This window comes from Euphorbia lathyris, chromosome 4 (genome assembly GCF_963576675.1).
Source record: "Euphorbia lathyris chromosome 4, ddEupLath1.1, whole genome shotgun sequence".
NCBI classification, from domain to species: domain Eukaryota; kingdom Viridiplantae; phylum Streptophyta; class Magnoliopsida; order Malpighiales; family Euphorbiaceae; genus Euphorbia; species Euphorbia lathyris.
Genome location: NC_088913.1, coordinates 81,832,337 through 81,901,308, shown reverse-complemented (window position 1 = coordinate 81,901,308; position 68,972 = coordinate 81,832,337). Strand labels below are relative to the sequence as shown.

General features: G+C 35.1%; 4 protein-coding genes across 5 annotated transcripts in view; 1 reads left to right on the top strand and 3 right to left on the bottom strand.

Moving 5' to 3' along the window:
* The first annotated feature begins 24,792 nt into the window (after window positions 1-24,792).
* On the top strand, window positions 24,793-33,491 carry LOC136227267 (serpin-Z7-like). Its single transcript, XM_066015925.1, has 4 exons — window positions 24,793-25,040; window positions 30,797-30,980; window positions 31,721-32,128; window positions 32,505-33,491. Exons 1-4 carry the CDS (start codon window positions 24,793-24,795, stop codon window positions 33,300-33,302), a joined length of 1,638 nt encoding a protein of 545 aa, XP_065871997.1. The 3' UTR covers window positions 33,303-33,491.
* Window positions 33,492-33,755: 264 nt separating this feature from the next.
* On the bottom strand, window positions 33,756-39,146 carry LOC136226618 (protein trichome birefringence-like 28). The gene is made up of 5 exons (XM_066015200.1): window positions 38,697-39,146; window positions 38,449-38,623; window positions 34,581-34,783; window positions 34,301-34,465; window positions 33,756-34,104 (listed from the first exon to the last, which is right to left on the bottom strand). Exons 1-5 carry the CDS (start codon window positions 39,104-39,106, stop codon window positions 33,756-33,758), a joined length of 1,302 nt encoding a protein of 433 aa, XP_065871272.1. The 5' UTR covers window positions 39,107-39,146.
* A 17,000-nt stretch (window positions 39,147-56,146) lies between these two features.
* LOC136227457 (xylan O-acetyltransferase 1-like) lies at window positions 56,147-62,979 on the bottom strand. 2 transcript variants are annotated; one of them, XM_066016135.1, is made up of 5 exons: window positions 62,499-62,976; window positions 61,150-61,321; window positions 59,580-59,779; window positions 58,465-58,626; window positions 56,147-57,253 (listed from the first exon to the last, which is right to left on the bottom strand). In XM_066016135.1, exons 1-5 carry the CDS (start codon window positions 62,837-62,839, stop codon window positions 56,899-56,901), a joined length of 1,230 nt encoding a protein of 409 aa, XP_065872207.1. In that variant the 5' UTR covers window positions 62,840-62,976; the 3' UTR covers window positions 56,147-56,898. The 2 variants fall into 2 exon arrangements, with proteins under 2 accessions (XP_065872207.1, XP_065872209.1); XM_066016137.1 differs by having other exon boundaries at window positions 57,087-57,324; window positions 62,499-62,979.
* A 4,729-nt stretch (window positions 62,980-67,708) lies between these two features.
* The window catches only part of LOC136227987 (xylan O-acetyltransferase 1-like), a 4,328-nt gene continuing 3,064 nt past the window's right edge, over window positions 67,709-68,972 (bottom strand). Inside the window, exon 5 of the mRNA XM_066016794.1 lies at window positions 67,709-68,273. Coding sequence (XP_065872866.1) covers window positions 67,931-68,273 — 343 coding nt within the window. The 3' untranslated portion in view covers window positions 67,709-67,930. The remainder of the gene's footprint in view (window positions 68,274-68,972) is intronic.

The window sequence follows — 68,972 nt, the reverse complement described above, 5'->3', positions numbered from 1 at the left end:
TAATCCTGGAGATAAGCTGAATGTTGAATTTGTTTTGTGTTTATGGGATCAACTCCACGGAAAGGACCATCAAATTGATGGTGAATATAATTGAAGTTTGAGTTATTTTTCATTTGATATCAGCCTTTTTTTAATTAGTCTGATATTTTGCAGCTAATAATAGCTGTTTGTCTGCTCCGGTCAAGTTTTGGGGCTTCCCGGAGTTCATACCTCTCAGCAAACTTAATGATAATCTAAGGGATATATAATTGATGGTGCTATAATTATTGAAGTAGAAATTTATTTGTTAACAATGGTCAAGGACTTCTTTTGACACTCTAAGTTAGAAAGATTTCTGTGACAAGGAGCGGCCTTGTCAGGGATGCCGATGAGGACGGAAATAAATAGAATCCAGAAAATGGAAAGAGATAAAGAGAGTTACTGGGGTATATTAGTAATGTATGTTTCTAATATTATTATTCCGTAGCATCATAATAAATGTTGGTAGTAAATAAGTGAGAGAGACAGACAGAACTTAAAGCTTTGCTTACTTTGCTCATTTTAGTACTTTTCTTAAATATTTCACTTGTTGAAAACCAAACATATTATAAAACAATATTGGAAAGCACCAAATAAAGGTTTACTAAAGTTTAATGGTGACACGTCTTTTAGACTATGTTGCACAGAAACTCTTAGTTACTAGTGTTTGCGCATTTCGTATCCCTTTCCGTTTCTTTTTCGTTTTCATTACCATTTCCTAACTATTTTTTTTCTTCTAAAAATAACGTTTCCAAGTGGCCGTTTTCGTATCGGTTTCTATTTCCGTACAACATAGCTTTTTGGAAACACAATAGACATCTTGCGGTCTCGCTAGAGATCATAGGGCTGATTGGGTGGGCGGTTATAATATAATCGTTACAGCCGTGCAGATACAAAAACATGGTCTACCTAAGGCAGTTTTTGTCAATTCTTTTTAGGCTTAATACATTATTTGCCTCATGAACTTGTCCAAAAAGCTTGATTGGTCCCATGAACTTTCAAAGTGTCCCGATAGCTCCTGAGCTTGCATAAAATGTTCAGCTAGCTCCCTGAACTTACCTAAAATGTAACCAATTGATCACTCGATTGCGGATAAAAAAAAATTTATTTTCTGATATAAAAGTCTTGAATTTTATCCAAACTAGAGTATAATATCCAATATTGCCGTGATATTTAAGATCCTTGAATTATAGAACTACTAATACTATAATTTCTAAACTTTATTTTATCATATAAAATTTCTTAAATTTGACACTAAAGTCAAAATCAAGTAAAATTTATTAAAAAATTAACAAAATGAGAATATGAAAATAGATATAAAATTATAATTTATTGTTTTTTTGGAAAAAAATCAGCATAAATCCCGATTTGCTTATTTTCAAATGGATTTTATTTGATAAGATCAAAACTTGAAACTACTTGAATTTGACTTGGTGCAAGATATACATTAATGAAATCTTTATTTATTACTAATTAACACATTAATGAAGATTATCCAATATAATGTTTTGATTCCACGAGAAGAAAAAGAAAGAAAGAAAGAAAAAACAATAAGATACAAAGATGAACTGATTCCTGTCACTAATTACTAATTGTTTTCCTCCTGTTCAAGATCATAAAGATGAACAAAATGGTACGAATTTCTTGCTTTCAATCTCTCTAAGTTTTAATTGTTACTAATTAATTACTTAATTATTATAATCCACAGAAGAAGAAGAAGTAATAAGATAACTAAGAGATCTGCACAGATTTAAAGGGTATGTTTTGTTGTTTCTGTGGTTTCCCTAGCAAAAGTCTAGTCTCATGGCACACTCAGAAACAACCCACCATAACCCCGATCCTCGTGGGTATAAAGCAGTAGCAAATGATACGGCCGAACTCCTCTAGCTACGCTCTTTACTTATTGGTCTTGGGTTTCCTATTCCTATCCCAGTTCAATTATGGTGTGATAATGTTGGTGCTATCTATCTCACCAGCAATCTTGTTTTTAATGCCCGAACTAAACATATCGAACTCCACTATCACTTTGTTTGGAAACAAGTCAGTTATGGATTCATTAAGGTTCCGTTCGTTCCCGTCATTAGCTTGAAGGGGGTGTTAGAGTTAAAAATAATACCTTATTATCTCTTAAATATATTTGTTAATACCTTTATATATCTTGTTATTATTTATTGGATTAATCTCTGTAATTATCACTTAGAGTTTCAGTCATTGTTCACAACGTATTTATACCTAATCATACCTGAATACAATTACAAGTGAAATCGATTATATTTTCTATTGACTAAAGAAGATGGTTTTTCTTTAACTATAATTTATTGTTAATGCATAAAAAAAAAGTTAATAATATAATTAAACCTGTCTAAATCACGATTTGCTTAATTTTTAAAGGGACAATTACAAAACTAGCACCTTTTTGGGGGTTAGTTTTCATTTCTAACACACTTTCAAAATCTCACCAAAACTAACACATTTCATTAACTAATTTCCAACCTTACCCTCATCTCTAACCTTTTAATAACGTTGTCTTCCATCCATTTTTCTCTTTTCGTCCTGCGCGCTCTCTCTCTCTCTGTCTCTCTCTCTCTCTAAAGAACGGGATCAATTTACAGCTAACGATCAACAATCAATCCAACCCACAGTGTGTGCTTCAAGATTTTATACACAATCATGTAAGTTTTTCATGAATTTACAATATTTAAAGCTTCGTCCTATTCATTGTTGATGTATCGGTTTGTTTCTTTGAAACCCAATGTATATCGTTGTTGTCGTCTATTCATGCTATTCCTGTTCGTGCGAAACCCTAAAATGAGTGACATCAATTGTAAGAAGATGCATTTGATTTGGAACTTCAATCTGCGATTTTCTCGACAGTTTCGATTATTGTCGATACTGTCGATATGAATGTCGATATGAATGTCGATACAAGATTCATATCGACATTCAGAGATGTGCGATTTTCCATTCTAAATCATAAAATTCAAACACAAAGCACATAAAACATAAGCATAATTTTTATATTATATATTAAAAAGGAAAGAAATACATAAAACATTAAAAAACGAAAAAAACAGAGTAACAAAAAAAAAAAAGAAACAAACACAGAACAACTAATATAAGTACGTAAACATTAAAAAAAACACAATTATTGGTACTCAGGACCCATTAACACCTCAGCGTAGTCCTTCTTGGACTTCTCCAAGTCCCGCTTGAGGCGCCTTACTGTCCTTCTGAGCCGCCTGTTTTGGGCCATGACTGACTCCAGAAGGTCAGAGGTCTCTTCTGCAGCCCAAGACATGGTTTGTGTCATGCCCCTCACGAACCTGACGATTTTGTCCGTGTCTCCATCACGGAACGAGATGATGAAAGAAGCCATGAGTTCTTCGAACTCAGGCATAGGATGAGGTGGTGGTGGTGGTGGTGGTGGCGACTGTGGTGATCCCGGTGGTGACGCTGCCATTGTTTTTGGATAAACTTGAGAACTGAAGAGTTTACTAGAATGAATAATAAAGTATGAATAGGTAATGAGTCTATTTATAGATGAAGGAATTGTAATATGCATGGGGAATCTCAACAGACTATAGGGTGATATTCGAATAAGAGTGACATTCGAAGAAGAGTGAAAGTCAAATTAATCATTACCTGCATTTAATGCTCACTAATAGAGTATTCCAGAAAAACGTCTATTCATATTCCGTCGATATACGTCGATATATAATCCGTATCGACATTCAAACCGACAATACTTTGCAGATACGTGCCGATAGGTGTCGAAATCTATGTTGTATCGGCATATATCGACGTATTTAATGCTTAGTCTGATAGTCAAAGTCATCATCACACGCATTTAAGGCACCGCTTAACAGATCATTCTAGAAAAACGACTATTCAGATTCCATCGATATACGTCGATATATGAGCCGTATCGACGTATATGCGCCGATATGTGTCTATATGCAAGTTGCATCGACATATATCGGCATATCTCATAGTTTGAAGTGTGAATACCAATAATATATAATTTTCGTTAACTTTCTTCGTTTAGTTACAATAATATAACATTTAATTTACTTATGTGTTTATGGTAATGCAGAAATATGTCCACCCCGAATATTTGTCTGTGTATGGTTTCGTGGGATGGAGAATGGAAAAAAGAGGGGCCAATGGACACTATGATATACGTTGGTGGTCAATCTAAGGTGCTCCATTTTTCAACCCCAACTGATTACCAAACTTTGAGAGATAGAATTCACGCTTCCCTGAATGTTGATGCAACCTGTTTTGACATACAAATGGCAATGCACACAACATACGGTCCAAATAAACTTTTTGGACGATTAGCACAAATTGTGGATGACAGTGATATAGCTGGTTTCGTTGAGTTTTGTAGATGGAATAAACCCGATGTGATGCCATTATATGTGACTATGACTTCTCGAACAAGTGTTGCGGAAGTAAGGCGACCAATGGTTGCTGAAGTGAGGCGTCAAAAAGTTGCGGAAGTAAAACGTCCAATTGGTGCAGAAGTAAGACGACCAACTATTGGTGAATTCAGTCCACAAAATGTTGCTGAAGCAGAGGCAACCAGAATAAGTTATTGTGTGCCTAACATAGAAATTGAGACTCGTGGTCCGGCAAAACATGTCATGAATCCATATACCCAATCTCCTCTTGGGCTAGACGATATTACATTGGATCACAATTGTGGGTATGATAATGTAGTGCACGGGGATGATCAAGGATATGGTAATGGATGTGATAACGATGACCATGGATACGATAACGACTACAATGGATTTGACAATGATGATCACGTATATGATAACGATCATCGCCAAAAATCCGTTTCAGAACCATCGATTGATAATGTTCAACCAAGTTTGCATGAGATTGATGATGATACAAGAATGAGGAGGAGAACGGATCCATTTCGTTTTGTTCCACAAGTACCAGAGGATGTAGGCATTCCGATCAAAAGTACAGGATCTTCTGGGGGTGATGGGTTGAAGGCGCATGATATGTTCAAAAGCAAACAAGAACTGCAAGATGCACTTGGGAGATATTCAATTGATAATATGTTCGAATGGAAGGTGCACAGATCAACTAAGTCCTTGTTTGAGGTCCGATGCAAGCATGTTGACACATGCAAGTGGCGGGCTAGAGGTGGAGTCATACTCGGTTCAGATATGTTCATACTTCGGAGAATTGACAGTATGGACAGTCACACTTGTGATAGGGGTGGACAACTATTGCCACATCACAGGCAAGCGGGGAAACGAGTAGCAGGTATCATACTTAGTGAGAAGTTAGATATGGAGAATCGGGTGTACCGTCCAAGTCACATCATTTGGGAGATTGAAAAATTATTTTCAATCAATCTATCTTACATGCAAGCTTGGAGAGCAAGATGTTGGGCGGTAGATAGCGCGAGTGGTACACCTGAAGAATCGTACATGTTGTTACCTGATTATTGTGAGACACTGAAATTTGTTAATCCAGGTACGGTGACACATATTGAAACTGACGATGAAGATAATTTCAAATTCTTCTTCATGGCCATTGGTACTTCAATCCGGGGTTTTAAGGCACATATTCGCCCCGTTATATGTGTAGATGGAACACACTTAAAGGTTAAGTATGGCGGGGTACTTTATGTTGCGGTTGGAAAGGATGGTAATAATCAAATTTACCCTCTTGCATTCGGAATTGGGCCGAATGAATGTAATGAATCATGGGCTTATTTCTTCACCAGGTTGAAAGAATGTATTGGTGAAGTTGAAGACCTCGTCATAATATCAGATAGGAACAAGAGCATTGATTATGCAGTCAATATGGTGTATCCAAATGCGGTACATGGAAGTTGTGCTCAGCATTTGAAACAGAATGTGAAGGCTAAGTTTGGGGGCGGGAAAAAGTTAGACATAGCGTATTGGCAAGTTGTAAAAGCATGGAGGACCTCTGATTTCCAGGAAAGATTCGCCAGACTTCGTAGTATAAGTCCGGGGGCAGCGAACTATCTAGAGGAAGCTCGTCGAGAGAAATGGACACGTGCGTACTTCTGTGCATGTCGGTATAACATTATGACGACAAACATATCGGAATCATTCAACGCAAGAATGGGAGATGGTAGACGTCTACCGATCACATTGTTGGTTGAGTATATAAGGACAATCCTCCAAGCATGGTTTCATGAGAGGCGCACAAAAGCAGGTATGATATTAGGACCTCGTCCATGGTATAATAGTAATAGTTCTTATGTACTCACATATTGAAAATGTTTTTGCAGGGGAACGGGAGACATATTTGTCCACATTTTATAACGAGAAGATGCATAAACATGTCAATAAGTCCGTTCAGTGTTCATATAAGCCCATTGATTGATGCACACAATTTTGAAATCGGCGATCGAGGTAAGGGTGGGATAGTGAATCTGCGCGCGGGAACATGCACGTGTAGGAAATGGCAATTGTCACAATTTCCATGCAGACATGTATGTAAGATTGCATCCATGCATCGATTAGAGAATGCATATGCGTGGGTGCATCGATACTACAAAAATGAGACTGTACGATTATCGTACCATGAACCCATACATCCACTAGGCCACCAGTCTGAATGGAAAGTTTGTGATCCTCCTAGGCGGGTGCTTCCTCCTAAAAAGGCTGCGCCTAGAGTGGGACGTCCGAGAAATCAAAGCCGAATACCGTCAAGGGGCGAGGAGGTAACTCCGACAAGGTGCACCAGATGCGAGCAAACTGGTCATAATCGAGCGACTTGTACTAGTATGTTACGAGTTCCATCTCGGCTTCCACCAACAATATCGAGTGAAGCAAGCTGTTCTAAAAACTCTACTGGCAAATAGTGTACTCTATCTTATGTATTGTTACTTTGTATTCATAATTTGTGTATTGATAATGAGTATTGATAATGAGTATTGATAATGAGTATTGATAAATAGTGTACTCTATCTATCTTATGTATTGTTACTTTTTTCCATGACCCCATATGTCCCTACGTAATCGCCGATATGTTTCCATATCGACATTGTACACGCCGATATGTTTCCATATCGGATATGTCCATGCCTTCCATGACCCCATATGTCCCTACGTAATCGCCGATATGTTTCCATATCGACATTGTACACGCCGATATGTTTCCATATCGTATATGTCCACGCCTTTCATGACCCCATATGTCCCTACGTAATCGCCGATATGTTTCCATATCGGCCTTGTACAACAAGAAGATGTCACCAATAATATACATTTATAAGTTACCAACAAACGTTTACATGTTAAAATAGATTACAAGCCAAGCAAATTAGGCATTGGAATAAGATCATTCTGGTTCAACAATCTTTGGTTGAAGAGTTCCAAGCACACCCGCAGCCTATAGAAACGTCCATCAAACCTAGAGAATCCATAATCCGTACATAATGGCCCTTTTTCAACATAATGCTGAGCAAACAAGCATAGGAAGACACCACAATCATTGGATTTGCGCAGCTGTTGTGGGCACCCGCGAGCCCTCTCCCACTTTATCAATCTATTGCCGTTATCAGGCCACCCACTTTTCTTCCAAAACTCGGCCTCTTCCATTGCTCTTGTCATGATACGAAAACGGGGTTCAAGCCATTTGTCCATTGATTCTTTGGATGCATTTGACTCCAGACTATCATAGAACTCTATCCTCATTTCTTCCACGTAGAACACACTGAGTAACCAGTGTTCTCCTTTATAATTGATGGGTATTAGCACATGTTTAACCTCATACCAGGGCCGACTGTGAAACTCTTTCATCCCATTGATTCGTTGCACAAACACATTGGAATGTCCCCATTTACCGGGTTTGTCATAATTCGTGGTCATATTTGCAAACTCCATAAAGCCAAAGAAATTTGAGTCGATGGCAGTCCAATCCTGACTTTGATGGACGTATTTACCGTTTAATAACCACAAAAATGCATTTACAAGCTGCAACACACATGCACAAATAAGTTCAAACACAACACATACATAGTGAAGAATATAAACCAACAACTTGGAAAGTGACCAATAGCTTACTTGACTGTCTATATACTTTCCAGTTATCTCTGCGTCTTCAAACCACGATACAGTCTGACCCCAATCGGTTCCACCTAACGTCCTCAGCTGATCGCGGGGGGTACTCTTCTTCCAGTCGTCATATGATTCTAGAAGGTGTCCTTTTATACGATCGCGACCATCGTGTTGTTCCATGGGGTACTTTGCATCATCATCATCATCAAAGTGATATTCCATCCGAGGATCAGTGAATGGTGACTTAACGTCTTTCCCACGTTTCTTTTCTCGCTGGTGTCTACCTTTCACGTCTTCCTCCTTGATGTTTACATCCCTTCCTCTACCTCTCCCTCTTCTTCCTCCTCTTGTCCCTCTTCCTCCCACTCCATCCCTTCCTCCTGCATCCCTTACCCCCCTCCTCTCCCTCTCCCTCCTCCTCTTCTACCTCCTCTTCCTCCTACTCCTCTTCCTCCTCTATTACCCTGCCCTTCCTCCTCATGTTTAACCTCGATAGTCAAATCTTCTATTTCTCCTTTGTCTTCACGTATAGGTAAAGACGATTGGACAACTTGGTTAACCAGAAGAGTAAGCTGTCCATGATCGATCTCAGCATCATGGCCGTAATGGCTCTCATCCTGTTAAAACACCAAATAGAGACACAGATTATGTCATTGTGAATTCAGTTAAAAGCACCACCTTAAACGTTAAAAACAAACTTACATCAATCATTATAACAATTTCCCTCTCCTGCTGCTTCTTCTCTCTTTCCTCCTGTTCTTTCTTAGCCCTCTCCTCCTGCTGCTTCTTCTCCCTTTCCTCATGTTCTTTCTTAGCCCTCTCCTCTTGATCTTTCTTCTCTCTTTCCTCTTGTTCTTTCTTAGCCCTCTCCTCATGATCTTTCTTCTCCTTCTCCTCCTGCTCTTTCTTCTCCCTCTCCTCCTGCTCTTTCTTCTCCATCTCCTTCTGTTGCTTCTCCCTTTCATCCTGTTCTTTTTTAGCCCTCTCCTCCTGCTCTTTCTTCTCCCTCTCCTCCTGCTCTTTCTTCTCCATCTCCTTCTGCTGCTTCTCCCTTTCATCCTGTTCTTTCTTAGCCCTCTCCTCCTGCTCTTTCTTCTCCTTCTCCTCCTGATCTTTATTCTCCTTCTCCTCCTGGTCTATCTTCTCCTCAGTTTCTCTATTCTCCCTCTCCTCCTGAACAGTTTGGTCATCCAGACCTTGTCCTCCAATCCCCATATCATACATATCAACGTCGCGTTGTGACTTCAGTTCCTACACATCACGTTCTACAACGGACAATCTATTTACAAGGGTATTCAGTTTCCTATCTTGCTGACCAAAGTGTTCAGTTATCATCTTCTCCTGCTCATCAAACTTGGCATTCATCTTCTTCTCGTGCTCATCAAACATCCTCCTCAGTACTCGTTCAATACCAGAGTGTTTCTTCTTCTGGACAAGTACTCTAGGTGAGACAATGAAGGCATTTTCATCATTATTAGTATCAGATTCACTGCCATCCTCTACATCAACATATCCGCCTTCATATGTACCTAATCCCTCATGTTCCTCCTTTTCCATACCTTCATCCTCTTGCTCCTCTTTCCCCTCTTTTTCCACCTCCTTCCCCTTTGCAGCCTCTTGCCCTTTTTCCTCCTCTTGCACCTTTTCCAAATCGGCAAAGACATGGTCATAATTACAATGCAGACCATCCACATGGTTTACTAGATGATCATACCATGAGCTTTCTTTCTCGGTGTCTTCAGCTGTAAGTTTTGTGGCATTTGGTTTTACACCCGACTAAAAATACAATACAAATGTACAAATAAACAAATCAGTCAGATGTATAGCACAATAGTGACACATATAGGCACAATGCTTGGTCAACTTACTTCAAAAATGGTTAGGACTTTGGGCAATTTAGCGATAGCGGTCTTTTTCCATCGTAGCCATCGTGGGATGTGAGTGCCTTTCTTCTCATACCATGTCCGGGTGGCATCCCATACTTCCAACAACCAAGCCTGCAACAAAGGTCCAATTCATTATTTATGCCTATGACCAACATTTCTAGTATACAGAATATACACACATCATACCTGAAATACGTATGCAAAACCATATAGGTTGTATGAGACACGGTTAATCCTTAAATTCTCCCTATAAGCGATCAATTGATCAATTCGGTCTTTTCCACCATCTATTCCATTAACAAGAGACCTGTAGGTCACATCCCAGCCACAAACACCCCACGGGAACTCGTTAAACAATCTTGGAAATTCAGCAAGTTCCAACACCCAACGAAGAACTTTTTTTTCCCGAGTGTTATCCAACACACAGCCAATGGCAAAATACAACATGGCAAATGAAACTGCATCCTGGTCAGACTGATCCTTCCAAACAGTTTGCAGCATAATTATTTCCACGTCTTTATAGGATGGTGTAGGGATGCCTGGAAAAAACTTATTCCTAAATCTATATGGCTTCTTTATCCCACTGAACCTTTCTAGAAATGCTTCCATGTCCCCAAACCGTAACCCACTTAGGAGTCCAAACTCCCAATCCCCAAATCTTAACTCAACACCTCTAACTCTGAAGCAAAGCTCCCTGGGTTTGAGGTCTTCACGTATGATCTCCCTTGTTAAAACGGTGTGGCATAGGACTCCTGCAAATACTGTATTGGTCATTTCCAAGTACTGGCCGAAGCAACTCTTCCTAAATAGATTTAGTTGGTCTGATGTTAACAACCCCTTTATCTGTTCTGCTGCTTGTAGGTTACACCTAACCATGATGACGCTTTCCGTTCCAAATGCTTTTTTGTATTTATATGCAGGTTTCTTCTTGGCTTTCTTCTTCGACGGAGAGGCATGCTCATCTCTCTTCCTCTTGTAGACATATCATCAGGGAACATAAAATCAAGCTAATTATAACGTTGCCCTAGAATGAGCTAGCGTATGCTAGAATAAGAGAGTTATCGGCAATATAACGTCGATATGAATGTTCTATCGGCAATATAACGTCGATATTAATGTTCTATCGGCAATATAACGTCGATATGAATGTTCTATCGGCATTATAACGACGATATGAAAGTTCTATCGGCAAGCTGATCGACGATATGAATATTATAGCGGCAGTATATCGTCGTTATGGATGTTCTATCGGCCATTAGGCTGTCTATGAATATGTGCTATCTACAATTAGGTTGCCGATGAACATACACATCGACGAATTTCAACCAAACCGAATGACTTCCTAACACCAGACGAACCCAGAAAAAACCCTAACACCAGAAGCAGTAAACGAAACGAAACGAAATGTTCCTTCTCAAACACAACAAATGTACATGCAATAGAAGAGAGAAACGCAAATGTAAAGTCAAGTTATTTACCCTCTTTTTCGTTCTTCCTTCTGAGTTCGATTCGTTGTCTGAGCTTTGTGTTCTCGCCATGTCAACTCCAAGTAACAGAGATTCGCCGGATGAAATGTACAGAATCGGCCAATGAATCGCCGGAAAGTTAGAGAGATGAATAGAGGGGTGTTAGGTTAGAGTGATGGAAGTTCGAATATTGAAGAGCGGGAGCGGAGTGTTAGAGATGAGGGTAAGGTTGGAAATTAGTTAATGAAATGTGTTAGTTTTGGTGAGATTTTGAAAGTGTGTTAGAAATGAAAACTAACCCCCAAAAAGGTGCTAGTTTTGTAATTGTCCCATTTTTAAATGGATTTTATTTGATATAAACTTGAAAATACTTGAATTTGAATTTAAGTTGGTGCAAGATTATCCAATAATAATATCCAATTAACACATTAATGAATTTGCTTAATTATGATATTATCCCATATAATGTTTTGTTCCTTCGTTCCATCAGAAAAAAGAAAAGATGAACCGATTCCTGTCACTAATTACTAATTGCTTCCTTCCTGCTCAAGATCCTGAAAATGAACAAAATGGTACGAATTTCTTGCTTTCAGTCTCTCTAAGTTTTAATTGTTACTTAATTATCTTGTGTTTAACTAATTCACAGAAGTAGAAGAAGAAAAAGTAATAAGAGAACTAAGAGATCTTCCACCTCTTCATTACTTATTTGAAATCCAAAACTTCTCCCAACTTTCTAATGCAAAGACAGCTTATTTTGAATCAACTGATTTTGAAGTCGGTGGATATAAATGGTACTTTTTCCTCTTTTTTTTTTTAAATTTGAATTGGCAATTAATACATCTAATAAATTGTTAATTATGGTGCAGGAGATTGAGATTGCATCTTTTTGGTAATGGAAAGTGGCAATTATTAGAAAATGAGAAAGGCCATATCTCTCTCTATTTACTTCTCTCTGAATCAAATGGATGTACTATGCATCAACAAGTTAATGTCTACTTCAAGCTCTTTATTTATAATCAAATTCTGGATAAATATTTGACTGTTCAAGGTACTTTCCTTAACATCAATTTCTAACATTTCTCTGAGAATTAGAATTGAAATAATGTTGTTTTGTTGTTTCATAATTAGGGTTTGGTATATTGTCATGAACTATTGCTCTCTATTAGGATTTTGGAAAAGCCCTTGATTAGTTTTTGTTTGTCTACTGAAAGGGTATATATGTTTTGTTGTTTCTGTTAGTTAATTGATAATTAGTGACCATATTTTCTTTCCAAACTCGAAGGGTCGGAATTCGTCCATGAATTCGTCCATGTTACGATGATTAAGTCAGTAGAGATAATTAGATATTGAAGCTTTAGAGGGGGAAATTGCGTGTACTTTAGGAGGTTGAGCTTAGCTTTTAAAATAGCTGGGATAAGGGTATCCTATCTTTTAGTAGGTCTCCACTGCATACGGCCTCAATTGTATATGTATTTAGGGTACCCTTTAGACCTCCCTACCCTTTCCGTAAGTCCCGGCCCCAAACAGGGAAAGGAGGTGTGTGTTCAGGTTTTGTGATGTAATTTGGACGAGTATTCGGCAGTTATGCCTTTTGAGGAAGTGTCCCCTATAGGTCCACTAGTCTTCTCACTATTACTTTTATGGCCTGGTATCAATTAGTGTTTGGTATATTGCGATAAAGTATTGTTGTTAGTACGTAAATTGTCTATTAGTAGCTCAGAAAAAGCCCTTAATTAGTTATGGTAAATACTAAAGTATGTATATGTTTGTTTACTTAAAGTTTCTGTTCATTTGCACAAATGCAAAGGGTATGTTTTATTGTTTCCGGTTAGCTGATTGATAATTAATATTTGGTATATTGCGATAAACTATTGCGCTTAGTATTTAAATTGTCTATTAGGAGCTCGGAAAAGCCCTTAATTAGTTATAGTAAATACTAAAGTATGTATATGTTTGTCTACTGAGAGTTTTTGTTCATTTACACAGATGCAAAGGGGAGTGTAAGGCGTTTCCGTGGGACGAAAATAGAATGGGGTTTCGATGAAATGCTTCTGGTCAATGTTTTCAATGATGCATCAAATGGATACCTGATTAACGATAGTTGTATATTTGGAGCTGAGGTTTTTGTTCTTGATTCTGAGACTAGAAAAGGAGTTTGTGCATCTCTTGTGAAAGAACTTGGTAACAACACCTACACTTGGATAATTGAGAATTTTCAAAACCTGAAAGGAGAATGCTATACATCTGAGGTTTTTGTTATTGGTGGACATAATTGGTATGTGAGATATATGTTTTAGCTTCAAAAATTACTTGGATTACTATAATTTTCAACTCTTTTAATGTAATTTAGGAGGTTGCGGTTTTATCCGAATGGCCGTGCATTACACAAAGGCAAAAGCTTATCTGCATATTTATACTTGGAGGATTCGGAAAGTAGTCTTAATCCTGGAGATAAGCTGAATGTTGAATTTGTTCTGCATGTCCGGGATCAACTCCATGGAAAGCACCATCAAATTTCCGGTGAATAGAATAGAATAGAAGTTTGAGTTATTTTTCATTTGATATCTGCCTTTTTTTTATTAGCTCAACTTTAGTCTGATTTTTTGCAGCTAGTAATGACTATTTCTCTGCTTCGACCAAGTTTTGGGGCTTCCTGGAGTTCATACCTCTCAGCAAACTGAATGATACATCAAAGGGATATATAATTAATGGTGCTGTAGTTATTGAAGTACAAATTTATTTGTTAACAGTGGTCAAGGACTTCTCTTGACACTCTAAGTTAAGATCATTTTGAGCTTTTGGAGCTGAAACTTAGAGGAATATTTGCTCATAGATGTGCATTTTTTTAGGACTTTCAATGCAAAATGCTGTTCTTTATCCTTCTGTGAATTCTCGTTGCTATATTTTCATTTCTGGTTATATTTTCATTATAGTGCAAGTCATTGCAGAAGAAAAAAAAAGAGAACAAACACTAAATCATTTTGCTGTGTAATTTCTTACTTGGAGGTTCCAACTTTTACTTGAGGTTCCAGCTTTATGCTTTTCAATGCACTTGGATAGAGAATACCGTCATTCAAAAGCGTTAATGATAGGAGCTCTCCAATCCGAAGCCAGGCCAGGAAACAACAGACTCAGAGCATGGGTATGTTGCTCGAAAGGGAGGAAGAGAGCCATTCGTAGAGAACCAAGCTCAGGAGGCCATCCACGCGGAGCGCCAGTTAAATCACGCGGAGCGTGGCGGTTTTAGGAAGACTTCTTCGCAAGTTCTGATAGGGGAGACAAGGCTGAATTTCATTTATTTACTGTCTTGCCACTGTGCCTTATTTACCCTACTGCCATTACTTGTTTCTTATCCCTAACTTACCCCTAGGGCTGCCTTTTTGGTTGTAATCCTAGTGTGTCCTTTTTAGTCTTTATCATCAATTGGAGGTAGGTATAAATGCCTCCTATTTTGTAATGAAGAACAACTTTGATATTATTAAACTTTTAGCATTCTACTAATGTTAAGTCATAGACTGGTTTCTTCAGCCCTTTTTGGTAGTTGAGACACAAATAATTATTTCTTCTTTGACTATTCGTCGAATCTTTCCCCTCTAAGTTAAGCCTACCATGCTTCGCACCTCTCCTTTAAGCCGAGAATAGGCATTTTCGGGGATTAGCCTTCTTTAGTTGATTCGATGTTAAAATTGTTGTCTCTGCTTTCTATTCGAAGAAACTGAGCTAAGTGTAAAGGTAAGCAAGTTGATTCCTTGGGAATTTCCTTCTCGTCCCTTTAGTGCAAATTCAAATAAAATACTTATAGTATTGCCCGGGACATTTTGATTAGTCGGGTGCTGGTGGAATAAGCTCTCGTACAGGGATAGACCTTGGAACCGTCTTTCATATGTTACTGCTGTGAGGTTAAGGCTTGAACCATCTCTGAATTTCTAAAATATCCATTGCTTGCTGAAATTCATACTAATCAAGGCTAAATTTATCCATTATCACCATTCTTCTCAAAGACACATCATGTATAGTTTTTAATAGCTTTTTATTACCTTTATTCTGCATTTTTTTAAATATGTTCCTAAGTTTTGAATCAGAGAAAAACTTATATGGTATAAAATCAATCCTTTTATCTTCTCACGAACTCCATTACTAGAGATTCTGAAGGAATGTCACGACACCATGTGGGCTGGTCACCCAGGTATAGCTCGAACCCTTGCTCTTGTTGATAAATCGTACTATTGGCCAAAAATGCAGGATGATGTCGAGACGTATGTGAGGACGTGCCTTATATGCCAACAAGACAAGGTCGAGCAGCAACATCCAGGAGGCCTGCTTGAGCCGCTGCTAGTAGCCTTTCAACTCCTCACTCATTTCTCTTTTATCCAACAAACCACAACTTTAAAATTTTATATTATTGATATTGGTTCAATCCACTAGAATCTCATTACAAAAGATTGTAAAAAAGTTAGGAGTTCATTGGACTGATAGGATTTGTATTTACAACTTAAAACTGTAAAAAAGTTAGGAGTTCAAGTTAGGATTTGTATTTACAGACTTAAAACTTTGATTATACTTAAACGGCACAAGGGCTGTTTTCTTGAACATTGATATTACTCTGTGTTAGCGATAATGGTCTATACCAGTAACAGTTAACAGTGTTACTGGTATAAACCAGTAATGTTTGTTAATGGTTTCTATACAAACCAATAATAGTGATAATGGTTTATACCAGTAAAGGTGATACTGGTATAAACCAGTAAACCAGTAAGATCTATACTAGTTGAGTGATAAATGTTTTCATTGTGTTCAGGCATGTCTTTAGATAATTTTCTCAATGCCCTAGGAGAAGTAAATAAATGCAGTGGAATTCATGAATCTAGTAAGGGAATTTAAGTAAAGTACTAAACTGAAGTTGCAAAGCAAAGCTTTAAGTTCTGTCTGTCTCTCTCACTTAGTTACTACCAACATTCCATTATGATGCTACCCAACAATAATATTGGAAACACGCATTAATAATATATCCTAGTAACTCTCTCTATCTCTCTCCATTTCTGATGTAGGATTCTATTTATTTCTGTCCCCATCGGCATCCCTTGTAAGGTCGTTCCTTGTTACAGAAATCTTTCTAACTTAGAGTGTCAAGAGAAGTCCTTGACCACTGTTAACAAATAAATTTGTACTTCAATAATTACATCACCATTAATTATATATCCCTTTGATGTATCATTCAGTTTGCTGAGAGGTATGAACTCCGGGAAGCCCCAAAACTTGGCCGAAGCAGACAAATAGTCATTATTAGCTGCAAAAAATCAGACTAAAGTTGAGCTAATAAAAAAAAGGCAGATATCAAATGAAAAATAACTCAAACTTCTATTCTATTCACCCAAAATTTGATAGTGCTTTCCGTGGAGTTGATCCCGGACACGCAGAACAAATTCAACATTCAGCTTATCTCCAGGATTAAGACTACTTTAGGAATCCTCCAAGTATAAATATGCAGATAAGCTTTTGCCTTTGTGTAATGCACGGCCATTCGGGTAAAGCCGCAACCTCCTAAATGACATTAAAAGAGTTGAAAATTATAGTAATCCAAGTAATTTTTGAAGCTAAAACATATATCTCAGATACCATTTATGTCCACCAATAACAAAAACCTCAGATGTATAACATTCTCCTTTCAGCTTTTGAAAATTCTTAATTATCCAATTGTAGGTGTTGTTACTAAGTTCTTTCACAAGAGATGCACATTCTCCTTTTCTAGTCTCAGAATCGAGAACAAAAACCTCAGCTCCAAATATACAACTATCGTTACTCAGGTATCCATTTGATGCATCATTGAAAACATTGACCGGAAGCATTTCATCGAAACCCCATTCTATTTTCGTCCCACGAAAACGCCTTACACTCCCCTTTGCATCTGTGTAAATGAACAAAAACTCTCATTAGACAAACATATACATACTTTAGTATTTACTGTAACTAATTAAGGGCTTTTCCGAGCTCCTAATAGACAATTTAAATACTAAGAGCAATAGTTTATCGTAATATACCAAACATTAATTATCAATCAGCTAACGGGAAACAATAAAACATACCCTTTGCATCTGTGCAAATGAACAGAAACTTTAAGTAGACAAACATATACATACTTTAGTATTTACCATAACTAATTAAGGGCTTTTCCTGAGCTACTAATAGACAGTTAATTTACGCACTAACAACAATAGTTTATCGGAATATACCAAACATTAATTGATATCATGCCATAAATAGTGAGAAGACTAGCGGACCTATAGGGGATACTTCCTCAAAAGGCATAACCGCTGAATACTCGTGTCCCAATTACATCACAAAACCCGAACACACACCCTCCTTTCCCAGTTTGGGGCTGGGACTTACGGAGAGGATAGGGAGGTCTAAAGGGTACCCTAAATACATATTCAATTAAGGTCGACCTACTAAAAGATAGGATACCCTTCCCAGCTATTTTAAAAGCTAAGCTCAGCCTCCTAAGGTACACACAATTTGAAACATATGGAACATATATATGAGATAACACGATTTTGACACGAAACACGAAATTGCCACCTCTAACAATTTACTCCTCTCTAACCATTACTCGAAAGCTTCAATATCTCATTATCTCTACTCACTCAATCATCATAACATGGACGAATTCCGACCCTTCTCTAATTGTTTCTAGGTCGGTGGATGGTGGCTCCATTGATGGTTCTGTGATTCCTAGTTTTCTAGGACATGTTGCCTCACGGATGCTGAGAGGGGAGCTTCGATCGTATCTGACATACAACAGAGCATTAGCATATGTCAGAATTGGGTGACGTGGTTACGTGGTGTGACACCTGAGGTAAGAATAATTTAGTCAAAAAAATTATTTTAATTATTATTTTTAACCCTAAACCTCAAAAACATTCAGTAATTGTATACGTATCATTTTACAGCTGCGGGATATGGTTGAGAGAACTGGGTTGTCTCACCTCCCATCCACATCATGTTCAAGAACTTGGACGCCCCACTGATATCTGCGTTCGCGGAGCGGTGCCAGCCCGATACGAACTCCTTCCACATGCCGTTCGGGGAGATGACTATTCTACTGCATGATGTATGGCAGATTTTGCGTATCCCGGTCGATGGTGCGATGGTCTCCGATTCATGCAGTACTGAGCGGCTGCATCCCATGTGCATGATGATGTTCGGGGTCAATCAAGAGGAGTTGTTGTCGCTAGTCCGAAAATACTGGAGTGGTGGAGGTGTTTTTGTTGATGTTGTACAGAGACATACCCACGAGGGTAGGGATGACACGACTCGAGCCACAGCGTGGATGTGGCTTATGCTTGGATCCACCTTGTTTGTCGACAAGAGTGTCAAGAGGATCAGACCATCCCATCTAGTTGAGGTTCACGGTGGTGTCAGAGGGGCAGCTGGACTTTCATGGGGGGTCTGCTACACTTGCCACGTTATATCGGCAGTTGGGGATAGCAATCAGAGGAGACTGCTCTGGTATTTACGGATGTTTGACCCTCCTACAGGTGTGGATATATGAGTATTTTTCGACGGCCCCATCGACTACCACTCCAGATCCCAGCTGACCATCCCCGGACATGCAGATGGGAGGTCGGGGTTCCAGGCAGGACGGCTGCCCGATTCGAGACCATACATGCACAGTTGGACCGCATGACGACAGCCGAGGTATTTTATAAAATTTAAATATTACTTATAGTTTATTTATAATTTTAGTATTACTTATAGTTTTATTTATAATTTTAGTATTACTTATATTTTTAATTTTAATTTAAGTATTATTTATAGTATATTATTATTTATTATTGAGTTTTTTTTTTGCAGGTGACGTGGTTGCCTTATGGTCCTGTCGCCGATAATGATCAGCTTCGAGTGTTCTACCCTGGTTGGATACGGTGTAGAGACATTGTTGAGCCGTATATGCCTGATCGAGTCTTACGTCAGGTTGGATATGCTCAGCCTATCCTGCCTGAGTGTATTCGACCTGATACTGCATTACGGCCATGGAAGTCCTTATCATACAGGCTCACGCATTCATCTATCATAGTTGATGATACCTGACGGAGATTTCCATCGGCTCGGGGCATCGATCGGAGGAGATGCCGACCAGTTGGATACGATCCCAGTGCTTGTGATGCGGCATACATGGACTGGTATATACAATATTCACATCCTCATCTCCTTCATGCTCACAGGATGGGTCGGTCCAGCTTGCTCGCTCCAAATCCAAAAACAATTCGTATAAAATAATCAAATTTAGTTTCCAATCCAAATCGAGAGTATTCAAATATTTTAAATAACAATTAGAACCAAAAGTATTCACAACCACTGAAATACTTTTAAAACTATTTTGAAACCAAATACTTTTCAGAGACTTATTTTTATCTGTCACCGGAATAGTTACGTGTAACACTAAACCGGTATATTTATTTTAGACTGCATATTACGTTAGACTTGTTATATTGTCATTAGTAACGTTAGACTCGTTATATTGTCTTAAGTCTGTTTGAACTAACTTTATATTCCAATTCTGGTACTAATTTTATCTTTAACTTTATACCGACTAAATATTATAACTTATTTTAATTCGACAGATTAAAATCACTTAATTATTATATAAAACTAAATTTTAAACCGAACGTTTCTGTTAGATATTTATGTTCGTCACCAATATAATGATTTAGACCATGACAATTCCATAATTAACTATCGTCAATTCTTTTCGTAACCGAAACCTCCAAATGGTCGTCTATTTTCTATCTAATGAATCGTCTATATAACTATTTAACTAGAACCATAAAAAAGAAAATAATATTAACTATTACCTCGCAGATTCTAGACTGTCCACACGAGACACTTTGCTTAAACCCGGATTCCATCGTTTGTAAAATCGTTCTATATCAAAACCTTTCACCTTTTATATATCTATATATGATCCAAATTATTATTGGAGATATTATTTATCCTATCTGTATATTCAAAATAGTTAGCTCCTAAATTATAGAATTAGACTTTCGCAACAATGTGAATTGCTTCATGTATATATTGGTTTCACATATCAATAACAATTAGGCAATTATACCAAATCTTACATGGTATCAGAGACCAAACCCTAACCCTAATGTCTTTCTCTCCTCACCGATCTCCCTCTCACCTCATCTACATAATTTTTTTTGCGCCGCCGGCAACCCTCTCCTTCCATAGCCGCCGCCATGACTTCCGCCACCTCTAACACCGGCCACGCCAATACCAACAATTCGGCCACCATAACAGCCAACACCGAAACATCAGTCACCACTCATCCATCCCTCACTGTCTCCAATATATCCACCTTCATTAAAATAACCCTAGACATGGAAAAAGGTCACTATCCGACCTGGGCTGCACTATTCAAACTTCATGCCACAGCATTTCTCGTGCTCGATCATATCATTCCCGATCCCACCGCTGACGACTCCGCCTCCTCTCTGGAACAAACAAACCCTGCTTTATGGTCTCGTATTGATGCTGTTGTCCTTCAATGGATTTACAGTACTATATCTTTGGATTTACTTCACACCATTATCCAAATTGACTCTACCGCAGCTATAGCCTGGAGCCGACTGCAAGATATATTTTCTGATAACAAACATTCTCGAGCACTGTTCCTTCAACAAGAGTTCTCAAAGATCAAGTTGGCTGACTTTTCTGATATATCCTCATACTGTCAACATCTCAAATCCCTCTCTGATCAGCTCGCCAATGTCGACTATCCCGTCACCAACGATCAAATGGTTTTGCAGCTTATATCTGGTCTCACGGATGCTTATGACAATGTAGGCACCCAAATTCGACATGGAGATCCTCTCCCTACCTTTCAAAAGGCCCGGTCCATGTTGATTATTGAAGAGACAACCCGCATCCGTAAGCACAACCCTCCTCAGGAATCACTCTCCCTCACCATGGAACCTACCGACCCAGCCTCGTCCTCCTTTCCAACGCCCCGTCCTGTAAATTAGAACTATTGCCCCGCTCAATATCACCGCGGAGGCAGAAACAGCAGCCGCCATGGCCGCGGACGTGGGGGTCGCTACAACAATCGCTCGCCGACAGGGCAGAATTATCAGCAACCTACACTCCCGCCTTGAGCATTTGCATACCCTTGGGCGACACAGCAACCGTGGGCCACCCCACCGTGCCCGATTCTGACGAATAAATGGCCGACTCAGAACTATTCAGGTCGCCACTCTCCCAATTCCGGAATCCTCGGCCCCCGTCCGCCTATGCAGCAAGCACACCTGACTATTACAAATCCATCCTATGCACCCACGGATATTGCCGAAGCAATGCATACCATGCAAATCACTCCACCTCCCGAGCAGTGGCATATGGACACCGGAGCAACGTCCCACATGACAGCTCACAAAGGTACGCTCACTTCTTATTTTAATTCGAGCCTCAATGGTAATATTATTGTTGGTAATGGTCAATGTGTACCTATTTGTGGTTCCGGTAATGCATCTCTAGTCACTAAACATCGTCCGTTGCAATTGAACAATGTTTTGCATGCTCCTAGGCTTATTTAAAAATCTGATTTCTGTTCGTCAATTTACTGTTGATAATAAAGTTTCTGTGGAATTTGATCCATTGGGTTTCTCTGTGAAGGATTTACAAACGGGGACACCTATCATGAGATGTAATAGCTCCGGGGATCTCTATCCAGTCATGTCTCGTCCGTCCATCCCCTTTTCATCTCCTTCTGCTCTTACTGCTTTGTCGTCTGAAATCTGGCACAACCGTCTGGGTCATCCAGGGTCTCCAATTTTGAATAATCTCCTCAATAAAAATTTGTTTTCTTGTAATAGGAATAAGATTGTTTCTGTTTGCTCTTCATGTGTTAATGGCAGTCCTCGTACAATTTTACGTGTATGCCCTTTGATTTAATACACAGTGACATTTGGACCTCACCAACTATGAGTTCTAGTGGTCACCGTTACTATGTGCTTTTTCTTGATAATTACACTAATTTTCCATGGACTTTTCCGTTAGCTCAAAAATCACAGGTCTATTCTGTTTTTCTTACATTTCGATCCTATATTCGCACCCAAAATTCAATAATACATCTTTTCGTCAGTTTTGTGATAATAATGGAATGCAGTTCCGATTTTCATGTCCATACACATCGTCCCAAAACGGTAAATCCGAACGCACTATCCGCACCATAAATAACATTATGCGCACAGTCATGAATCACGCATCCATCCCATTCTGATTTTGGCACCATGCCTTGGAACTTGCCACCTATTTGCTCAATATTTATCCACACAAAATCTTAGGCTAACATTCACCCACCAAAATTCTATATCAACGTGAACCGAGTTACAATCATCTCCGTGTTTTCGGTTGTCTTTGCTTTCCTCTCATTCCCTCTCCGTCTAGACATAAACTAGAGCCTCGGTCATACCCCTGTGTCTTTTTGGGTTACCCGTCAAATCATCGCGGATACAAGTGTTATGACATGTCTACACAAAGAATAATCGTTTGTCGTCACGTTGTCTTTGATGAATCAAAATTCCCCTTCTCCTTGGCACAACCTAGCCAACATCCCATCTCCACCATTTCTAATCAGGCCGACGGCCTTCTCATAACACCGCCCACTGTCGCGTTATTTCCCTCCGTATCCTTGGGTTCGCCCGTCCCTTCAACCAGTCCGTCATCCTCTGTCCGCGTCAGTCCTGTCCGTGTCGTCTCCCCTTGTCCGTCTCCGCCATCCGGTACATCGTCTATTTCTGCGATTAACTCTCCATCATCGCAATCAAACACCTCCTCACCCATTGTCTCTCCTTCAGTCCGTCTGTCATCACCATGCTCCTCCTCTAATGTTCATGCGTCCCCATCTGCAACGTCTGGCTCAGCCCCTGCTGTTGTGTCTCCTTCAAACACGATAGATCCCGTATCCCCAGCTAACGCTCACCAAATGGTCACCCGTGCACATCACGACATATACAAACCTAGACGAATGTTAAATTTATCTACATCAGCACAATCTCCTCCTTCCCCTATTCCCCAAACACCGATTCTTGCATTACGTGATCCAAATTGGACATATGCCATGACTGATGAATTTGAGGCTCTTATTCAAAATAAGACGTGGGTCCTTGTACCCCATCCTAAAAATGCTAATGTTATTCGTAGTTGGTGGATTTTCAGGCACAAAACAAAGTGGATGGGTCATTTGAACGGCACAAAGCTCGGCTGGTTGGAAATGGTTCAGGACAATTAGCAGGCATTGACTGTGGAGAAACCTTCAGTCCGGTAGTTAAACCTGCAATAATCCGAGCTGTTCTGAGCATTGCATTAACTAAAAATTGGAGCATTCGACAGCTGGATGTGAAAAATGCCTTTCTCCATGGTGATTTATATGAAACAGTTTATATGCATCAGCCTTTGGGATTCCGTGATAAACAACATCCTGATCATGTGTGTCTGCTTAAGAAATCTTTGTATGGACTTAAACAAGCTCCGCGGGCCTGGTATCAGCGTTTTGCAACCTTTGTCACATCAGTAGGCTTCATTAACAGCGTATGTGACCACTCACTGTTTGTCTATCAGAAAGGACCCGAAACAGCATATCTCTTGCTTTATGTTAATGATATAGTTCTTGTTACTTCATCTGACACTCTTCAGGCTTCTATCATTGCACAATTGGGCTCCGAATTTGCCATGAAAGATCTGGGTCCTCTACATTACTTTCTCGGGATCTCTGTTACTCAGTCACCTGGCTCTTTGTTTCTCTCTCAGAAGAAATATGCATCAGAAATCATAGCCAAAGTTGGCCTGAGCTCATGCAATCTTGCAGCTACACCTGTTGATACAAAACAAAAATTGAGTATATCTTCTGGCTCCTCGTATCACGATCCCACAGAATACAGACGCCTAGCAGGTGCTCTTCAATATCTAACTCTTACTCGACCAGATATATCCTATGCAGTTCAACAAGTGTGTTTGTTTATGCACGATCCCAAAACCTCCCACATGGCTGCTCTCAAACGGGTCCTCCGATACATTCACGGCACACTTGACTACGGTCTCCATATGCGCTCCTCCTCTCTCGGTCAAATGATCTCCTATACCGACGCTGATTGGGCCGGTTGCCCCGACACCCACAGGTCCACGTCAGGTTACTGTGTATTCTTGGGCGACAATCTTCTCACATGGTCGGCCAAACGTCAACCTACCTGATCCCGCTCCAGTGCTGAAGCAGAGTACCGTGGAGTGGCAAATGTTGTGTCTGAAACCTGTTGGATTCGCAATCTCCTACTCGAACTTCGGTGTCCAATTATCAAGTCTACGATCATGTATTGTGACAATATCAGTGCTGTGTACCTCACAGGGAATCTGGTACAACATCACCGCACCAAGCACGTAGAAATGGACATTCATTTCGTTCGGGAAAAGGTTGCAAAGGGTGAAGTCCGTGTTCTCCATGTTCCTTCTCGGCACCAAATGGCTGGCATTTTTACCAAAGGTCTTCCCTCAGTGCTGTTCGACGACTTTAGGGATAGTCTCAATGTTCGTCCCCCGAACCTTTCAACTACAGGGGTGTATTAGAGATATTATTTATCCTATCTGTATATTCAAAATAGTTAGCTCCTAAATTATAGGATTAGATTTTCACAATAATGTGAATTGCTTCATGTATATATTGGTTTCACATATCCTTAACAATTAGGCAATTATACCAAATCTTACAATTATCCCTTTTTATATGCAAAATTAAGACCTATGTATATCCACTGGGATTCATCTCGTAGGTACACATGTTGTAATTCTAAACTCTTTCTAGTCTTATGTTGACACATTTGTTTTATAATTAATTATATATATGACACGTATTTTATTATTATTTTTTTCCACAAAAATTATTGGAGTGCCACGTTTTTAAATATAGGATAACTTATATGCATGTAAATGGTAACCTCCAATGGTAGTGTGACCCATTATTATAATTAATCTAACATCACCATAATTTAATGTGTTATTATTATTATTATTATGAATACGTCCTTCTAATCATAGCTTTTTATTAAAAATATCCCTAAACTTTTAATTTACACCTAAAAAATTAAATTGAACTCTATAATATATTTAAATTTATAAATAATTCACACTATCTATTTCTAAAAATAAAATTTTAGACACGGATGTTACAATTAGTTTACATATGTTTGTTTTTTAATATTTATTTTCCTGCAGTGGGTTAGCCGTTTGTGGCGTATCACTCAACGATCGGCCGCCGGCCGACATGATAAGGAGACTCCACTTATTAGGAGAGAGATGGATGAGTTTATGGACGCGTGGCGCCGGACGAACTGATATCTATTTTTATTTACTAGAACTTATTGTAGCTTGCATTTTAACACTTTTAAAATTATATGTACTATTTTATGTTTATTAATTAATTTTAGTGTTTATGTTGTTAATTTTTATTTCTAAAAGGTTAATCCGAGTAAAAGCTTATTTGTAAAAGGTTATTTTTTATTTGTAAAAGGTTAATTCGAGTAATCCGCAATAAACCGTCCATTCCGCAATAAACCGTATAATCCGTAAAATGTTTTTCCCCCTCTGAGCCACGCGGGTGTGAGGTAATCACGTCTCACCACAAGGTGAGGCGTGAGGCTATCATGCCTTACCATGTGGTGATGCGTGATTATCTCACGCCTCACCTTGTGGTGAGGCGTAATTGTTGAAACACCTTTCCATATGATTTTGATTTAACAAAATTATTTAAGTGATGATAAAAATATTCTAACACATTAAATTTAAATGCTTTGATTTATTACACTAATGTGTTTGTTCAATGTTGAGTTTAATTGTGTATAAGACATTGAGATTAAAAAGCCCAAAGGCCCATAAAGTGGAAGTCAAGCCCAAGTCAACACACTAAAACCATTCGGCCCAAGAGTTCAAAACGAAGCCGTATCAACTAAAACGACGACTCAGCATGAGAAGGATCGAGAAGCCTTCGTGGCAAAAGCTTCAAGAAGAAGCTGCTGAGTTGGACGAAAAAGCAGTCTGGACAGCGGCAAGCAATGTTCAACTTCTAGACAAAGTATTTCTACTTTGGGAAAAGTTTAGAAGGCGCAGAAAGCTGTCTCGTGGACTTTTCCTTAAATGGCGAAACATTCTGCCGAAGACTGACGAAGACAGAAGATGCAAGAATCCTATTGGCCAACGACGCTGAGCACGACTAGAGTGACAACGACAGGAAGCCGTTTCCCTCCAACGGTTATTTCGAAATTCGAAATGACCAAGTGCCTCAAGTGTCACTATATAAAGGCCATCCATTTGCTTCAATCGACGCAGAACTTCAAGTAGTCGAAACGCTGACCAAATTCATACTCGAAGATTTTGTGAGAAAAGCAAAGCAAATACCTTACACAAATTTCCATATTATTGTGTAAAAGTCTAGAGTGATTTCCAATCATCTAAAGTGTCTTAGCAATCGTTGTTTAGGACAAACACTTTATCATTTCTAGAAGAATAGAAGGGAGAGGCTGAGCACTCGGTTATAGTGCTCAGCGTAGATATAGGAGTGAGTAGAGGTATAGAGGAAGGTACTCTTGTTATACTCAGCTTCTATTTGTAAAAGGTTTCGTGCTCTACCTTTAAAGAGCTCAGTAGAGAATTCAAAAAGCTCGGAACGAGTTCCGGGGACTGGACGTAGGCAGAGAGGCCGAACCAGGATAAGTCTGCTGAGTAATATCTTTCCAACCCTTAAACTCCTTTAATATATATTGCTTGCTGTGAAAAACTGACTGAGTAAAGAGCTCACGCTGAGTTAAGTTTACTAAGAAGCTGAGTTCAGGAATAGACTCTAAGTGCTATTTCCTGACTCAAGTAAAGAAGCAGACTTAGTCACAAGTTGACTAAGCTTGTGTCTTGAATCTACTTAGTGACGCTGTGTAATCCTTTTCATAAGAAAAGAAGTCAGCCTTAACGGACAAAATTTTAAATAGTTCCTATTCCCCCCCTTGGAACTAACTTATCACGTTGTAAGGGACCAACAAGTGGTATCAGAGCTTCAAAGCTCACTGTGCAAGGTTTAACTACCTTGAGCTGATCCCCACTATGGCTGAGAACAGCACTCGGTTTCTCCCAGGAAATCTGACAACTCAGATTTTACCTGAGGGTCTGTCCATAACTCGGCCTCCTCTATTCTTCGGGTCTAACTATACTTTCTGGAAGAATAGAATGAAAAATTTCATTCAGGCAACTAACATGAGCGCATGGCTATCTATAGTCCAAGGCCCATTTGTTCCTGTTGAAACTATTGATGGCCAAACGGTTGTCAAAGCTGAGACTAGATGGACAGAGGATGATCTCAAGAAGCTACAAAATCATGCTTCGGCTATAAACATGCTTCACTGTGCGTTAGATGCTGCAGAATACAACAAGATTTCAGGTTGTGAGTCAGCGCATGAGATCTGGAAAAAGCTGGAGGTCACCTATGAAGGAACCAACAATGTGAAGGAATCCAAGGTCAACCAGCACATGAGGTTGTACGAGCTGTTTGAAATGAATGATGATGAAGGAATCTCTGACATGAACGCAAGGTTCACAAACATCATCAACGAGCTCAAGAGACTTGGAAAGATCTTCACTGAGGAAGAGCAAGTCAAGAAGATTCTTAGGAGTCTTCCTAAAAGCTGGCAAGCAAACAAAACTGTTGTTGAGGAAGCTCAAGACTTAACCACCTACAAGTATGATGAACTCACTGGCTCGCTGCTGACCCACGAGATATCAATGAAGAATTTCGAGGTGAAGGAAAAGCCTGAAGACAAGAAGCAAAAGTCTCTTGTCATGAAAGCTGACTCCACTGATGGGAGCTCAACAGACGATAAAGAAATGGCTATGTTCACTAGAAAGATGAAAAGACTGTTCAAAAAGAATGATAAAACGGAAAAATACGAAAATATGAACAAATGCGAAAAAGAAGAAAACTTGCAAAACACGAAAAAAAGTAAAAACGTATAAAAACTGCAAAAAAAACATGAAAATATGAAAAAACGTTATAAACGCATTTTTCACATTTTCGTGTTTTTAATATTTTTTATGTTTTCATGTTTTCTCATTTTTTCACATTTTCGTGTTTTTTTCACTTTTTCACGTTTTTGTGTTTTTAATATTTTTTTTACTGTTCATGATTTTCGAATTTTTTCACTTTTTGTTTTTCGTGTTTTTAACAAATTTTCATGTGTTTTTTTTGTATTTTTTTCACGTTTTTATGTTTTCATATTTTTAACGTTTTTTCACATTTTTTGTGTTTTCCACAGCTTTTCACGTTTTTTATGTTTTTTTTTTGCATTTTCTTGTTTTCATGGGGTTTTTCAATATTTTTCTATTTTTGCGTTTTCATAGCTTTCCACATCTCTATATTTTTTTGTGTGTTTTACCATTTGTACATTTTGTGTTTTTTCATGTTTTGCGTGTTCTTTTGTGTTAACCCGTTTATATGTTTTTTTGTGTTTTCACCCTTTTCCATTTTTCTTTCGATTTTGTGTTTTTAATGTTTTTTTTTTGCGCTTTTACATTTTGTGTTTTTACTGTTTCCACCTCTCTTTTTTCGTGTTTTTACAATTTTTCCGTTTTTCATGTTTTTGTTGTTTTTTTCTATTTTTCGTGTTTTTTTCCATCTTTCATGTTTCCCATTTTTTTGTTTTTTATATATTTTTTAAAATAATATATATTCGATATTTGAACCATTTATAGTAATAATTAAAATTTTAAAAGAAATAAGAAATTACATTTGAATGTAACGTTGTCATTTCATTCTATCTTATTCCACCAACCAAACATAGGAATAGTTATTCCTACATAATTTTTATTCCATTCTTTGCTATTCTATTCCTTTGAAGTAGCCATTTCATTCCATTCCGCGAACAAAACGACACCTAAAAAATGGAAATCAACTCTACTCATTCCTATTCCCGAGTGAAAATTTCATTAACTAAACACACCCTTAGATATCATTAAGTTTACTAAGAGGTATGAACTCCGGGAAGCCCCAAAACTTGGCCGAAGCAGACAAACAGTTATTACTAGCTGCAAAATATCAGACTAAAGTTGAGCTAATTAAAAAAAAAAGGCAGATATCAAATGAAAAATAACTCAAACTTCTATTCTATTCGCCGAAAATTTGATGGTCCTTTCCATGGAGTTGATCCTGGACACGAAGAACAAATTTCATACTTTAGTATTTACTGTAATTGATTAAGGGCTTTTCCGAGATCCTCAAGGGCGGAGCTAGGGAGGGCCACGGAGGATCGGCCGACCCTCCGGCCCTCCGGAAAACCGCAGAGTAGGCTCCGTCCCTGATTTGAACAGAAAAAAAAGGCAAAAAGCATCCTGAGGCCCCTGATCTTTCATTATTTGGTGCATTAAGCCCTCGATCTTTTATTTAGACACATTAAACCCCTGATCTTTCATCATTTGGTGCATTAAGCCCTCGATCTTTCATTTAGACACATTGAGCCCTTGATCTTTCATATATGGGTGTATTAGGTCCTTCCGTAAATCAATTAATATATAGGTTTATTAAGGGCATGTTTGGTTAGGTTTATTACTTGTTATTGATAAAAAAATTTTTTAAAATTTGCGCAATGCGCTTACATTAAGAAGAAAGAAAAATCCCCACCAGACCCGGATGTGATTCGAACCCATGACCTCCCAAGGCATAGGTAAGCTCTCAACCACTGATAAAATTACCCTTCTTATTTCCACAAAATGTGCTTCAATTTTAACATTATTTTTATTTTTAGAACATAATTATCGAAAAACAAGGTTTTATTGTGTTCAATAAAATTTTTATTTTTTATTTAAATTATTTTTATTAATTTATATAATATATATTTTATTTTAGAATTTATTATTTTTAGAACATCATTTATTGTCACACCAAACATGCCCTTAATAAACCTATATATTAATTGATTTAGGTAAGGACCTAATACACCCATATATGCAAGATCAAGAGCTCAATGTGTCTAAATGAAAGATCGAGGGCTTAATGCACCAAATTGTGAAAAATGGGGGGCTCAATGTGTCTAAATAAAAGATTGAGGACTTAATGCACCAAACAATGAAAGATCAGGAGCCTCAAGATGCTTTTTGCCAAAAAAAAAAAAAAAACCCATGGCTGCGATGAAGAAGATGGCTCATCTCTGTAATTTAAATTTCCCCTCTTTTTAGTTCTACAACTTAAAGCGGTGTCGTTTTAGTTGTATATTAGGTTTTTTTAATTTTTTGTCGAAATGACTTATTTACCCTTCATTTAATTTAAAACCTGTGTTGTGTGCAGCAATTATATTATTTTCCCTCCACTCCTCCACATTCGCGATTTGCTGCTGAGAGAGGAGAGGTTGCTGCTGCCGCCGTTCATTCAAGAACCTGCTTTCTGCTTCCGGCGTTCGTCGCCGCTTCCGCCGTTCGTTGCTGCTGACGCCGTTCGTCTCCGCCGGAAGATGGGGAAGAGAAATAGAGAGGTTTGTTCTTAAATTAAGGTTTTGATTTTAGGCTTGTGATTTTAGGGGTTTTAATTATAGGATTTTAATTTTAGGGTTTTTGATCAAATTGATTTGGTAATGTGTTATTTAGATATTTAGGGGTTCGATTTGAAGATTTGAAGATTTATTGATACTGTATCGGGTAACATAGTAATTAAGTAATTAATTAGTAAACAATTAAAACTTAGAGAGATTGAAAGCAAGAAATTGGTACCATTTTGTTCATCTTCATGATCTTCAGCAGTAGGGAAGCAATTAGTAATTAGTGACAGGAATCGGTTCATCTTTTTATCTTACTGTTTTTTCTTTCTTTCTTATATTGGATAATATCATAATTAAGCAAATTCATATTAATGTGTTAATTAATAAATAAAGATTCCCTATCCCTAGTAATTCTCTAACTACGTAGTATAGCATTGGATATTAGTATATCTTTTCTAAATTGAATATGAAACGTTTTCTTAATTAAATGAACACTTCAAAATTTTAATGCTGATTAAAGTTAATTACTATTAATAGTGCCAATTAATTTTGAGTCGATTCATTGTATTTATTGTTTGAATTAATTATCTATAATTTTATTATTGTTATTTAGATGTATTTTAGTCGTTTATGGTTTCTAGAGAGTTTCTCTAGGATTTCTTCTCTACATATGTACATTCCCAATTCCTGTACTAAGTTATCTCTGATTATAATCCCTCCAATTTTATCCTCCCCAGTTTTCCGTCATGAATACAGAAGGCGACGCTTCTAAAAGAACGACCAAGATGGAGTTCGGCATGCGAATTGCTAGGCATTGCATTCTCACGGAAATCAACAAGGGCGGCCAAAAGAATTTTGTAATGTCGCCACTATTGTTACATATTGATTTGAATATGTTGGCTTCTACTTCCACAGGCCAAACTTTACAGCAATTGCTGCACTTTCTCGAATCAGAAAGCATTACTGATCTCAATGATCAGTCTTCCCTTTTTATGGAACTCGCAAACAGTGACGATAGAGGACCGATCATATCATTTGTGAATGGCATTTGGGTGAATAATTGTTACTCTTTGAAGCCTTCTTTTAAACGGTTGGCCGAAGATGTTTACAATGCTAAAACTCAATCTGTTGATTTTTTGAAACAGGTATGTATGTCCCTTTTACCTCCTTTTTAAAATTGCAAAATACCACATTTTCTGCCGCCCACCTTTCACGAAGGGGAAAAGAATTAGCGACCGAACCGGTCGCTATAGAGTGACCGAGTTTGATAGGGTCGCTAAAATCGACCACTACAGAGCGACCGAGTTTGATCTGGTCGCTAAAATCAATCGCTAATAGATCAAACATATGTTGATTTTATTCTTTTTATAGTTGTATCCTTAAATGCAAAATGTAAACTTTGTTCCGCATACGCAATTCTAATTCTAAATCAAATTCTAAACTCTGTAGTTAATGTTTCGTATTATCGAAATCAAAATGTCATGTCATCAAAACTAACACTGTTAGTCAATTTTTTGCTAGGGAGATCAAGTGAGGAATGATATCAATTCTTGGGCGAAAGAAGCCACGAGAGGGCACATCGATCCGTTTCTTCCGAAGGATTTCTTTACAGGAAATGCAATAGCTCTTGTTGCAAGTGCAGTCTACTTCAAAGGAGCATGGGCATTGATTCAAAGATTCCATCCTTCAGATACTGAGGATGAAGATTTCCATCTCCTCAATGGACAAACGGTAAGGGTTCCCTTCATGAAGAAGTATTTTACTCGTGATTACTTATATGGATCGTTTGAGAGTTTCAAGCTACTCAAGATGGAATATCAAAAAAGCGAGTTAGACGATAAAAAATACGCAATGTATATGTTTCTTCCCCATCAAAAAGATGGACTAAAAGAACTGGTACAAAAGTTCCGTGATGATCCAAGATCTTTTCTTGAGAATCGCAAGGTTGAAAGAATAATGCTCGATAAATTGTGGGTGCCAAAATTGAAGTATGAATATGAATTGAGCGTTACAGAGACAATGATAGAATTGGGATTGAATTTGCCTTTTGATGAAAAGAAAGCTGAAATTACAGAGATGGTTGAAACTGACGAAGTAATTTATGTTTCAAAAGCAATTCAAAAATGCTATATTGAAGTAAACGAGAAAGGCACAGTTGCAGCTGCTGTACATTTACGTGTATCAGGTGGTGGTATGAGTAATAAAACTTTCCCGATTTTTGTAGCAGATCATCCGTTCCTCTTTATGATCAAAGAAGAGGTTTCCGGGATTATTCTATTTGTTGGAGCTGCTCTTAATCCTAGTTCCTTAGATAATTGAAAGAAACTAGTTAGTAATTGCATCAATGTTCTTAATTAATTTGATGTTTAGTAGATGTTTTTCTATGTTAAAAGTAGTTTAATACAACAGCCTATTTATCAAAACAAAATTATTGGAACTTGGAGGGTGTTTGTTTTGCGTTTTTGGAACAGAATTTTACTCTAAATCATAGTAAATATATTGTTATGTGAAGTTTATATAGCAATCGTGTTTAGCGTTTTACTATTCTTTAAAATTATTTTATCTCTATAATGCCTTTAGTTTCTTGTTTATCTTGGGATTTTTTTTCTCCAATCAAGTGCACTTGTCTGATCTTTATTGATTAGAACCTCTCTTTGTGTGCGTATGTTTTCAGTGTATAAATTGATAATATAAAACGCCATCTAAAAATAAACAAATCGATAAACCTTAAAAGTCGTATAAAAAAAGAAGGAAGATGTAACTAATAGTATTCTAAGAACGAGAGATAATATAAGTATAGAGCAATTCATTCCATGTATCAGGCAACCCTGGAAAACACCAATGTAAACAATCAGCATACTTGGCCGGATCAGACTTTTGCTCCGGGGAGAGTAACTTGCCGTCAAACGCGGTATAAATAGAGGTGTGTGCATCTTTCCGGTATTCCGATAATGTGGTAACATTGAGGAAATGGACATGAATTTTCATTGATTGTGTCACGTTTAAAGCAATTCTAAAAAGCTGGTGATTTGTGCCAACTTCTAATGGCTTAGTCTTGTTTAGAATTGGAGTTGTCTCTTTCGCGCATTTTATTCCATCCGGATTCCCCCAATCCAAGCTCCTACAAATACATAATGGAGATGACAACGATCATTCAACTTCATTTTTTTCAATAAACTCATTGAATTTCGTATTTGATTTCAGTAAAATCATTTCAATCAGTTTGTGTATGGAAAATAATTGAAATGGTAACTTGGCATAATAATCCGAGTAACTTTTACGAAATAGACCTCAAACTTGAATGACCGTAAATTTACCTGGAATGAGTAGGAGACATGGTGGAGAAAAAAACGGAAGTATGTTTCGGATTAACATTTTGGTGAACCCAATTGGCCCATGTCCTCGTTACTCTTTCATATGCTAATTGCAATTCAATCTCATCATACTCCATTTTTGCACCTTCCTCAAACGTTACTCCTCGTCTTTTCCATCAACTCCGTTATAACGAAATTAAACAATCAATATCATTTTAAATATCTTGAGTAAAAAAAAAGGTCAGATGCAATTAACAAAAAAAATGTTTGAGCATGTACTTACAGGACTTTGGTAAAAATAGAAGTCATCCACCAAATATAAGTGTCAAAAACAAGGTAATCAATATTTTCCCAATTATCTCCATGTTTTGAAATTGACTCTGGTATAATTATGCGGTTTGATTGTCCATTTCTGTTGTCTATGTTGTCTGAATTTGATTCTACCAGAAATGGTGCCCAGTAAAACTCTATACTTGCATTATACTCCTGGAAGTAATTAATTCAAAAACATCAATTACAATTCTAAATTAATTTAAATTATAGTATATAATTAGGCTTGGGTCAGATCTAATGGGACTTAATGTTTAATAATTTTACCCAAATCCAATCTATCGCATACTATATTACACCGATCGGATTGGATCATACTAAGGAAATTAATTTCCAAGACTAATATAATTATTTTGAAAATTAAATTATAATTATGAAAAATAAAAAGGTAACCAACTAAAATTTAGTTAATTAATTCAATGATATCCAATGAACATAATTTTATTGAAAAATATTTAACAAAATAAAAAAAAATCAAATGTAGACAATAATCCGGCTCCTTTGCGGGAAGTATAGGAATGATAGGATTTTTGGGGGCATAAAGAAAAAGTTCAGGTTTGTTCCTTTTTATGGAAAAGGGTTAATGCGGTTTTTTCTGAGTTTTGCACTGGTATTGGATGGTCGGTTGGCAATGGGAGATCGATTAGTTTTTGGAATGATGCTTGGCTAGAAAAGCAGCCTTTGTTGGAGATTTGTTCTATTCCTTCGCCTCCGGAGTTTCGAAATTGGAGAATTACGGATGTTGTGGCTGAGGATGGAGAGATCGGTCTAAATTTGATCTTTTTTTCAACCTTGAAACTCTCCTGAGAATCTGAGGAGTTAAAGTTAGCTGCATGGAGGAGGATGGCGATACTCGTTGTTGGTCATTTACTAATAACAGTGCTTACTCTTGTAAATCTGCTTTTGAGGCCTTTAATCAGGATATGGATATTCCTCCTTCAAACCTTTGGAAGGTTATTTGGTCCTTGAAGGTTCCTTATCGTATTAGGAGTTTTCTTTGGCTCTGTACTAAGAATAGGCTCTTGACGAATGTTGAAAGGAAAAGACGATATTTGGTAGATTCTGATTCTTGTAGTAGATGTAAAGCTCATGCGGAAACCAACTGTCATGTTCTTAGAGATTGTGCTGGAAGTAAGACCGTGTGGATAAAACTGTTGCCTGAAAAGTGTCTTTATGCATTCTTTTCCTATTCGGAACAAGACTGGTTTAGGGAGGGTGTTGGAGGGAAGATTTTGGCTGAGCTCGAGCATGGAGAATTCTGTTTGCTGTGGTCTGCCGCCAAATTTGACATTAGAGGAATGTAGAGGTGGTGGGAGAAGGAGCGTTTGTCATTCCTAATTTGTTGGACTTCTTCTTTAGTAAAGTTAAATCAATTGTTGAGAGTTTTACAGTTGATAGTTTAGCAAGTTCTATCCAAAGGACAGTTGTTCATCTGTTAGGCTGGGATAGACCTGGTGAGGGGGTGGTGAAGTTGAATACCGATGAGTCGTGTAAAGAGAATAGAAGAATTGCTACCGGTGGTGTTTTAAGAGATACTGGAGGTGCTTGGTTGTCTGGTTTTGCTCAGAATCTGGGCTTGGGCTCTCCGTTTATTGCTGAGCTCTAGGGTATCTTTTCTGGGCTTAGGATGGCAGAGGGTCTGGGGATTAGTAAGCTGCTAGTGGAGTTAGACAATCTCAAAAAAAAAATATATATTTTATAAGGATAGATCTGACTAGATTGAGTCCGCTAAATAAATAAAAAAAGAAATACTAATTTTCAAATTCAGTTTAGTTCAATTCGTGTAACTAATATATAATCTAAAATTAAAATTAAACTATGAATATAATCAATAAAAATATAATAAATTAAAGTTTAATTAATTAATTCAATAAAAATCAATGAATAGGATCTTTTGATAAATAAATAAAACATTTAACAAAACAAATAAATTAAATTAAATCTATAAAAATAATATAAAATATATATGGGTTAGGCTATGCTTACTTTGTTTTTAACAAAGTAACCTTATATATAAAGATGAATCATATTGTCTCAATAGAGAAATTCAAAATTTAAAACTTATTATGAATTATATCAAATTTAGCGGTTAAATTAAATTATATTAGTTAATAAAAATTTATACTTTTGATATTATACTAATTAAATTATCAATATTGAATAAACAATAAATATTATCATATTTATATTTATGTATTTCAGGTAAAAACCCAACTCAAGTCAACTCAATCTATTTGTGAGCTTGTATGGGCTCAAACCAAGTTGACCAAATATCAAATAAAAGGATGGCCCATTAGGCCCAATGGATAAGTACATAATTGCACCGATAAAAAGACTTCCTAAGCCCTTGGTTAGGGGTGGCAACGGTGCGGGGCGGGGACGGTATTGTATTTCCCATACCCTCCCCAATTGTTACGGTGACGGTTTTGGGGAATCCCCATTAAATGATTCGGGGATATTTTTCATACCCATCCCCTCCCCATACGGATCCCCACGGGTAACGGGGATTCCCCATACCCAATAAAAAAATTAATTATATAAAAAATTAATTACAAAAATAAAAAAAAAATTATACCAACAATTGCTGGTAAAATGTACCAGCAATTGCTGGTACATTTAACCAGCAATTGCTGGTAAATTGCAATATGATCCCTATAAAATGTTAACTAGAATTAAAATACATATAATTACGTAAGAAATTCAAATATTATAGATGTAAGAAATTTAATACAATAAAATATCCTAAATACAAATTGAAATAACATCTGAAATAAGAAGTTGTTTTCATAATTGCAAAGCATAATCATTTTGTTGCATTCTTGTTGCCCTGACTTTTTTTTACTCTTGTTTTCATCAATCTGTAAAATATAAACATTAATTTTTATATGCATTCAATAATAAATTAACAATGAGAATTTAAAAAAGGTACCTGAAGTGCATCCATAGTAAGCATCCATACATTGAACAGCAAAAGAACTCAAACATTCAAAGCATAAACTTTGGATTTTTCACTCCAAAACTAACATTTTTCACAACCTTTACAAGTTAATAGAATTTATAATGTGCTTTACCTAAATATCGGCTCTACTTTTGAACGGACGGAGCAGAGGCACGCAGCAGCGTCGCTGTTCCAGACGAAGTCGGGTGAGAAATTGCAGGCGCAGGATGCAGGTTCTAGGTGGAATGAACGGATTGAGCAGCGGAGAAGCAGGCTGCAGGTGGAGAAGTCGTGAATCGCTGGTGAAGAGTAGATGTAGCGTAGGAGGCGGCTGTTTTTGTAAAAAGAAACGAGATAAGGAAAGTTGATGCTGTAGGGCAAGTTTTTAGGTTATAATTTACTTTAGAAAGTTCAATATTGCCCCTATTGTTTTTTTTTTCATAACAGCCCCTCTACTAATTACTTTTGATACTTTCATTTATATAAAAATAATATTTAGAAATTAAAATTAATAATTTTATTCGGGAATCCCCACGGGGATTTTTCGGGGATCCCCACGGGAATTTATACGGTAACGGGACGGGGATCCCCACGGGGCGGATATAGCAATTCCCATCCCCATCCCCGTTTAGCTTTCGGATAAAAAAAATTCCCCATCCCCAATTTTTACGGTTATTCCCCATCCCCGTCGGTTCGAATACCCGCGGTTTTGGGATAATCCCCTCCCCGTTGCCACCCCTACCCTTGGTTATCAACGAAAATTGTCCCAAAAGTTGAAAAAATATTAATCTAATCAAATCAATGAAATTTGAAAGTGCAAAATCTAAATCATAAAATCAAAAGATAATTAATTATCTTAAGCAAAAACACAATTAAAGATCACCTGAATTCTGAAGGCAGTAAGAGAAGATGAAATGCTGATTAAACTCTTCTTATGTTTCGGAATCACAGATTGAACCAAACAAATCAAAGACTGCCATTGTTGATGATTAACTGAATCTCCAACAAACATTAACCTCTTCCCTCTCAGCTTTCTCAGCAATAATTTAGCTCTAAACCTTAATTAATTAAACCCAAAACACAATTAATTACAACTAAATATCATAAAATTAAATTAACAAATCTACTTACTTAGGTAAATTGCAATCTCTGGGCTGCCATCTCCAGTTCTGATACATGGAATCTATTCTTCCGTTTGTTATACAAGTGACTGAATCTTGTAGATATTCACATTCTTCTTCTTTGTATAATGGATGAGTTAAGTTATCGAAAACCCAATCTCCTGTGAAAATGTCGCAGTCCTCTGGTGGAGGCAATGCCACGTCATCGTCTTCTTCTTCTTCTTGTTCTTGAGAAGAAGCAGAAGCAGAAGATAAGAGTTTAGTGGTGGAGATTGAAAATGGTTTTTGATGGAGTGTTGGAATTAATGGAAGAGAGGGGAAATTTATGTTTTGATTGAATAGAAAAAATGCAAAGAGAATGAGGGAAAATAGTAGAAAGATTGGAGAGTATGTGTTTCTCATCTTCATTGTTTCTTTCATTTTTTTCCAAGTTTCTTCCTTTTGGATCTGTGTTTTTGAACTTTTTGGAGAAATTGTGGATATGATGTGATCTTTTTCATATATAAAAGCAAATATGCAATCATTAAAAGGGATAAGGTTAAAATTTGTATTTAAAGTTGAATATGAAATGTAAATTTACTTTTAATGTAAAAATGTTTACTTTCTTCAAAAATACCCGTAACGTTTATAGTTAGGAGTAATTTTATTCTTAACGTCTAAAATTGTGTAATTTTATCCCTAACAGTTAAGAGCAATTTTACCCATAACTTTGTTAAGTTCGGTCAATTTAAGAAATAATTCCTACAAACACAGATATTTTGTTCCTTATTTTGCATTAATTGTATATCAGTTTGTTTAATAAAAAATCATATTTTATGTGATTTAATAATAGAGTTGGAGATTATTATTTATAAATTCGGCAAAACGTTTAAATTTTTTGTTTTTGTAATTTTTTAAAAGTTTTTTTCACGTCTAATCATATGTTTATCATTTGTTACTGATGAGTGATAAAATGACTCACATTTGAAGTGTAGACGACAAGATTCATGACCGAGGAGACAACTTGATGAATTATTTCTCAAATTGACCAAACTTGACAAACTTAGGGGTAAAATTATTCTTGGCTGCAGGGATAAAATTGCACCATTTTAGATGTTACGGTAAAATTGCTTCTAGCTATAAACGTTACAGGTATTTTTGCACCTTATCCCATAAATTTATCTATAAACTGAAACTGTCACACCCGACCCTAAACGACCTCAATCGGCATCGGGCGTGAAATAGAAAGATAATAATCAATACTTAGGACCTCAACATATATGTACCAGCTCTATTATATGACAATTGAAATACCAAAATTCTAACCATAATTCTAATAATAAGCAGCCAACTTCCAAATCCCGTCTAATCGATCGGTAACCTTCTCTATATCCTGTACTTTCTCACCTAAAAACATTAAAACATTTAAAAATGTGAGACAATCACACACCTAATAATTATAATATATACTAATATCAAAATATAAATTTTAGAAATTTAGACACGGACGTGACAGAAACTATTTTGTGGATCTCATTGTCATGTTGTTTTTAACTGTGTGAATAACATATAAAATATTGAAAAAATGTATGATTAACTTATATATCGAACAAGTTTAGGTAGTCGTTTAGGGTCTCCGAATTATGGGAGCCTCTAATTAAAAATATATTTCAATTAAGGTCTATAACTTAAATGAGTCTCCAATCCTAAATATATGTCATTTATGACTATTATTTAGATCTTAATAGTTAAAAATTATATATATAAATTACTATTATCCTCTATTTAAATTTAATAATAATCATATATATTAAAAATAAGAATGTAGTCAACTAAAATAGAATCGAAAAATCGACAATAATAGAACATATTGTCCATTTTCTCTATCACCTTGTCTTAACAAGAATATCATAATATGAGCTCTCCTAAATTTGCAAACACAGTTATGCGGTTAAAAGCTTACAAACATTAATTTGTGGTTTGTGTATGATTTGTGAGTGAATTGTTGGGATAAATAAGTACTTGTGGCTTTTATGATTTAGGGTCCGTTTGGCTACTTGCTATTTGTTGTTCCTGTTTGCTGTTTGTTGTTATTGTTTGCTGTTGCCTTTGGAAAAGACTGCTTCTCAAAAAAAGCAGAAATTCTCTGCTTTTGTAAAAAGCTGTTTTTCAGCGGTAAAAGACAAACAGGAGGAGTCTAACCAAACACCTAAAATGCTATCTTTCAAAGTGAAAAGTAGGTAAACAAACACTATCTTAGTTAAATTGTGAAATTGAGCCTTACATATGAGGTAATTTGTGAAAACACGCTTTTAATTTTCCAAATCTATTCATTTTGGATAAATAGCCATAATAATAATTTTTAACGAAATACTTGAGTTTTCAAATAACACAAATTATAGACCTCTGTTTACAACTTTTTAGTGGATCTGTGTTTGAAAAAAAAAAAAATTAAACGTGTGTTTTTTTTTTTATATATACTTTACAACGGTTAAGTGTTTTCTTCTCCACAAATTGTTTCATTATCTTTATTTATTAGTTTTGTATAAAATTTCATTAAACTTAAATTTATAAAAAAGAGAGTATAAAAGGTAGCGGTTTAGGGGTCTAAAATGCTGAACCTGCACCTACTTATATATGTCATACTTGGGGTATGTTTGGTTGGTTTAGATATTGTTGTTAGCTTTTTCCACTTACAGGTAAGCTGTTTCTGCTGCTATTAGCTGTTTATTATTATCTGTTTAATTATTATTATTTAGTAAAATTACATATTGAACTGTTGTTGTTAGTATTTAAAATGTCTAATATGGACATGTTTTAAATTAATAAACAAGTAAATTATAAAATCGAAAATGTATCACACAAATTAATAAAAATAATCTAAATTAACATGTTTGTTCGGTTGGATAAGGTGTATGCTAATGTTGCTGCTATCTATAGGTTTCCTGAGGTCAATGTGCTTAATCTTCCTTTCCGTCACTCTGACCATTGCCCTATCCTAATTAAGATGGTCAAAGGAAACCGGCTGAAAGGTAACAGACCTTTTAGGTATCTTGTGGCTTGGGATTCTCATCCCGAGTTTAAGAACTTTGTTAAAAATAATTGGCATCCTCACTCTAATGTCCTTCTCGCTACTGAGGAGTTCAGGAGGAATGTGGCTGGATGGAATAAAAACATCTTTGGCCACATTATCAGAAGGAAGAACAAACTTTTGAGAAGGATGGAAGGCATTCAACGTTGCTTAGAGGTCCGCTTCGACCACAGCCTGAATGGTCATCTTAGATCTCTCCAGAACGAGTTGGAAGCAGTGCTTAGACAGGAAGAGCTTCTTTGGTTCCAGAAATCTAGGAAGACTTGGATTCAAGACGGGGACCGGAACACCAGGTTTTTCCACCTCTCCACGATCATTAGAAGACAGAGGAATAGGATCGATGCTATCAAAGACGCCAATGGTGTTTGGATTTTTGAGGAGGAGGACATTCAGCATCTTGCCCTTGATTTCTATAAGGACCTGTTCAGAGAGGAAGTGGTGTACTTGGAGAGTGCCTACTCTGATACTTCCTTTCCTCGGTTAGGGGAAGATGCTATTAAGGATGCTTTCCATCCTGTTGACCTAAAAGAAATTGATCTGGCCTTCTCCAGCATCGGTTCCACTAAGGCTCCTAGGATTGATGGTATCCCCGCTAGCTTCTATCATAAACACTGGGATACTGTGAAAGAGGGCATTTACAGCTTTGTGTTAGGTGTTTTTGGTGGTTCTAACGATATCAGGTTGGTTAATAAGGCCCTCCTTGTTCTGATTCCTAAGGTTGATAAGCCCTCTTCCTTTCTTCAGATGAGACCTATCAGCCTTTGTAATGTTTTGTACAAAGCTATTACCAAGATTGTGGCTAATAGAATCCGGAAGATCCTGCCGGATATTATTAGCCAGAATCAAGGGAGCTTTGTTCCTGGTAGACAAATGATGGATAACGTTGTAATTGCCCAGGAGGTTGTCCATTCCATGAAAATTAAAAAAGGTAAGAAAGGGATTGTGGCTCTTAAACTGGATCTGGAGAAAGCCTATGATAGACTTAACTGGAGCTTTCTTCTGGATAGTTTAGCCAAAGCTGGTATCCCTGAAAACTGGAGGAATTTGATTGAGAAATGCATCTCCTCTCCTGTGTTCCAGGTTATGATTAATGGGGACATGTCTGATGAGTTCTCTCCCTCCAGGGGTATTCGTCAAGGGGATCCTATATGAGCCCCTTTTCTTTTTGTTATTGCCATGGAAAGACTGTCTCACCTGATCCAAGAGGCGGTGAGCAAGAGGACTCTCCACCCTGTTTCCATCAGCAGACATTGCCCCCCTATTACCCATTTGTTCTTCGCTGATGATGTGATGCTTTTCGTGGAGGGGAATGTGGAGCAAATTAAGGTGGTGATGGATATCCTCAATTGCTTTTGTGATGCTTCGGGCCAGAAGATTAACATCCAAAAGTCCCGTATGCTTTGTTCTAAGAATATGGACAACGGCTTGTGCAGAAGACTTAGTGAGCTCTCTGGCATCCCCCTGACTCATTCGTTGGGGAAGTATCTTGGGGTCCCTCTTCATAGTGACAGGGTCTCCAAAGCCTCCTTTAAAGACATTCTGGATAAAACTAACGGTTTGTGTGCTAGCTGGAAAGCTAATTCTCTTTCCCTTGCAGGTCGCCTTACCTTAATCCAATCTGTCAACTGCGCGGCTCCGAACCACATCATGCAGGCCTGTAAGCTCCCTGAGCCAGTGCTTAACGATCTTGATAAGATTAATCGGCGTTTCCTATGGGGAGAGTCAGGTGAGGGGAGAAAGGTTCACCTGGTCCCTTGGAAGGAAGCCTGCCAGCCTAAAAGCAGGGGGGGTCTTGGTATAAGGCAAGCTAAGGACAACAATAAAGTCCTTTTAATGAAGCTTCTTTGGAGAATGTGGCAATACCCCTCCTCTCTTTGGGTTTGTCTTCTGTGCGGCAAGTATCGGAAAGACAGAATTTTCGGCGGCTCGAAGGAGAGGGTTGTCAGCTGCTCCTTCCTCTGGAAAGGGCTTAGCACCGTTTTTGCTGAGTTCTGTACGGGGATTGGCCTGGAGGTGGGAAATGGTAAATCCATTAGTTTCTGGGATGACACCTGGATTGGTGATAAACCGCTGATTGAAGTGTGTAACTCCCCTCCGCCTAATGATGTCCGTCACTGGAAGGTTGCTGATGTGGTGGACTCTGAGGGAGACTGGATCTGGTCTAAGTTCGACTCCTTCCTTGGCCTGGAGATCCTCCTTAAGATTAGAGGAGTTAAGATTAGCAATCAAGAGGAGGATAAAGACAGACACTGCTGGGCCTTGACTAATAATGGCATTTATTCTTGTAAATCGGCCTATGAAGCTTTTTCCCCTAATAGGGCTGATCCTCCTTTGGAGATTTGGAAGTCCATTTGGGCCCTTAAAATCCCTTATCGCATTAGAAGTTTCCTGTGGCTGGGAGTCAAGGACAGGCTGCTCACTAATGCGGACAGGCACAGAAGGCACTTGGCTGAGTCAGGAGCCTGTAGTAGATGCAGAGGTCATGTGGAAACCTTGTGTCATGCTCTGAGGGATTGCCCTAATAGTAAAAAGATTTGGGAAGGGATTCTCCCTCACCACACCCTTCCTTCTTTCATGGCTTATTCTGAAGTTGACTGGTTCTCTGATGGTGCCAATGGGAAGTTGTTGGCCAACATGGAGCACGGTGATATTTTCTTCGCTATTATCTATCACCAAATTTGGAAATGGAGGAATGAAGAGTTATTTGCTGAGAAGACTATCCTTATCCCTGACTTACTTGATTACTTCTCGAATAAGCTCTCTGTTATTTTAAAAAGCTTTGAAGGGGAGCCTCTTGTTAGACCTTCCCCGGATAAAGTGGTCCATTTAGTTGGTTAGAGTAAGCCTAGAGAAGGGGTTGTGAAGCTGAATACGGATGGCTCCTGCCTTAGCAATGGCAGAATTGCTGCCGGAGGAGTTCTTCGGGATGCTGGTGGCGCTTGGCTGGCTGGATTTACCCATAACTTGGGGATGGGCTCGTCCTTTTCTGCGGAGCTCTGGGGTATTCTGTCAGGCAATAAACTTGTCATTCGCATAGGTGTTAAGAGGCTTTCGGTGGAGTCTGACAATTTGGAGGCAATCAACAGGATTTCTGATAGCCAGGCTTTTTGTCTTAATAGCCAGAATCTTATCAAAGCTATTTTGAGGCATCGTCCTGCCTTTGAGGCTCTTAGTTTCTCCCATATTTATAAGGAGCAAAACCGCGTGGCGGATCGCTTGGCAGCTGCTGGGCATGGGGGGATGTTAGGTGTTTCTACCCTTTCTGTTCCTCCTTCTTTTCTTTTGTCTAATCTTCTTGAGGATAGGGTTGGGGTCAGCCTTCCTAGACTGATCCCGGGTTAGGTTTTTTGTTTGTTTGTTTTCCTTTCCTTTTCCTACCAAAAAAAATAAAAATAAAAATAATCTAAATAAAAAATTTATTGGACATAACAAAACTTTGTTCTTTCGGTAATAATGTTATAAAAATAGAAATAATATTAAAGAAAAAACATATTTTGTAAAAATAAAAAGGATAATTTTGTAAATAGCAAATAAATACAAACAGTTGTTAATGAAAAGTTCTAAAAATGAACTTTTCGTGAAAAGCTCCAAAACGCTGCAGTTTTTATAGAAAATGTTAAATTGCTATATAAACATAATCAAACGCTATATTTCCTACGATTTGAAGTAAAACGTTAGACGTTCATCTGAAAAGCTGAAACAAACACCTCTTAGTTGTTAGTTGTTGTTGTGCTAGTAAATATTTCAAATATATAATTAATGTTCGTAATGTCACACCCGACCCTAAACGGCATCGGGTATGAACGAAAAACAAGATAACGGGTGTTCATAAGTCAAATAGGCGGACCGATTTTCTAATAGATAAAAATCTATTTGGACTACCTAAAATTTTATTAATTATTTGGCTTGAACTTGATAATTCTATCAAGCTTCCTACGTATCCCGAACGTACTTTAATCTTTAAATCGGGAATCAAAGCCACGTAGTTCTACCTATTTTAGGTAGTTCTCTCAACTTATTGACACATTGACGAATTCAATAGACTTCACTTTATTGCTATATAATTTCATTTTATCGCTACTACTATTCGCCATATATTTAATATCCCGATCTACGATTTCAACTCGTCGATTAACCCGTTAAAAGCTTAATTTAATTTCCTAGCTTAACTTAATTTCGAAATAGACCAAAACACTTATTCAGACCATCGTAATTTATTTATTATTTATATACGCGAATACTTTATCGATTCGACAATATAAAACTTAAACTTAAAAACCTTAAAATCACGTTATCCAATCAAATCAAATCACAGATAAATATCGATATCGTTATACCGGCATTTTATCAAAACAACTCGTAACTAATCAAATGTTTTATCAAACCAATTCGTAATCAATCAAACGTTTTATCAAACCAAATCCGTAATCAAATAAACGTTTTATCAAACCAAATTCGCAATCAATCAAACGTTTTATCAAACCAAATCCGTAATCAAATAAACGCTTTATCAAACCAAATTCGTAATCAATCAAACTCATAATCAATCAAACGTAAATCTTTATGTCATAATCAATTCATAACCGAAAACATAAAACCTTATATCCTTATATCCATCATAGAGTTTCTCCCCTTATGTATCAATCCATAACCACATATATCAATTCAATAACCACATAAAACCTTATATCCTTATATCCATCATAGAGTTTATCCCCTTATGTATCAATCCATAACCACATATATCAATTCAATAACCACATAGTCGAGACGTCTCTTTAACCTTGCCTAATCCCGTATTGGTCTTACCCCACACTTCGCTGCCAATACCCGACTATGTCTTTACACTGTGTACACAGGCCATGTTCCTCACTGAACATGGTCTTAAAATATCAAAACCACCAATCCGGATTACTCTAGATGGATATAAAAATTCAGAAAATAATAACGTAAATTCAGAAAATAATAACGTGCTCAAATTTCCTTTCACAGTCAAAATACCGAATCATTTAAAATTAAATACTCTTTTAATATAACTAAAATTGTTAAAAATTCGTATAAAATCGCCGATTCATAATTTAATCCAACTCTAAGAATTAAATAGCTCAAATATTGTATCGATTTAATATCGTTTAAAAGTAAATATTCTTATCAGACTATTTTCGGTCACCGAGACAAAAATTCTAAATTAATTAGAACTATTAGACTCATTAAACCACGTTAAACTATTAAGAGTATATTCGTCCTAACTTAATACTCAAACTATTGCACCTAACTTTTATATTCAAATAATATCGATTTTAATCCTTCTATTTTATAACTTATTTTAAATCGATAATTTAAAGTCACTTAGATATTAATCAAATAACTTAAAACTAAATTTTAAACCAGACACTTTTATCGAATTATTCTCGTTTGTCACCGAAATTGTAACGTGTAAACTAAACTGATATCGTTGACTCCGACCGAAGGTTCAGTGAGACCCGTGACACTTCTACGAATCTATCCGTACCAATTATTATTTTCAATTTCTTTATATTATTATTGTTTTTCAGTATATAAAAATTTAGACTATTACAATTTAATAATTTACTATCGTCAATTCCTTCCGTGACCGAAACCTAATGATCGTGTATTTTTACCCAATTGAAAATCCACTAATAAAAACCTATTCTTTTATATTGATATAATTGGGTGCATTCTTTTTATATGACATTTTATATTTATGGGCTTTATTCACTATAGTATATGTATGAATTGCTAATAACAAGACTAAACCATTCACCTTAATATAAAATTAATGGTCCTTAATTATATTTCTTATATATATATATTTTACAAAAACGTAATGAGCATAAAGGAAATATAATTATATATGATTTATTATGAAAATATTAATTAAGGTCCTCCCACTTTATAATTTCTTTTAAAGTTTATCCTAAATTTTAAGTTTTCACATAAAGACATAAAGTTGATCTCTAGACTATATCATTTATATCTATATTATTCAATCAATCAATTATTCACCAATCTAAAAACATAACTAATCTCCTAATCTAATATTAAGGTATAAACACCAAAATTTTGAACACAAATATAACATAAGGTTTCAAATACTATTTTGCATTTTATCAATTCAAACATAAAATACTCCAATTACCTCTTATATAAGATTCTCCAATTATCTCTTAATGGACTTGTAGAGAAGAGTAATTACCGTACCAAATAAGCTCATCCACACGAGGTCTTTAACTCGTATCAATAGATTTCGGTTCTACTTTGAAAAGTGAAGAACCAAAATACAACTCATTCTTTTTATTTTATTTTTAAATAGTTTGTATAACATTTTTATTTTTAAATAATAGAAACCAAAACTTTAATCATTTTCTTTTCACCCCCTTCATCTCTTTACCCCCTCTCTCTCTATATATATATATATGATCTTTTTTCCATGTGTCAATAATATAAAACCAGGGCCGTCTTAAATATTTTTTGGGCCCTGTGCTAAATGAAAAAAAATTGGACCCTATTTATTAAAAAATTAATAATTTCATATAATAATAATGTTTCCACAAAATGAAATGCTAATTAACATAATAAATATAAGTAAAATAAGTAAATTAGATATTGTATAATAACAAAAAAAAATGGGCCCTTAACACTCTTAGAGCGTTATTTTTCTGAATAAGTTAACATTCACTTAATTTTTCATATAATAATTAATAACAATAATTTATTTAAATTTATATAATAAAAAAATTGGACCCTCTTAAATTTAGGATCCTATGCGAAAGAGCTCCTTATACACCATTCTCCTACTCCCCTACACTTATATGTGTACATCTATTTAAATGACACCTTCTTCCATGTGTCACAAAACTTATATATGTTAGCTATTTAAATGACACCTCCACATTTTCATGACATTTATTTTAAAATACATAAAATCCACCATAAAGTTTTTCTTAATATATATATATATATATATATATATATATATATATATAATATGCTAAAAAAAATTCACTATTTAAATATAGTAATATAATTATTAACAAAAATTCATTTTAGTTGTAATTCTTTTAACAAAAATCAAAAACTCTTATTTGTATATAAAAAAAATATGAATTAGGCCTAATAATATATTCGTAATACTCAATAGACTATAATATGATCTATGGTACGGAGTATAATAATTAAAATTAAAGACACGGACGTGACACGTAATCTGTGAATGATTATTAATAACAACAATATCGTTTGACTTTTTTATAATCGAAATAAAGTGAATTTTTTTTTATTTGTTTTCGTGGTGTTAATAATGAATAAAAGAAAGTAATGAGAAACAACTCTGCAATCTTTCTCTAATATTTACATTTCTCAACAGAAATGTAAGTAGCTACTTTACATTTTTGGGTAAATTTCATTAATGGTATACAACTTTTGTCCTATTTCACACTTTGGTGTACAACCTTCAATTTGTCTCATTAATATGTACGACCTTATAGATGACCTCCCATTATGATGTACAGCCAGTTAAAATGACCGGTCAACGCTTGGTCAACGCGCCACCTCATCATTTTTTAACTCCAAAAAAATTGAATTGTGAGATCACTAATTAAAATTACTTTTATAACCTTTTGTTTTCCCCTAATTAAAAACCCATCTTTCTTCCTTCCCCAACTTCTCACTCTTCCACTCTCTGTAACTTCTCTCTCTCCACTCTCTCTATAGTGTATTCTGCCATATGCAAACCCAATTCATATTGAAACCCCGGATTCATATTGCCTGGTTTTAGTGATCAAATTTCACACCTATCCAACCCAATTTCATCATCTTCTCTTTTACCCATATGCCGGAGCTATGCTTTCTCCTCCGCTGAAGATGTTAGAACGTCGGAGATGCAAACACTGCCTTCGTGTCGGACCTCTACTCCGCAGAAGAAGCTGTTGCGGAACGTCCCAGATGCAAACGCGGCCTCCGTAGCGAACTTCTCCTCCACTAAGGTCGTTGTTGCATAACCTCGAAGATGTAAACGCCGCTTCCGTGTCGAACTTCTCCTCTGCTGAAGAAGCTGTTGCAGAACCTGGGCGATGAAAACTTATTTCAAATTAACAAGGGTTGCTGGATATAGAAAATAAATGCAAAATTATTTGAAATTAATAAACTTAACATCTTAAAAAAAAATTAACAAAAATCTCAAAGTAAAACTGGTTCAAAAAAAAAATCTCAAAGTAGTTGATTGATTGAGAGATGTATAAAAATTAACAGAAATAAAAAATTGTTTTTATTTGTTTTATATAAAAACAAAAACAAAAACTTAAAAGATGAATAGAAAAAATGCTTAAAATCTGTATGAACCCAAAAAATAAACATGAATTCTATGGAGAAATGTTTCCAGATCCACAAGAAAAATAAAATTCAGAGAGATGAGTGCGAGAGAGGAATACTGGAAAAGCAAAAAATTGAGAGATGAGTTGTATAAGGATATTTTAGTAATTATATTAGGAATAAGAGTATTTTTATAATTCCTTTAAAGTTTTAGTTTTTTCTTTTTAAGTAATGCAATTAATATTTATTTTACTTTTTTATTATTTATTTTATTTTTATTTTTCTAATTTTTTTCAATTAGAGTACTCTTTCAGCTGGAGAGCGAGCCTTGACGTAACGGTAAACGTTGTTGTTGTGTGACCAAGAGGTCACAGGTTCGAGTCTTAGGAGCGGCCTCTTACCAAATAAATTGGCAGGAGAAGGCTTGCCCCCAGTACATCCTTGTGGTTGGACCCCTCCCCGGACCCTCGGTCAGCGGGGACGCGTAGTGCGACCGGGCCGCCAGAATACTCTTTCAGCAAGTGCTTAATTTTTCAGCATGAACACCATCAAAAGTTAAAGAACTAAACCATTTTGGTGTGGAATTCACTTGTACAAAATAAATTTAATAGGGTATTATTGAATTAGTGATCTACTTACGTTTGACGAGTTGAGAACTCGGACAAGTGAAACTATGAGACAATAAGATACTAATCTATATATCCCTAGCTTGTTGTTATCGTGGGAATAATAACAAACTAAAGACTAGTATGTGTCTTGGTTATGATCGTGTGTTTCACCCATTACAAACATTGGATGTCAAATAAAGAGCGTAGGAGCTTATGAAATAGTAAGCTCCACATGATAACAATGTCATAGGTGGTTATCATGTAATGGTCCTTAGACCCAAAGTCAATATAGGACCTAGATGAGATACAATATGATTTATGAGCCAACAGATTGGTGTCAAATTGCTAACTCTCCTACGAGAGAGAAGATATCATCGACCACTTGATTAGTGGAGCTGAGAAGCATGTGGACACATCCGAATGAATCAATTAAATATTGCATATTAGAACTTATCAATTCATCAAGAGATCAAGAAATATCTGAACATAAGGTGATGCTTACTAAGAAAACCCTAATCGGTGTTCAGTAACAACTAACATTGCACATCTTTTTTTTTTTTTGCAAATTATTTAATAGAAATTCACTAAATCCACTCTCACAAATTCAGCTTGTATAGCAGATTAAAATATCTATTAATCTATGGAATAACATATCAAAATAGTCTTAAAGTTTTCAGATAAGAGTCAATTTAGCTCTCACGTACAAAACAACAAAATTTCAGTACTAACATTTGTCATATGGTACAACTAAAATATTCAATAACAGAAATTGACAGATCAAATGACACAACGTTTGTTAATTTATATATAAGACGAAAGTGATATTAAAATTGGAATATATGACGTCTAACCCTAGAGGGGTTAATGAAGTAGTCATTTGATATGTCAATTTCTGTTAGTGAAGTCTATAGTGGTACTATTTGATAAACACGAGACTGAAAATGTATTATTTTGTACATTAGGCTAAATTGGCTATTCTCCAAAAATCTTAAAGGTATTTTAATCACATGAACCTTAATGACTATATAGTATTTAGTCATTAACTGTTAGATCTAAACTTATTAGAATCATAGAACAAAGTATCCTAAGATTTAGATTTAATAAGTCTAAATCTAATAGTGAATATTTGGTAATTAATCTCCATTTGAACACTATTATTTAAAACATTATCTCTTAATTTATTAGACAACCTCTTCTTAAAGTTAGGGCTTTTTATATAAATGTCATAATTCACTACAAAATTATTACTAAATCATATCATCAAATTTAATTCTCAAAATGTCATTTTTTTCTATATATACCAAATAAAATATGATTTTACACCTAATTTAAAAAGTTTAAACCCCAATTCATAAATCTCAAACTCTTGACAATATATTTTAGATGGGTTAATACACATATTTGCCCATGTGTTTTCTCGGAAAAACAGATTTGTCCTTATATCAAATAAACCCACAAAACTATCCCTGAATTTTCCATAAATCTACAATTATACCCTAATCTAACAAACCTCTAAACGGCATTGACACCAAACCTTCCTATCTCCAGAAAAATTGGACGAGGAAGCGAATCTTCATCCCACCTGCCTAATAGTCATTACAACAAAACTGGCGCACCTATTGTGGCGAATTTTTTTTCCCACTAGAACCTTTTGTGACGCAAACTGGACATTTTGTGACAAAAAAATTCCCCACAGAAAACCTTTTTTCTTGTAGTGAGTTTTCTTTTTTTTTCATCATCCAACCAAAGAGAGAATGCTCTCTTTCCTCTGTTCATCTGTTACAACTGCTCTTAATCGAAATTGAATGTGCATAGTTTTTTCTGTTTGTGATTGGTTGTTCTTTTCTGAAGTTTTTCTGGAGACAATAAGGTTTGATGTGAACGCCGTTTAGCAGCTTTGTTAGATTATGGTATAATTGCAGGTTTGTAGAAAACTTAGGGATAATTTTGTGAGTTTATTTGATATAAGGACAAATCTGTTTTTCTGAGAAAACACAGGTGTGTATTAACCCTATTTTAGATCCATAATTTATAAACTTTGATTTTTAAAAATAATAATTTTATTAGTTTGACATAATTCAAAACTATAATTTAACATAATTGTATATGTAATTCCCTTATGGTCCGTTTGGTATGCCGTAATGCAATATAATGTAATCAACATTGTAATGTAATGGAATGAAATAGTGATTCCATTACCATGTTTGATTGACAAATTAAAAAAAATGATGAAATTTAATTACCGTTACAATACTTATATTTGCTTAATTAAAATGTAATCATAAAATTTTATTTATACAATTAAAATCACCGAAAATATGAAAATGCGAAAAAAATGAAAAAAATGTAATAAAAAAATATGAAAAAACAAAAAAATCGTGACGAGCTATATTTCGTCACGTTTTCCGAATTTTGTGTTTTTTAGTTTTCACATTTTTATTTTTTATTTTTCATTTTTATGTTTTTCTAGTTTTTGTTTTATCGTTTAATAAGAATTGCACATAATAAATATTAATAATAAAAATGCAAGAGTTAGTCGTAATGAGGATTCATGTCTATTCTTTATGTAATGCTCATTACATAAATTTGTAAAGAAAACATGAATGATGTATTTGTGATTCCATTACGATAAAAATAATATGACTAATCTAAACATGATAAGAGCATCTCCAACAGTCTCTTAAATTAACTCTTAAGTTAAAATTTGAGGAGAGAGAATGAAAAATCAGCTCCAACAGCCTCTTAGTGGCTCCTCAAATCACTAAGAGCTTTTCTATCATCTCTATTAATAGAGAGTCTCTCTCCACCTCTTAGTGCCTCTTAGTTCATTTTTTATTAATAATTTATTATTGAGGTGTCTCTCTCCTCATAATATTGGTAAACATAACAATAATTAATAATCTTAATGATAAAATAATAAATAAGGAGTGAATTTAAGGAGTATTGTTGGAGATGATATGTCTTAGTCACTCTTAGACCTGTCCACGGGCCCGCCCAGGCCCGGGTACCCGCCCGGCCCGTGTCCCTTGGACCGGGCTTGGACAATAAAAATTTTTCATCGGCCCAGGCCCGCCAAAGCCCGCCTATTTTTTGGGCGGGCTTGGGATTAATAAAAATAACACGGGCCGGCCCAGCCCGGTCCACTTATTAATATTAATTAATAAATATATATTTATATATTAAATGTTTATTTTTAAGTATAATATTTATTTTTTTATAATTAACAATTATATATATATTTAGGTGGGCTTATATGGGTTGGGCTCGGGATTTGATTTTTAAGCCCGAGCCCGTCTAAATTAATTGTGGGCTGGGCTGGGCTTGGGCTGAGCATTTTTACTTTAAAACTCGACTGGCCCGGCCCGAGCCGGCCCATGGACAGGTCTAGTCACTCTTAAATCACTAAGAGTCCATTATTTATATTATTTTTAGAGAGTGCACTAAGAGTCTCTTGGAGATGCTCTAATGAGCCTCCATTATAATGGGCATTCCATTACGACACTTATTACGACATATCAAATGGGACCTTAAAGTTATGGATTAGATTTCGTGCTAAGCCCGTAAATATGGCCCATCTACGAATTAGTGATCCAAATAAGGGCTCTTGCCAAGTCTCCATAAGAGAAGAAGTTGAAATGTAGTATCCTAACTAAATGGCTCAAGAAAATATTTTGTTCTAATGCCCTGTTGGTTTGTTGTCGGAAAATATTAGGAAAATTTACATATAAATTCATTTTTAGAAAACTATATATTAGAGAAATTTACATATAAATGATGTCTGTTTTTTTTTTTTGCACTTTCTCGTTAACCGGTCTTCAATCAAAAAAACATATAAATTTATTTTTAAAAAATTATCTATAACTATGTCAAGTAATGATTTTGAATTATGTCAAACTAGTAAAATCAGTACTTTTAATATATTTTAAGGATTAGAATTTATAAATTAGAAGTCTAGAATATATTTTCTAAGATTTATGATTTATGAATTGGGGCCTGGAATTTTTAAATGATGGTATAAAATAATAATATATAAAAAATAATAACATATTAAGAATTAAGTTTGGTGATATGACTTAATTGTAATTTTGTACTTAATCACGATATTTATGTAGTTGACCCAAAATATTATATAGAAAATTATTTTCTTGGTTTTTTTATAATTGTTTACTTAGAAAAATAAATCAACGGATTTTTTTTTATCCATAAAGCATTTTTCCGAACTTTTAGAATCCTACTATATTCTTTCTTACCATTTTGAAAATAGTAGCCACTCATAACTTTTTCTCGTTTTTCAACATTTTAGCTAAGCATCGAAAAATATTTTATTTTTCAACATAATTTTTCTTTATCTAATATTTTTCTGCAAACAAAACGGACCTAAAAATTTTGTCCTCTTCACAAGAATTTCTAATCATAGCTTTTTTTCCATATAATACTCATTTTCTGTTGTTAAGTAAATATACTCTTGAATTTGCCCATATACTCTTACTTGTAGTAATTTTAAATTACAATAGAGTAATTAAAAATACTAATCATTAAATTACTCTATATAATGTTAGTTATAATAAAACTAAAAGGCATTTCATATCTCAAATAGTCATTTATAGAGATAATTAGTAAAATAGAATATTATAATTACTTTTTAAACCTATATCACAAAAATAAAAAATTACTAAATAAGAGAATAAAAATGACATAAGCATTTTCATTTATATACACTTGACAAATATTCCAATAACTGAAAAGCAGAAATAACAGACTAAAATAAGATGTGGCCAATAGGCCTGCCAAAAAACCAGAAGGACCAATTACAAGATTTCACAGCTAAATCCAAAAGCCCAACCCACTTTAGCATAATTTGGATTTACCTTTGTTTCTAGCAAAAAGACTAAACCTAAAAAAAAATAATAATAATAATAATAAGAAGAAGAAGCACCCAATATTTATTTATTTTTATCAAAAAAAAAATTTCACTTGACACTGAATTTTTTTTCATAACAAAATGGTACTGTAATTTTCAATATTAGTAGAAGAGAATTTTTTAGTAATATTGAAAATGATTTTTTTATTTCGCTATTCTTATACCGATTGTGAATAGAGAATATTTTTATTATTATTTTGAAATTTCACTTTAATGCAATATTTCTCTTTTTGCTCTAAATAAATTATATGAGAAAAATAATTAATTGACATCACCTTCAATCGTGATATCAAAAATTCTTAATATTACTCAAGTTTTTTCTACATCGAACCAACATTATAAAAAACACTAGACGCTAATTAGATATACACTGCCTCCAAAAATTAGTTGGAAATTAATCGTATTTGTATTTTAGTATGTTTTTTAATTTTTAATAAATAAATTATTATATAAAAATAATTAAAATATAAATTATATTATTTAAAAATAATAATACAAAATATTTAAACATTACTCTCCTTTAAAAAAAATATGCCAATAACACAATAATATCCTTATAAAGTACATTTGATTATTTTAACAAATAAAATCGCTTAAAGTGACCTTTTCCTAAAAATGTCTTTTAGTTTTTAGTTATTTAATAATTTATTTAAAATTGAAAAAATTACATTAAATTCAAGAATAGATTTTTTTTTAAACAGTGCATCTAAAGCCGCCTAGGTATCCGATTTAAACTGTCCAATTTGAGAAAATCGAAACGGTGTTCTAAAATCCCCCCATTTGGGCCAATTTTTAAACCACTAGTTTTGTCATATAAAATGACTCAATACATCAAGAGTCTCATGTACCTCGTTCAGATTATCCGATGGGTCCTCGAACATGTCCCATTAGCCCCTGAACTTGCTAAAAATGTCTCACTAGCCCCTTAAAAGTCCATATGCCAGAACAATGAGAGGTTGTAACGAGTTAAAACCTATATCACTTTAAACAAATTGAAAGACTAATAGATCATTATAACGATTTTAAGGAAAAGATCACTTTAAGCAAGTTTAGTAGAAGCAACAAGTCATTGTAAATTTAACGAATCTAATGAATCATCTCTAATGTTCACGGACCAAATCAGATAATCTGAACAAATACGGAGATTTGGAGACCAAATCAAACAATTTCAAAACGCAAAACCACACTTTTTTGTACTTCCAAAAAAAAAATCTTTCCATTCCTTAGGAAAAAAAAAAGATCAAACCTTTGAGGTGGTTTCGTACAATAGCAAAATTGAGAGTCAAGGATGAGAGATAATGTGAGTATAGAGAAGCTCATTCCAAGTATCAGGCAAGCCAGGGAGACACCAATGTATGCAATCCGCATAAATTGCTGGGTTGGCTTGCTGCTCTGCCGACAGTAGCTGGCCTTGTCTGGTGGTGTATATTGAAGTATGTGCATCTTTTCTGTACTCTGAAAGTCTAGTTATGTTTATAACTTTCACACCCATTTTCATTGATTTTGTCACTTTTTTTATTATATCATATAGCCTGTAATCTGTTCCTACTTCCAATGAAAATGTCATATTCACATTCACTACTGGCATTGTCTCCTTTGAACACTTTATACCTTCTGGATTTTTCCAATCCAAACTCCTGCAATTTTTTTATAATCATATGTTGCACTTAGATCAAAAATTGGACTCTGATAGTATAAGACGATCCGCCTGACAAACCATTTGACACGATTATATTATGAAATATATAGATCATATAACACATTTATAACCTAACATTTCATTTTGAAACTCCTATTGATATACTTTTTCCTCTAATTACTTGCCTATCATAGTGGAGAACATGCTAAATTAGTCTGTTAAATTGGAGAAAATGTCAATTCAGCCCTCGACTCGTGAATTCATTGCTAATTTCGTCGTTACAGAGAGTGAATTTCGCATAATTCGACTTTTCATTTTCACTTCGAAAAGTAAATTGACTTTGTTTTGTGCTTTAGCATTCAATTGTTACTTAATATTTGGCCTAAAACATTCTTAATTCCATGTATTTCTTCTGAAATATCAGTCGTCTCCTTATATTAACTTACTTAAAGTGATTCATTGATTCTCCTCTTACGTGGTAGAGCAATGAGAGATTTTAGATAAATTGAAGTGTATATCTCAAAATGAAAATATTCAAGAATTAAAGTGGTTCAAAACGACATTTACCATGAAACCACATTTTTTATTTTTCAAAATCACTTTTTTTTAGCTTTCTCTCTCTACAAATTCACTCTCTCTCCTACCAAAAAACACCTAAATAACTTCAAAACGAAAATTTTCAAGAATTAAAGTTTCTTAGAATATCATTAACTCTTCGAATTTTTTTATTTTGAGGCCATCAACGGTCGTTTTGAGACGTTGAGTGGCCACTGGTGTTAAAGAGTGTAATGTTTAATGGTCATACTGTTAAAAATTGAAGTTCAGTGATCATAATATTAAATAGGTAAAGTTCAGTGGCCATGAGTGTAATTTACCCGCCAACAATTGACTTTTCTAAACAAATACACTAAGCTAGGGATGTACTAACTTTAATATTTTTCTTTTCTTTTTTTCGTATATTTACATTGTGGACGAATTTGACTCTACAACTTCAAAGATAAGCCTATCTGCACCTCAAAAAGTAACTCAAAGAGCAAATTTTGTTTCACATATGTTGACTTCCGAATTAACCAATGTGAGATACTTAACAACAAATATATAAAAACTAGACCATAAATTAACAAGTTGATGGCTGAATTGACTATTTTTATGACTTCATGGATCAATTAGGAAATTATATAAGCATTTTTAAGAATGATAATAACTCACCTGATATGAAGAGGAGACATGGTGATGAAGAAAACAGAAGTAAGTTTAGGATCAACATTGTGGTCAACCCAATTAGCCCAAGTTCTAACAACTCTTCCATAAGCTTTTGTCCTTTCAATCTCTTCATATTCTACATTATCTTCTTCAAATGTTCCTTTCCTCCTTTCAACCCATAATGGAAAACACATAAAGATTACAACTTCCCTTCAAATTCAATGTGAGCAATAAAAGGGAAAACTTAAAAAAAAGCCCGGTAATTTCCCGATTTGACAGTTTGAGAACTATAAAATTGTTTGTAACAAAATGGTATTTGTGTTTGTCGATGTTAGCAAAACAAGGAATGTTACGTAACACGGTTGAAGTTGATGACGCGACGGAGAAGATTTTAAAATAATATTCAAGATAAAACTCATTATCTACTCTCAATTGGCCAAATTTTTCAGTGAAAATGGCAAATTGAAGTGGTCTGAAATGACAAAATGGAATATGTAGAAAGAAAAAGGTGATTGGACTTAAATGCCCTCCGACTTTAACAGTATTACCAAATGATACGGTAATTAATGATTTTGGGCCTAACAAGCTAAGGCCCAGGCCCATTAAACGACTAAACATCAGCCCAACAGCTCTTTTCGAAACATGGATCAAGAAGACGCATGTGAAGTTTCAGATTCCAAAAGACACGTTTGATTCTGTTTTACTATGGAATTCTAGGGTCCGAAGCCTATAAGGAGCTGACACGTGTATATTGCACAAGCTCACTTGTGAGTAATTGCCTATAAATAGCTCAGAAATGAGAAATACAGGTACGTAACTAATATTCACTTCTCTATCACTAAACTGCTTCCAAGTTGGTACTCTTTCTAAGATACCTCACTAACTTAAGCGTCGGAGAGGGTTTGCTGGACTCTGACCACTGTCTGAATGTGTTTTATGTTCTCAGGTCACCGGAAGCAGTTTAGTAGGAAGATTTCGATATTCCGATATCACCAAACATTCATTTCCTTGCTAACATTGAAAAGTGGTATAAAATTTCAGTTTTAAAGTGTCAAATCGCGGAATCGGGGATTCTTTTTCCCAGATAAAATGGTTATAGAATAGAGGTAAAACTTACTTACAAGACTTTGATGTTAGGAGTGTTCATCCACCATATGTATGTGTTAAAGATCAAGTAGTTCACCCCTTTCCAATTGTCTCCATGTTTCTTGATTGATTCAGGCTTTATTATACGGTCTATTATGCTGTGTTTTGCTGAATTGTCCGAATTCGATTCCACTAAAAATGGTGCCCAATAATACTCTATTGTGGTGTTGTACTCCTAAAATTCATATCACCAATCAAATTTTGAATCATCATCTAGTGAAAGGGAAAAAGAATTCAACACATGATTAATGAACAAATGATCAATTTCATCCTCCAAATTTTCATGAGTCTGCCTAAGGTGAAGCTTTGTATACAACTAGTGCAAAATGAGAGGCATTCAATTCACAAATTGCAAAAAAAAAATAAAAAAAAATAACAAATGTTACTTTTAAAAGGCTTAGGACCCTGTTTTTTATCACTTCATTTCAGTTCAGATCATTTTTATAAATTTTTTATTTTAATTATTGCTATTTTTAAAGGATTATATCATTGTTTCAGTTTCAGTATAATTCAGTTCACATTTAGTTGAGTTCAGTTTACTTAATTTCAGTCAAAAAGAACAGAGCCTAAAACACATCTCTAGCCCCATGTCCTGTAAATGCTTTAAAAACGTTTTATTTATACTCTGAAGTTATTGAAAGTGATTTATTGATCCCTAAATCCGCGTAGGAGAACAAGAGGAGATTTTGGACAAGTTGATGTGCGTACACTTTAAGTAAGTTCAGGGGTCAATAGATTACTGTAAGCAAATTTAGTGGATAGACCACTTAAGAAAGTTGAGAGATTTAATAGGTCAACTAAAGCAAGTTAGGAGGTTGTTAAAATATAGGTAGCAGTTGACTTTTTTGAACAAGTACATGGTAATAAAGATGTATTAAGCCTTTCCCTTAAATTTGTCGAAAAAGAAAAAGATTAACGACCCTTCTAACTTTGAAATTGACTAGTTAGCACTTTGAAATTGCTTAAAGTGACATGATTCATCCCCTAAATCCTATTTGGCAGAGCATTTGGAGATTTGGACAAGTATTAGCACGTGTCATTTATGCAAGTGAGGGGAGCAGTATAGTATTTTAAGCACGTTCAAAGGACCAATTGGTTAATTTAAACAAATTCAAAAAACCAATAAATCATTTTAAACAAATTCAGAATGTCAATTCGTGTTTTTAAACAAGTTAAGATGGCAATGAATCATTTTTAAACAAATTTAACGAGCTAATTGCTACATGTTCACGAAAAAGAGACAATCAACTTTTATAGCAAATTTAGTATTGTGTATATAGACCTTAGGTTGATGGCTAGGTTGGTTACTAATCGTTTTAATTGGCTTTTCTCTCAATTAAAATTGATAATTTAAATGAAGAATTTGATACAAACAATTCACCCATTCAAAATAGAACCGTCAATTTTTGACACGTAACACAATTTAAAAAGACAACTCATATGACACTCGTTTAATCCGATCAGTTTGATATAAATATCATTTTCTATATAATCGTATTATATATAATCACGTGAAATATATATACAGTATATTGCAACACTAACCTCCAGTCTGAAAATAGAAGAAGATTTGGACTCAGTGAGTCTTTTCTTGGAAGGAAGAACAGCAGACTGAAGCAGGCAAATCATGGATTCCCATTGGTTTCTATTTAATGAATCTCCAACAAACATAACCCTTTTCCCACGAAGTTTTTCAAGCAATAATCTTGCATTAAACCTATTACGCAATTTAAACAGTTCTTAATTATAATAAGTTTCATATGCCAAACATTAATTTAGACCTACAATCACAATAACGAAAATAAAAAATGTACCGTAGGTTGGTAATTTTTACCAACATCTACAAACAGGAAAGAACACATAATCCACTAATAATTCGATAGATTGTACCTAAATCTCATTTATTACATTAGTATGAAGTTTCTAACTCTCAAATCTCATAATATCGGTTTACATATTCACACATCTACATAGCGGAGCCGGCTTAAAAAGATTGGAGTGCAAATTTCAAATCGAATCCGTAACACTAGGAAAAAAAATTTACTTCTACACAAACCAAAATAGAGTCATTTTATCAAATTTTATCCATGACCCTAAATTAGATTAAAATCATAAACACTAAAAACAATCAAATAATAATACTAGATTGAAAAATACATCAAATTCAATCCTCAATTTATCAATTATTATTTTTCACTTTTCACTCTTAACTTATCAAAATTTTCAATCAATCAAAATTATTAACACTAAATTGAATTAAACAATCAAATAATAATTCTAAACTAAACATCAACTAAACCTCAATTTACCAAATTCTACCCCAGCAGTGCCTAAACTCCGACAAAGGGGGCTGAAGGGGTGGTTCAAGGCAATTATATCGTACGGATACGGAAAAAGACACTGGCGAATATTATGTCTGAAACATAGTCCATGATACGAAAAAGAAAACAAAAACGAAACTGAAACATGAAAATAATAGTAAAGAAGAGTTTCCGTTCAACATAGTGAGGCGGCTCAGCTCCACGCCCCTCTTATCTACGCCTCTGCCTGTATACATATCATACGAGCATAAGCTCCGGATACTAGACATAATAAAGAGGGTTTAGGACGGTTTGGGCACCTACTCTTTGATGGAAAAGGCAAAAATTCTATAGAAACTGGTCTTTAATTTTGTAGCTAAATATCAATTTAGCACCAATAAATCACGGTAAGCATGATATTTAGCACCAATAAATCACGGTAAGCATGATATTTAGCACCTATAAATCACAGTAAGCATCCACAGTCAGTTAATCCTATTCGTCACTATAATAACCTTCAATTAAAAAAAAAAAAAAAAAAAAAACAGAAAATGTAACCACAAGCTTTCAGATTAAAAAAGAAAAGAAAATTACTTGGGCAAAGAACAATCTCTGGGTTGCCATCTCCATTTCTGGTAAAAGGAATCAAGCCTTCCATTTCTCAAGCAAGTAACTTGCCTTGATAAAAACCCACATTCTTCTTCCTTGTATAAAGGCCGATTTGAATCATCAAAAACCCATTTTCCTGTGTAAATATCGCAACTTTTTGGTGGCAAAATTACCTCTTCAGGATGGGTTTTTTGGGATTTAATTTCTGGAAATAGAATGAAGAATTGGTGAGTGTTAAAAACCCATTTGAAAATCAGGATAAAGAAAATTAGTAAAGGAAGGCAAAAGTTAGTCCATTTATGACTGAATCTGAAGAGGAACTTCATTGATTGAAGCTAAAAATTTTGAGCAGCTCAATCAACGATGAGATTGGATAAGAAAAGAAGAGAGAAATGGGGCCTATTGCAGAGATTTAATGAACAGAGTAGGAAAGAGAATTAGTGAGATTGACCATTGTCCCATTTTAAGGAGAAGAAAGAACTTTCCTCTCTTAAAATAATAATTAATTTTTTGGAGTTGGGGATAATGAGATTCTATTGGTGAGAGAATCTTCTCCGACTAAAATAGCATCTATCATTCACAGTTCTTTATAAAAATTATAATTACAATTTAATTTTTTGCTTAGGAAAACTTTGAAAATAGTCGCGTTACAAATATTAGCAGTTATGCTTACTTTGTTTTTGATAAAATAAGTCTTATTTTGGCCCTGTTTGATATAAACAGACCGGTTTTGATCAATTTTAGCGGTTTGACCACTGAAACCGCTGCTTGGAGTATTTGGTGGAGAGAGGTTTGGGAGAGAGTTTTGGGATGAAAACGCTAATTTAGAAAAAGCTCCTTTTATGAGCTTTTTCAATTAGCGTTTTGCAATATTAAAATTAATGGACTTTTTTAACCCTAATAGATAGGCTCATCCTCCAATATTAAAAAAAGAACTGCCCTTATTCGTCTTTTTGCACAAACCGCTATTATCAATCAGCTAATTTTTACCAAACAGGTCTACACAAACAGCTAGTCAAATCAGCTAATGTAATCAGCTAACAGGTAATTCCCAAACAGGGTCTTTGTTTTTTCCACCATTAGATGGTGATGAACTTTGATAAAGTAAGCTCATCCAATGATAGAAAGAACAAAGTAAAGTTTCATAGAAGACACTTTTTTCTTAAATAGTGATCGGTAAGTTACACTCATGGCCACTCAACTTGGATTCTTAAATTTTACACTTTTTAATATTAGCGGTCATTCAATTTTAATTAACTCCTCAAAATAACTGTTAACAACGCCAAAATAAAAACATTAAAAAATTAAAGTTGTTCAGAACGACATTTACCATACACTTCTTATTTTCCAAAATCACTTTTTTTAGCTCTTTCTCTTTCTCCTAACTAAACAACATCTAAATTACCTCAAAATGAAATTTTTTAAGGATTAAAGTTCTTTAAAATATCATTTAACTGTTCGAATTTTTTATTTTGAGGCCGTCAACGGTCGTTTTGGGACGTTGAATAGTCATCAATGTTAAAAAAATGTAAAGTTCAGTGGTCAATACTGTTAAGAATTGAAATTCAGTGGTCACAATATTAAAATGGGCAAAGTCCAGTGGCCATAGGTGCAATTTACCCAATAATGATAGGTGAGGCTAACAATATTGAAGTCTGATGAACTTCATCCGATTTCAATATCATAAAGAAATTGGATAGAGTTCGTCCTATTCACGATTCCTATAATCCAATCTTAATGGTTGGGTTAGGTTTCGCAATAAAGAAGTCGGATAAAGTTCATCTGATTTCTCCTTGCAAGGAAATCGGATAAACTTCATTCGATTTCTTTTAAGAAAACCAATAAAAAAAATTGAAATCTGATAAAGATTGTCCAACTTCATTATAGAGCGAAGTATAAATCTTTATTCCACAAGAAGTAAAAAAATCTTTGTTCGACTTTTCTACAAAATAAAATGGGATAAAGATTGTTCGATTTTTTTTGTGAGGAAAATCTTTATCTTTCGACCCTTAAAGCAGTCGGACAAACTGTCTATGTCCTTGTAAAAGGAAATTGGTTTGATTTCGCTATGGCTAGCTGTGCAATTATCTTAAATTGGACAATTAAAACCGAATAATGCTCATTCAAAACATTATTCTAAGCAAAGTTTGTTACAACTATGGCTTTTAGGCTTAAAATACTATTTGTTGCATATTTATCATTTAGCTTTTGATGTATTATTTGCCCAATCCACTTTTCGAAGCCTTGCCACCATCTTTGCCAATGTGTGGGATGGTTGTGAGTGGTGAATGAGACATATCAATGTCTATTGGTCGTACGTTCCAAGTCGGCGTAAGAAACACTATAGGGAAATTGGTTGTGGGCTCCAAGTCGGCGTAAAAAACACTATATGGGACAGGATCATCTGGCATCGGATCTCCGCCAACAATTAGATCAGTTGTCGGTACTGGTTTAAGCGAGCCACCCTAGTCCACTAGGAACTAGGAGAATCGGCATTCTGCCTTTGGGAAGGGAGGTGAATCTCTCCGTTGGGTGGAACCCTTACGGACACTTTGGACTCAGGAGTTAGCTTATAGTGTGTGTCATTTCTAAGGTGATGTTTAATCATAAGGAGACCATCCGGGACGGAATATCGACTGGCGGATTGACGGAATGTTTGAGGCTTAAAGGGGCAAACCCTTTTGATAGGAGTTGGTTGGCCGAGACTCGAAAAAAGCTTAGCGCCACATGGGGTTTTGGACTGAGTCCAACCTGGCTCGTGACATCATATGCTCTATTAAAATTTATGAAAGTTTACCAAATTGAAATTGAGACTCAACAAAATGATTCTCCCATTAAAACTAAATGATATTTTGAATGAGTGATATTTTGATACTTCATTGATTTTAATTTACAGATTTTTTTTTCTAAATCTAATTAATTATTTTTATATAAAAAAAGGTTTATATTGCAAAAAAAATTCAAGACGTTATTGCATGTCAAGTTCAGGTGTTAAAATATTATCGTGTGTTAAGGAAATAACGGTTTTATCTGGATAAAATTTTGCTTAGAACTAATCGTTTTATAATTAAGTCACTTAAGAATACCATATATGTTCATATCATAAATAAATTAAACAAGTACTTAAAAAATTTAAAATTCTATATTTATTTGAAAAATTAAATGTAATTCATATTTGATAAAATAAAGTTATAAATCATTAATTGAGATATGAGGCATAAAATCTTATACTAAATGATGGTCCACCAAATTTTGGGATCTTGTACATTTTAGCTACATAGCATATGCTCCAACCCTACTTCAGTTTCTGAGTTCCATTATTTGGTCTATTCAAGCTTTTAATGATAAATAATGTTTTTGGGAATATTTTAATGCAAGTCAATTTTCAAATAGTTTTGTTCTCAAAATATTAAATGAAGTATAATATTTAATGCTGTTAAAAAAGAGTACAATACATTTAATGTATGTCATATTAACATAGTTACTTTTAATAGTATATCCTAAAATTAAATTATTCTAAGTTATAAATATAAGGGTTAATTGAAAAAAAAAAACACCGTGGTTTCATATTTTCACATATCGATACCAAAGCAGATTCAACCCAACCTGTATTAGGAAGAATGCTAAGCAAGTTTGGAGTTATGCTAGACTAGATTGTCGGGTCTTTTGAAGAGGGATCATGATACTTTTTCTTTTGCGGACTTCCTCTGAGAAATTCCCAACATCGGAATAAGGAGTCGGAACTAAGCCCCTAGAAGCTGTAGCTGCAAATGAATCAAGTTCTTGTAGTTTTTTTTCTAAAAAAAACTCTATAATTATCGTGGTTTGTAAAATCAAGACAAATCCTTTTAACACTGTTAGATTATTGATGTGGTATGGAGTATTTTTAGAAGAAAAAAAAGTGATTTTGAAAAGTCAAAGAAAATCTTCCAATATCTTTAAATATTAGGACCACCAATATAATGTAGGTATGCAAACAATCTATTTATTAATTTTTAAAACCTCGTTTTCTTCTTAAAAAACTCATTTCCCATTTTGAAAAGTCAATAAAAAAAAGTAAAAAAAAAATAATTCTGAAAATACTATTGTATTCTAACAGTGTTAAGGGATTTATCTAACAACATAAATCATAAAGTTTGTTTCGGGGCAAAAAAAAAAATATAAGTATGGATTTATAAAAAACGTGAAACCACATAAATTTTTTTAAAAAATTAACCCTAAATATATATATTCATATGTTGGATCGGTCCATATTTTTATAGAGTACTTGAATAACTTATCCAAATCCAGCTCACACTATTTTGACGTTAAACAAAAGTAGGAATGGAACAGAAAGTAATTTTCAAACTCAACTCAATTTAATCCATTCAACTAGTAATATATTTATATTAATTTTATAAAAAAAATATGTATATTCCTGTATATATGTATACTTATATTAAAAACTAAATTAATAATAAATTATTATTGTACTAACTTAGGTTACCCGTAAATCTCACCAACAACCATTGCCTCATCTAAGTTACCTCGTAAATTTCATCCTTTGAGATCCTATAAAAATGTGTTCTTTTCTATTTTTAGGATATATTCTACATTCCATTGTCAGTATTTTCTTCTTATACTAACTTTAGCATCAGAGTGTATCTAGAGGGACCTTACCCGAGCACAAATCCAACCTCTAAAAAACCAATCAACAATCGAGCTTTTGGATCATATCTATATTTGATGTAGTGAGCGTAGAAACTAATTAGAAAAACTTTAGGTCTATTTTCTCAACTCGACCATCTGAAAAACCCTCTCGCAAAAAGGTCCTTATTAGACATTACAGGAATGCCCTCCTACAATTATCGACATGACTCTAATAAACATAGCGGGTCTAACCAAATTGTCCCCTAATTTAACTATAAATCCCGTTTAATATCTTATCCGATTATGATACATTGTTTTTAACTATTATACTCAATCCACAAAGTTATTCTTTTATATTTTTATATATTTCGAATTTGTTGGTTTTATTTTTTATTTTATTTTTTAATCCACAAAGTTACAATAATTTCCTACCAGCACCAGCATAGCTCATTATGCAAGCAATTGGCAATTCCAATTCTGAAAATGAAAATGACAAAGAAACAAACACCACAAAATTAAGCAAGATATAGGGACACAAAAATAATCATAATAACTTTCAAGGACCATTTTCTCTCACAAAAAAATATTTACTTTTATTATGTTCTCTTCCACATTGTACAATTAAAAATATTTTCAACTTATACATTTTCCCACATCTTAATTAGGCACATTTTCGCCTCCAAATTAGCAGAAAACTCCCCATCGCTAATAACCTCCAAAACAGAAATTACAGAAATCTAAAAAAAAAAACGAAAAAAAAGCACGCGCACACGTGCAAACGTCACGAGCTAGCTAGAAATGATACGTGTGTAAATAAACTCATTCCACGTATCGGGAAGTCCGGGAAGACACCAATGGATACAATCGGCATAAGTGGCCGGATCGGCTTGCTGTTCCGGGGTAAGCATCTTGCCTTGGCGGATAGTATAGACGGAAGTATGTGCATCTTTTCTGTATTCAGATAAGGCAGTAATGTTGATGAAATGAACTGGAGTTTTCATTGAACTTGTTACATTTTGTGCTATTACAAGAAGTCTTCGATCTGTTCCCACATTTACTCTTGTTGTGTTCTGAATTGGTGTTGTCTCTAATGCACATTTTATTCCATCTGGATTATTCCAATCCAAGCTCCTACAAAAAAAAAAAAATAATAATAATAATAATTAATTTGAAATTAATTAGTACGTAATCTATATGTTCCATATAATTATAATAATAAATGTATTCACGGGTTGGATTAAATCGGATTTGATATGTAACTACTTTATCTAGGGACATGTTTGTTTTACCTACTGTAGTTTGTTGTTGGAAAAAATTGATTTAAAAAAAAAAACAGAGATTTGCTTTTGTAAATGACACATGAGGTAATTAACTAAACACCTAAAACTTTTCATTTTGAAAAGCATAAAAAAATTTAATATAAGAGCGGGTTGGACTAAGTTTGTACTTTGAGATAAATTTGAAGTGCGACTCATTCTAGATGTGGGTTTAAATGGGACGACTTGAGTCAAATATTAAATATACATATTTAAATCCAATCTATGAATGATAGTGTTGCTGGACTCATCATTACATATAATGAGATAAATACAACAAAAACGATAATTTTCTCTAACGATTTATATTAGATAAGTTGTTTCTATAAATCATATTATCGTGTCAAAAACCAACCGTCTCACCTTAAATTAGTACTATATATATATTTTGAAAAAATGTAATAAAGCAATTAGTGGGTAACCCACCAAAGATTATGTAATAAAAAACATTAAAATCATGCTTATTAATTAATTAATCAAGACCCAACACCATATTAAGTATCACCTAATATAT

Coding starts and splice junctions, on each gene's coding strand:
- LOC136227267 (XM_066015925.1), top strand. CDS start 24,793: ATGTATTGTGACAATATCAGTGCTGTGTACCTCACAGGGAATCTGGTA. Junction 25,041..30,796: donor AACCTTTCAACTACAGGGGT/GTATTAGAGATA, acceptor TGTTGTGTGCAG/CAATTATATTATTTTCCCTC. Junction 30,981..31,720: donor TGGGGAAGAGAAATAGAGAG/GTTTGTTCTTAA, acceptor TATCCTCCCCAG/TTTTCCGTCATGAATACAGA.
- LOC136226618 (XM_066015200.1), bottom strand. CDS start 39,106: ATGAAAGAAACAATGAAGATGAGAAACACATACTCTCCAATCTTTCTA. Junction 38,624..38,696: donor AGAGATTGCAATTTACCTAA/GTAAGTAGATTT, acceptor TAATTAATTAAG/GTTTAGAGCTAAATTATTGC. Junction 34,105..34,300: donor ATGTCTCCTACTCATTCCAG/GTAAATTTACGG, acceptor ATGTATTTGTAG/GAGCTTGGATTGGGGGAATC.
- LOC136227457 (XM_066016135.1), bottom strand. CDS start 62,839: ATGAAGTTCCTCTTCAGATTCAGTCATAAATGGACTAACTTTTGCCTT. Junction 61,322..62,498: donor AGAGATTGTTCTTTGCCCAA/GTAATTTTCTTT, acceptor ATTGCGTAATAG/GTTTAATGCAAGATTATTGC. Junction 59,780..61,149: donor CTTCTATTTTCAGACTGGAG/GTTAGTGTTGCA, acceptor TATGAATTTTAG/GAGTACAACACCACAATAGA.